This window comes from Pinus tabuliformis, chromosome 2_1, assembly GCF_031772625.1.
Source record: "Pinus tabuliformis cultivar Carrire ecotype Pingquan chromosome 2_1, CPIR1, whole genome shotgun sequence".
In the NCBI taxonomy this organism is placed as follows: Eukaryota; Viridiplantae; Streptophyta; class Pinopsida; order Pinales; family Pinaceae; genus Pinus; species Pinus tabuliformis.
This window is the reverse complement of record NC_142299.1, coordinates 139669666-139741754: the sequence shown is the minus strand read 5'-3', so window position 1 is coordinate 139741754 and position 72089 is coordinate 139669666. Positions and strand designations below refer to the sequence as shown.

The 72089-nt window shown below is 39.5% G+C and overlaps 1 pseudogene; it reads right to left on the bottom strand.

The window, feature by feature from the left end:
* Positions 1–35431: 35431 nt before the first annotated feature.
* Positions 35432–67287, bottom strand: LOC149199166 (sucrose synthase 1 pseudogene; annotated as a pseudogene).
* Positions 67288–72089: the final 4802 nt, after the last annotated feature.

Here is a 72089-nt window from a genome sequence, read left to right as displayed (position 1 = left end):
TACCATGCTGTGGCATCAAAGGCTTGGACATATTGGAGAGAAGGGCCTTCGAATACTTCATGGTAAAGGTATGGTAGAAGGTATGAGTAATAGCTCTCTGGATTTCTATTTTTGTGAAAATTGTGTATATGGGAAGCAGAATTGGGTGAGTTTCCCCTCTGGTGGTAAGAGGGTGAAATAGATATTAGAGCTTATGCATAGTGATGTGTTTGGACCTGTGAAGGTTCCATCACTGGGTAAGTATGTGTACTATGTATCATTTATAGATGACTTCTCAAGGAATACATGGATATATTCCTTAAGAAGAAATTGGAAGTCTTTGACAAGTTTAAAGAATTTAAGGCTCTGGTGGAAAACTAGATAGAGAAGAAGATAAAGTTGTTGAGGACAGATAATGGTGGAGAGTTTTGCAGTAAGGAATTTGAAGAAATCTGTAAGAAGTGTGGTATAGCACAGTAGAAGACTACTCCATATACACCTGAGCAAAATGGAGTTGCAAAAAGAATGAACAAGACGTTGATGGAAAGGGCAAGAAGCATGCTCAACGGTGCCGAGTTAGGATAGGAATTCTGGGCAAAGGTAGTGGAGACATCATGTTACCTGGTCAATAGATCACCTTCATCATCATTGGAGGATAAGACTCCACAAGAGGTATGGGCTGGTAAGAAACCCTCTCTTTCACATCTGAGGGTATTTGGATGTGATGCATATGTACATGTTCCAAGGGAGAAATGAACCAAGTTGGATAGTAAATCTAAAAAGTGCATCTTTATTAGGTATAAGGATGGTTTAAAGGGTTATAGGCTTTGGAACCCAGTAACAAGGAAGGTTGTGTACAGCCGAGATGTGGTGTTCAGAGAGGTGAAAGATGTTATTAAACATGAATTCCATCCAAAGGAACCTGAGAAGATAGAGTTTGAGCTAAAGGAGGAAGAATCAAACTCTACAACAGAGGAGGAATCAGAAGATGAAGAGCCACAAACTCGGGTGTGAGAAGATTAGTTCGAGAAAGAAGGCAACCAGAAAGGTATAGTCCATCTACTTTCTGTTCAAATTTTGCTTTATCTATTACTGATGATGATCCCAGAACTGTGAAGGAAGTAGTAGATTTAGAGGATGAAAAACTCTGGAAAGAGGCCATGGTTGATGAAATGGCATCATTGCACAAAAATGAGGCTTGGGATTTGGTTGAGTTGACGGCTGGAAGGAAACTCATTGGCATAAAATGGGTATTCAAGAAGAAGAAAAATGCAAAAGGAAAGGTGGAGAAATACAAAGCTCAGTTGGTAACAAAAGGTTATTCCCAGCTGCCGAGAATTGATTTTTGTGATATTTTTTCTCCTATTGCCAAGGTAACTTCTATTAGATTACTTTTATCTGTTACTACTGCTTTTGATTTTGAGGTAGAATAGATGGATGTGAAGACAACATTTCTTCATGGGGATCTGGAAGAGGAAATCTACATGAAGTAACCTGAAGGCTTTGAGGTGAAGGGTAAGAAAGAACTGGTATACAAGTTAAGGAAGTCTTTATATGGGTTAAAACAGTCACCAAGGATGTGGTATCAGAAATTTGATACATTTATACGAGGACTTGGCTTCACTAGAAGCAAAGCAGTTCACTGTGTGTATTTTAAATTAATTGGTGACCGTGTTATTTATTTGGTGTTGTATGTGGATGATATGTTGCTGGTTGGAAATGACAAAGAAATTATCCAAGATTTGAAGACCTAATTGTCCTCCAAATTTGACATGAAAGATCTTGGTGCTGCAAACTATAATTTGGGCATGAAAAGTAAAAGAGATCGGGCAAAGAGGAAGCTCTGGTTAAACCAGAGGAAGTATGTCGAGACAATATTGCAGAGATTTAATATGCAAGATAGTAAACCGATGAAGGTTCCTATTCCTGTAGGGTAAAATTATCTGCTAAACAGTGTCCCAAGACACAAGAAGAGGAAGAGGACATGCCTCGTGTTCCATATGCAAGTGTAGTTAGTAGCCTGATTTATGTGATGGTATGTACTAGACCAGACATTGCACATGCAGTGGGAGTATTGAGCAAGTTTATGTCAAAACCAGGGAAGGAGCACTGGACAACAGTGAAGCGGGTTTTCAAGTATTTGCATGGCACTAGTGATTATGGTTTGTGCTACCAAGGAAGACCAGGATTGGACAAAGTTTTGGATATTCGTGGCTTTGTTGATGTAGATTAGGCTGGAGATCTGGATCAGAGAAGATCTACAAGTGGGTATGTGTTTAACCTATTTGGAGGTGTAGTTGGTTGGATGAGTAAGAAACAATCTATAGTGGCACTATCAACTACAGACGCAGAATACATGGCAACCACTCATGCAAGCAAGGAAGCAATTTGGTTGCAGAGATTGTGTTCAAATATGGGGTTAGTACAGGGAGCTATAAGGATAAACTGTGATAGCCAAAGTGTATTTTTCTTGGCAAAGAACACTGCATATCATTCAAAGACAAATCACATTGATGTTCAGTATCACTTTGTGAGGGATATGATAGAAGCCAAAAAGGTGTTGCTGGTAAAGGTGGACACTTTAAAGAATACTGCAGATGCATTGAAAAAATCTGTGAGCTCTGAGAAGTTCTCTTGGTGTAGAGAAACAATGGGCCTTGTAGGGCTAGATAAATGACTAAGCTCTCTTGTGGCCTCCTGTGGAAAGAAAACAACAAGTGGGAGAATGTTGGGTTGTGTTATATTCTTTCCACGACTAGCCCATGTAGTTAACTGGGGGGTTAGAGCCCCCCCTTTGTTGCGTCGATTGCATAGCGGGCGGGTCACAGGGGGTTTGAGGGGTGAAGGTAACCCCACTCTATGGGGTCTGGGGCAGCGCCCCAAATTTTTTTTGTTTTGGAACCTATGTTAGGTTGGGCAGACCCACCTATGGTTTTGTGCATGATTTTCGCACATGTTTTTGGATGGGATGGTTTTCGGTCCATGGTTTTGGACGCGATGGTTTTTGGTCCATGGTATTAGATGCTTCGGCATTTATAAATATGTATTATAACATTGAAAGGAACATAATGAAAAATCAAGTTGGTAGTACCGGTTTTGGGATCCAGGGGAAAATATCTGTGTATATGTGTTTTATGTTTTGTGATCTCGCATTGTTTATTTTCTATGTTTTAGAATTCCTATGCATGTAATTTCTGTACGGGGTTAAAACTTACATCATGCACAACAAACATATAGACCACAAGCATAAGTAACAAATATGAAATTGACATGTACGCATGACAAGCACACACCACCCATCTAGTCCAAGTAGTGAACCATGCTCTGATACCACTATGTAACACCCTCCTCCCACATTTACCAAAGCTAACTGGTCCATTCAGGTAAACATGTGATGAGAGGCTACTATCATGTGATTCAACTACCCATGTATATTTAAGGGAGTGGAACCGACAAAACTAAACCAATTTGACCTTCCACACATGCTACAGAACCTTCAAGAGCTAACCCACCCTTCCATTTGACCAACCCTTGAGGCAACTTGACATTTTACTGATATGGACCCTCAACCACTCCGACGACAAGCCATGCATGCGGCTGAGTCCTTCCAGTCACTCCCAAAGCAAGACATTCCAACGACTGGGGACTTTTTCAGGCAACTCTAAGCTGACGACCCTAGATTCTATGCCACTTTTTCAAGGTCAAGACTTAGGAATTTGCCCAGAACTTCATGAAACCTTCAGAAATGATAAATAACCATGGAACAATGATAGTAATATAATCATTGGTACAAGTACTTGATTTGACCCATACTAGCCATGACATGGATTTTGTCAAACATGTCACAAACATGTAATCTAGAAGTCATAACAATAGATCTAAGCATAAGGGTCTCATATTTATCTTAGAGTTTTAAAGAAGCATTAATGCATTATCACAATAGCTACATTATCATATATTAAGTCATATATTCATTTTACATTAATTTGCAAATCAAAACATGATGAGAGACATACATAAAAATAGTCATAAAACATGTTCATAACTAACATATAACCAACATAAACAATAAGGATATAGCAACCATGAAAATCACACATGAACCAGTAATTTTACACATGAAATACCAAGGAGAAGGAGATCTTATTAATGAATGCATAAGCCAGCCAAGTCTAGGACTTCCATGAACCACCCAACCATATATTGTCTAAACCAAATCTTTCTTTCATCTAATCACCCCCATGTCATATTCCAAGTATGAATTTGGGACTCACAACAAAACAAATCCAAATTTTCTCGGGCTTTACCGCAACCCCCACTGGATCACTAGGCCCTAAGAAAACATGGATGCCTCTATATCTCTCCACCTACACCATGAGTAATTTGGATGTCTCCTAGTCTCTAGGATTTATTGTATATCTCGCCATTCAACTGTCAAGGATTCCTAGGCCTAATCAAGACTCCACCTTCCAGGCTTTACGGTGCATTCCACCATTCACTGGTCAAGGTTCCTAGGCATGATCGAGGGCACACACATCTAGCCTTTACTGTATATCGCACCATTCACCAGTTAAAGATTCTTAGGCCTACTAAGGTACAAAAAATATGGCTTTACCGCAATCCCACATTCTCCAGTCCAGGGATTCGTAGGCCTTGTTTGATTTATTTTAGAGACCACCTCACCTAGTTTCGAAACCATCTAGAAATCCAGCTTAACTGAGTAAAAGAGAACCCATCACACCATGGCTATCCGAAAATGGCAAGGAAAGTCTAAAAACACTGGCACACCTAGAAAAACCCATGCCAATGACAATAAGAGAACCGAGAACACATATCTATAACCATGCATGCCAAAACTAGCAAGGAAATCATACATGTAACTCGATACCTGCAAGTAGTTCCACTATAGCCACTTGATCTCTACTTCCCCTTGCCTTCTTTTCTTTCCTTGATCAAATGCAGAAGTGCTCCAATAAAACTTCAAGTGTCCAAGATTGTGTGTGAGAGAGAATAGAGAGTGAGCTCCAAAACTGAACTAAAAAAAGGTTGTGAATTGATGCTTAGATGCCTTTTTATTAATGAGGCCTCCATTTTCTTAAATTTCCATTATTTTCCATCATTTTCCTTGTCACATACAACCCGTGACCTTTCACCTTCCTTTTCTCTCAATTTCCTTTAGTTTCATAAACAAGTGCCAATTAATGCCTCATGCCTTTGCCAATGCCTTTGTCAATTTCCTTAGCCATAAGAAACCAAATGAACACCCACTAGGATGTTTTCCCCAACATTCAGCTTGGAATAAGTGTCCCATGACCTTGGCTATTATTTTCCCATTATTAACTTTATCTACATGGAATTTTGACTAGGGATGTTACATCATGTTCCTTATGGTTGTGTGTTTAGTTATTAGTTCCTGGAGCCTTGGTTGGACAAATGCTACAGAAGCCTTGGAACAACCTGGGCTAAGTTACTAGTCCTGGAAGCCTTGGTTGGATAAATGCTCTAGAGCCCTTGGTGGGTTGAGTTACTAATCCTGGAGCCTTGGTTGGAAAAATGCTTTGGAGCCCTGCGACAGTTGTGGGTTGAGTTACTAGTCCTGGAGCTAGGTTGGAACAAACGCTCTAGAGCCCTGGACAACTTGGGTAGAGACCGATCTAGTGATGGTTAGTGATGCCTGACCGTGAGGTGGGATCACTCGTTGAGGGATGAGGTGGTTTGGAATCTAGAAGCCTTGGTTTGGTTTTTCTTGTTTTATTACATGAAACCCCACATTCCTGCTTGGAATATGGCACAAGGGTGATTGGTTGAAAGAAAGATTTTGTTCAACCCAATCTATGGTTGGGTGGTACGTGGAAGTCCCTGACTTGGTTGGTATTTTCATATGATGATAAGAGGTATTTTCTATTTTGATCTATGAGCATATGTATTGATTATGGTGGTGATATTATGGATGAGTTTCCATGGTTTATATGTTGGTTATTTGTTGGTTTATATGATGGTTATTAGTTAGTTATATGATGCATATTGTTTGTCTCTTGACTTGTTTGATGAATATATGAATGGTTGATGAATGCATGGACTAGTAAATGTGATGGCAGTGATTATGAGAGGGAATTAGAACTTCTTAACAATTCTTAGATAATTATGAGACCCCTATGTTCATATATGTAATTATGACCTATAGATTACATGTTCATGATGTGTTTTACGAATTGGCTGTCATGTTTAGACTGATTTATGTCAATTCCTTTAATATTTTTATGTTAGAGGTTTTGTTAGTGTGTCATTGATTGATTTAGAAAGTTCCATTAAGTCCTGGGCAGAGGCCTGGATCCCATCCTTGAAAAAGTGGCTTAGACCTCATGGCCAGTGGCATAGAACTGAGTTAAAAAGACTGCAGTCATTGGGAAGCAGGCTTGTGGGAGTGACTAGAGGGTTTCAGTTTCATGGAGGCCTCTTCATTGGAGCGACTGGGGTTCTAGTTCACTGAAAAATAAAGTTAACTCAGGGGTTGGACACCTAGAGTGGTTGGCTAGCTCCTAGAGGCCCTATAACACCTGAGGGAAGGCAGTAAGGTTTTGGTTTGTCAATTCCACTTCCTTAATTGTACCTAGGAGGTTGATTCATGTCATAGTAGCTCTTCCTCTCATGTTTACCTTGGCTGGCTGGTGAAAGTGGGTAGCTATGGGAGGGGGTGGTTAAATTTTTGTGCTTTGAATGTTTCTCTAGCTATTAGAACCATATGTTGTAGGATTTACATAGTCTTCTCTTTTTCTTGTAGTGCACTGATATAATTGATCCACAAGGTTAGGTTCTTCTTTGTAGTCTGCAGGTTTTGTAAACCTCAAACCTTAATAAGGATCTAATGGTTGTATAATTCAAACTTCGTCTACTTCAAAAGTCGTTGTCTCTCACTTAAGATCAATAAAATGTAGTCTCAAATGCCCAATCTATTCCCAACAAAGCTGGATATGGGTCTTTATCCCCCATGATATCTATAACTTTGAAATCTGCATATGTTTTTACTCCTGCAATGTCAACTTCAACATCCTCGAGATGTCTGATTGGGAGAATACAATATTGATTGGCCATACACAATTGAATCAATGAAAATACTAACATAGGTTTTCGCAATGCCTCCCAAGTCTTCTTGGGTAAAATATTAACATCAAATCCCAAATCTAACATGGAGTCTTTAATCTAAAATCTTGCCATTTGAGCATCAACACATAATTCTCTCTTTGTTCTTATCTTATTCCAGTGGACACGTCTGTAGTGTCGTTCAGGCATGTTTGTAGAAATTAGTTTGTTTGAAAATTCCTCATCCTTAACAATTGTTTTGAGCTTTTTGCGCAGCTGGCCAGATATTTTCTCATCATTAATAATTTGCAAAAATAATTTAAACCTATCCATAATAGGATGAGATGTTTCTTGAGAAGACTCGGAGATCCTCATTCATACTTGTTCATATTGTTCCTCATGAGGACTATAAGATGAAGTGAACTACTTAAAAATTTCAGCTGCATCCCTACAATATTCTTTATGTTGATTAGAATCATAAGACCTCTTAGGCAATGTAGGTTTTATTTTTCTTTTTTGCTCATAAGTCTCCTTATCCACTCCAATCCTTTTTCCTCCTCTACTAATTATATTAATATTAGGAATTGGAGTTGGTTTAGGCCCCCTAGGTTCTACATTGATTATGTTTTCTCCTCTTTTTCAATTATCATTCTTCCCACCAAGTGATTAGTTAAGGACAATCTTATGTTGATGTGTATTAACTCTACACTAGGAACACCAAGGCCTTCTAGGTAACGGACAATCATGGGAGACATGTCCTTCTTGATTAACCAAACCTCTTCCTATAGTTCATCCTCTTAAATTTCTTCCTCCTCATCCTCAAGTAGTTTCATTAACTCTAAATGTAGTACAATGAAGGCGATTGACTAGAGCATCCAAAGTAGTGCACTTATTTGTGGGACCCACAAAATGAATAAAAGGTTTTGTTTGCGAAATTTGAGTATTTTTGTAAAATAAGACAAAGAAGAGGCGAATGACCAAAAGTACGACAAATTTCACAAATAGTCATTTGTAGATATACATTGTTGGTTGGGGAATGTATGAAATTGAGTATGTCTTTGATATAGAGCATTTGTGCCAACTTGCACAACTCCAATAGTAGGAAAAGGCGAAGTCGGTCTCATAGGCATAGTGAATGAATCTTGGACATTATGTAGCATGATTCCCCTCAATATGACAATTAGTGCACCATACCTAAGGACATAAAGGTTGCGCTGCATGTATATCCTTCAATCTTTTAGTCAAATCAATAATTTTTTGTTTTAATATGTATTATATTTATAATATTTTTATATTCAAAGATGTAACTTGATCCGAATTTAAATAGGATCACAGCAAATTACATATATAACCATAAATACAGAGATGTAGCAGAAATAACACTTCCTTTCATTAATATCAAATAATGAAGTATGCTTACAAATAGAATGGAAATGAGACTAGCTTAGGCGATGGTAGCTTCTCTTTGAGAAGAGATGTGGCAGATACATGTCTCTGAACTGAGTTACAATGAGGCTCAAGTGGCTTTTTATTATTGAACAATCAGAGAAAACCCTAAAAAACAAAAACCCTAACTCGGGGAGATGTAACACCGAGAGTTTATGGGCTTCGTTGGGGTTAGTTGGGTATCCAACTTCCGAGGGTCGTAACTTGGTCATATTATCTCCGTTTGACGCAAATGATACCTCATTGGAAAGATATCTTTGAGGACTACAACTAAAAACATGATTTCAATGAAATCGCCTAGAATATTTCCAAAAAAGTGTCATTTAGGGCCTCAAAACGGCTCTGGAAGTTCACGACCTGAAAAACTGCCAAAAATAGTAAACTATGATACAATTAAGGAAAGTGAAAAAAAAAACTGTCAAAACAATGGTGAGGGTCCAAGTGGAATAGGCGGCTGGCCAGCAATATCCACCTGAATCATAACTACATTTAATTAAATATATTATATATAAAAAGTGATATTGAGGTATCATAATAATATATAAAGAAGTGTGGAGAAATGTCGTGCTATGAGTATGTATGAGTATGAATGGAATAAAGGTGTTATGAGAAAAAAGATGGGTTGAGATGTTGTGGGATTCAATGAAATATATATTATTCAAAGATGTAATCACATGTAATTAAAGAAAACTCAATTTATATAAAAAGTGCTATTTAATTATCAAAATAATGATATAAAAAGAAATTCATGGATGTGGGGTATGAATGGAATAAAGAAGTTTGAAAAAAATGTGCTTAAAAGTTGGGGTATGAATGGAATAAAGAAGTTTGCAAAAAAATGTGCTAAAAAGTTATGCGGCGGGGACGAAATTTGATGAGTAAGTTGCTTGTTACATGTTGATTTGCCCGTCAAAATATAACCAACATTTTTCTATGCTCTTCAACATTCTATGTTAAAATAATCAAAATTAGAAGTTACAAAACATGTCAAATTTGAAAGGTGATTCAAATTTGAAATTCTATTATAGATTTTGCAAATCATCACAATGAACCTTCTTAAATGGACCCTTCTCACATCTAGTTAGACATGTGGGCTTGCTCAATCATCCTCTGCCTCATATACTTATGATTATTAATGTGCACAAATCTTATGATCGTTGATGTGGAGAAATATTAAGCATAATACACTAAATATCACTTGATTAGTTAGACAAAATGTAAAGATACGATTAAATCATTAGCTTAAACATCATTTGGATAATAACTCATTAAGTTAATATGCATTGTATTGTATATTAGTGGGCATTACTTCAACTTGAGACCTTGACATTACAGACTTCCACTTATCATTAGGGTGAATATCGATGACTTGGGATGGAATTTGATGGGGTAATTTACCCACCAATTTTTTTTGAAACCATAAAGACGGATAAGGAGGTATGAAAATTATCAAATTTAATATGTAATGACCAGCGAAGAAGTATGAAAACTATCAAATTTAATATGTGATTATGTTTTGAAATTCTAACCCCATAGATAAGTGTTTCTAGTGTGTACATGATAGGGAAGGTAGACTTAGTGTGTACGTGACAAGCAAGACAGACTTTTCATATTGCTCGAGTTGGAAATTGGAATAGATAGTGTGAACGTAAAAATTTAATACTTGATTTTTTAATACTCGACTTTTTGTACGTGTGGGGAGGTAACGTAAGAAACCAATACTTGATTTTTCAACATGTGGGGACGTAAGAATTCAATACTGATTTTTCAACGTTGATTGTGGTATGGTCCGTGCATTAGGGAGAGAGAATACCTAGATTTTGCCCCCTTGAAAATTGATTGATTATATTGCTAGACACTAGTGGTAACTCAGAGAATCCTATTTCCACCTCTATTGCAAAGTTAATGCACCCTGACATGCGGGGGCAATAGCCAGATATAACGCACGCTGTGATGACTAAAGAAAAAAAAAATGGTGCGCGTTATATCTGACTATCGCCCCTGCATGTCAGGGTGCATTAACTTTGCAATAGAGGTGGGAATAGGATTCTCCGTGGTAACTCGGCGTCACTTTACACGGAGAATAATATATATGTGAAGTGATTGGTCTACCAGAGTATTTATAACTTTACCTCAGCTGCACGTGGAGAGTGGCACTAAGTTGCCATTATGATATATATTTATTGAGAAGAGTCGTTAGATTTTTATATTGTCATTGGAGTTTGAGGATTGATTATTTTAACATGTACTTTTTTATTTAATACAATCTGTAATTAGATTCTTTATCTCAGTTGTACGTGGAAAGTGGCACTATTTTTTATAGGCTATCGATTATTTATTGAGAAGAGTCGTGGATTTTTATATTGTCATTGGAGTTTGAAGATTGATTATTTTAATATGTACTTTTTTATTTTAATACAATCTGTAAGTTGGCATTAAGTTGCCATTATATAGAGAGAAATTAGGAAATATGGGGTATGAATCGAATAAAGCGAGATCCGGAAAAAGATGTGCTGATTATTGGTCGTCCACAAGAAAGTGGGTATGACGTGTACAGCGATTCCCCTCGGGAGTAGTTTAACTAGGGGAGGAATTGCGCGGAACCTCCGCCGGTCAGACAATTTTCTGACTTCGGCCGCCGACATTTTTTTCTCTTGAATCTCGATGTCTGACAATTCGATGGGTGTCAAATGTGATTGTCTAGAATTGACATTACATTTTTGTAGATGGTAATACATACATATAGCATGTATGAAGGATGGTCAGGTTCTTTGCCAAACTTTTCGATGATCGTCAAAACAAGCCCGGATACCGTCCACGTCGCCATCTGCGGTCACCCAACCATCTATGCAATTAAAGCATGGATCGATTGCCATTCGAAATTTAAATTTTGAATTTTCAAAATTCCGTGGATAGCTACATGAATTTTGAATTTTCAAAATGCCGCGCATAGCTGTTGAAATGTTACTTTCAACTGCAGCATCAAAACCGCCAAAGTTTCCTGGCACCGCTCTTCACGAAATGGTGGTATTTCTCCGGAGGCAGCGAGAACATTCATCAGCTAACACGTGCCCTGAGTGGTTTGCCAAAACAACCTTTCCCCGGCGCGTAAAGTTCAGTAAGAAAGGGCCGTGCAATTTACCGTCAACCGTTCGATTGGATTGGCAGGTTTTCAATGGATGCACTGATCTCCATGCTTGGAATGGAAGGGAGGAAACAAGTTACTCCTGAAGAATTCGTACAGAGTCCCATCCATTCGTACAGACCTCAGTTGACTAGACTGTACAATCTTGATGCACGGAAGATATTGGTGGCAGACGTAGGACCAATTGGATCAGTGAAGTAATTAATGAAAATTTACTGCGGTTGGTAAATGTAGGTGAAAAATTTATTTTTATTATTTATGGGAGTCGTTTTTTTTCTTATGATACAAGTAAAATGTAATGTCATTTTTTTTTATATATATGTAATGTAATATGCAGCAGTGCGTATGTAAGAAGTGAAAAGAATTTTTTTTTTACACATAGCAGTGTCAATTTGCAAGCAGAGACAGAGTGAAATTTCTTTTGGAACTGCATCTGAAGCGTTCTTGTGTTAATCCCTCTGTTAGAGGAAGACCTTTTTTTTGTAACAGTCAGTATTGTTAATGAATACAAGTTTTCTTTGTGCATGTGTGAAACTCTGTCTTCAGAAAACAATTTTAGTTTTTTCTCTGTGTTAAGAAACAGAACATTACTCTTTGTTCATTGTTGTTCTGGAATCATCAGAAATTCCCAACATGGTATCAGAGCTTGTCCAGGCTCTTTGAAGGTGTCAAAGAAGCTGAAGGAAGGATTTCTTGTCGCAGTAGCTTCTCTAGCAGAGTGAAGACTCAGTCAAGAAAGAATCCAAGGTATTTTTCAAGTTAGTTTTTTGTGTTACTATTGAGGACAGTCAGTTATTTTAAATACACAGTCAAGTATTTTGAAACATAGTTAAGAGTGCAAGAATGGTTGGAGCCAGCACTAGCATGGGTATCTGTAATACTCAGCTCCCACAATTTAACGGGAAAAACTATAACTATTGGGCAATAACTATGAGAGCTTTGCTTGCTTCCCAAGACTTATGGGAATTTGTTGAGGATGGTTTTGAAGAACCAGCAGATGAAAATGAATTTAATAATTTAACTCAGGGAGAGAAAGATCTGTTGAAGAGTAATAAGAAGAAGGATTCTAAAGCCCTATACTTTTTGTATCAAGCAGTGCATGAGAGTTTGTTTCCAAGGATAGCAACAGCCAAGAGATCCAAAGAAGCATGGAAAACTCTCAAGATAGCCTATCAAGGCATGGAGAAAGTGAAGACAGCAAAACTACAGTTGCTGAGGAGAGATTTTGAGAATCTCTGCATGAAGGAGTCAGATAATATTGACTCATTCTTCACACATGTGATTGGTCTGATCACACAGATAAGGTCTCATGGAGAGATTCTTGAAGAAAGGAGGATTTTGAAGAAACTATTGAGGATCCTACCCTCAAGGTTCGATGTGATTGTCACCACCATAGAAGAGACAAAGGATCTCACAAACTTCTCAATTAATGAACTACATGCATCACTGATAACACATGAGCAGAGATTGAGTGGAAATGAAAACTCATCTCTAGAGCATGCCTTTAAGAACCAGATGTTCTTTGGAAGAGGAAGAGGTCAAGGCAGAGGAAACAAGAGAGGAAGAGGCAGAAGCCAAAACAGAGATGGAAGAAATAGTCAGGCAAATGCTCGAGGAAGAGGCAGCAATCCAAATCAGAACCAAGGCCAAGGTAGCAGCCAACAAAGTGGACAACATCATGCTCAAGGACAAAGGTATGATAAATCCAATGTCCAATGTCACTATTGTAAAAAATATGGGCATTATGCAAATGAATGTAGGAAGAAGCAGCATGATATGAGTAATAGAGCTAGTGCAAATTTCACTAGAGAAAATATCAGCTAAGATAATTTTTTTTTAGCCTATAATATGACTAAAGCAAAGAGTGAAGATGTATGGTTCCTAGACTCCGGTTGCAGTAACCATATGACAGGAAACATAGCCCTGTTTTATATGTTAAATCAAAGTGTGAAGTCACAAATCACACTAGGGACTGATAATAAAGTTTCTATTATGGGAAAAGGAGAAGTAAATGTCTTAACAAAGAAAGGTGAAAAGAAAACCATATCAAATGTTTATTATGTTTCTGGAATGAAATGTAACCTTATAAGTATTGGACAACTTATTCAAAAGGGGTACAATGTTTTCTTTGTGGATGATGTATGCACCATCTTGGATAAAACACCCAGCAAACAATGTATTGTTGAAGTGAAGATGACAAGGAACAGGATGTTCCCTCTCAGAATGAAAGAAGATTTAAAAAATGGAAAAGAAATAGCAACAGCGACACAAGAGGCTTTCCAAAGCGAACCAAAAGATGAAAATTGGTTTTGGCACTTGAGATTTGGACATCTCAACTTTGGAGGTCTTAACTTGTTGAATAGAAAAGGAATGGTAAGAGGATTACCATTGATAGAGAAACCAGACAACCTTTGTGAAGGTTGTATCTTGGGGAAACAACACTGAGAAAGTTTTTCATCTGGGAAAAGCATAAGGGAAAAAGAACCCTTAGAGATTGTCCACTCAGATTTATGTGGACCGATGCAAACTCCATCACTTGCAAGCAGCCACTATATGCTAACATTTATTGACGATTTTACTAGAAAAACTTGGGTTTATTTCCTAAAGAACAAAAGTGAAGTGTTTGAAAGATTTTGCAATTTCAAAGAACTTGTAGAAAACCAAAGTGGGCTGCATATCAAAGTTCTAAGAATTGATAGAGGAGGTGAGTATATCTCCAAATAATTTCTATGTTTTTGTAGAGAAAATGGAATTCATAAGCAGTTTACCACTACGTACACTCCGCAGAAAAATGGAGTTGTTGAAAGGAAGAATAGGACAATCATGGATATGGCAAGGAGTATGTTAAAGGCAAAGCATTTACCAAATGATTATTGGACTGAAGTTGTACACTGTGCAGTGTACATTTTGAATAGATGCCCTACAAAAGCAGTGATGAACAGAGTGCCGGAAGAAGTATGGAGTGGGACAAAGCAAGGAGTCACCACATGAAAGTTTTTGGATGCGTGGCTTATGCACACATTCCAGATCAACTAAGGAAGAAGTTGGACATCAAAAGGGAGAAATGTATTTTCATTGGATACAGTGAGGAATCCAAAGCTTATAGGTTGTATAACCCATCCACCAAGAAGCTTATTGTGAGTAGAGATGTTGAGTTCATTGAGGAGGAAGCTTGGGATGGAAGCATAGAGAAAACAGTGAATGTTAAAAACTCTTTGTCTCATGATGAAGATGATGAGGAGATGGCTGAAATACATCCCCAAACAGCAGCACCAACACAAGTGCAGCAAGAGACACCCTTAAGGAGAAATGAAAGTGCTTCTCCAAGCACGCCACAAGGAGGAAATTCAAGTGCTTCTTCAAGCACTTGTACACCAAATGAAAGAGGTAAGAAGTTCAGAAATTTAAATGACATTTATGAACAAGAGGCAACAAATGAAGGTATGAACTCTTTGTTTGCTTTATATTGTCATGTTGATGACCCTGTTCATTTCGAAGAAGCAATTAAGGATAGGAAATGGATATAAGCTATGGATGAGGAGATCAATGCCATAGAAAGAAACAAGACATGTGATTTAGTTGAACTACCAAAAGGAAAGGAAGTCATTGGTGTTAAATGGATCTACAAGACCAAGAGTAATGCTGAAGGAAAAATAGAAAGACACAAGGCAAGACTTGTTGTCAAAGGATATAAGCAGTAGCATGGGAGAGACTATGAGGAAACTTTCGCACTGGTTTCTAGAATGGAAACCATGGGAGCAGTGTTGTCCATAGCAGCACAAAACAAGTGGAAAGTTTACCAAATGGACGTGAAGTCATCATTCCTAAATGGAGTATTAATGGAAGAGGTTTACATTGAACAACCTCTAGGCTATGAAAAGAAAGGCCAAGAGCACAAAGTGTGCAGATTGAAGAAAGCTCTTTATGGGCTGAGCAAGCACCAAGAGCGTGGTACAGTAGGATAGATTCCTATCTACTGGAAAATGGATTTGACGTGAGGGAGAACCCACCCTCTACATCAAAGAAAAGGATGGTAAAATACTAATTGTTGTGTTATATGTTGATGATGTTATTTTCACAAGTAATGATGATTACCTTATTGAAAACTTCAAAACAGTCATGAAAGAAGAATTTGAAATGACTGACATGGGTTTGCTGAGATACTTGTTAGGAATAGAAGTAGAACAAAATGGAAATGGGATTTTTATCTCACAAGCGAAATATGTTAATGAAGTGTTGGAAAGATTTAATATGCAGAGAGCAAAGCAGCAATTACTCCCACAGTGATGGGATTAAAACTCAGCAAAGAGGACAACATCAAGGATTTTGATCCTAGTTTGTACAAGAGCATAGTTGGCAGCCTCATGTATTTGACTGCAACTAGGCCGGATATAATGCATGCTGTTAGTTTGATTTCCAGATTCATGGAGAGGCCAAAAGAAGCACATTGGCAGGCAGCAAAAAGGATTCTGAGGTATGTTAAAGGTACTAAAAGGTTTGTCATTTTATATATTGTTTCAAAATGTTCAGATCTAATTGGATACACTGATAGTGATTGGGCTGGAAGTGTAGATGATCGGAAAAGCACATCCGGTTATGTTTTTCACATGGGTTTAGGAGCCATTTCATGGGCTTCTAAAAAACAGCCTATTGTAGCATTGTCTACAGCAGAAGCAGAATATGTGGTAGCTACAGCAGCAGTGTGTCAAGCAATTTGGATGAGAAGGATGTTAAGGAGTTTATGCCAAGAGCAAGCAAAAGGAACTGTGATTTTCTGTGACAATAGCTCAGCTATCGCATTATCCAAGAATGTTGTGTTTCATAAGAGAACGAAACACATTGACACAAAGTTTCATTATATCAGGGAATTGGTAAACAATGGGGAAATTGTTTTAGAACACTGCAGAACTCAGGAGCAGGTTGCAGATATTTTGACAAAACCATTGGGGCAGAAAAGTTTTGAGTTTTTGAGGAAATGTCTAGGTATGACTGATAACCCAACAGTTGAAATTAAAGGGGAGTGTTGAAATGTTACTTTCAACTGCAGCGTCAAAACCGCCAAAGTTTCTCGGCACCGCTCTTCACGAAATGGTGGTATTTCTCCGGAGGCAGCGAGCACATTCATCAGCTAATACGTGCCCTGAGTGGTTTGCCAAAACAACCTTTCCCCGGTGCGTAAAGTTCAGTAAGAAAGCGTCGTGCGATTTGCCATCAACCGTCCGATTGGATTGGCAGTTTTTCAATGGATGCACTAATCTCCATGCTTGGAACGAAAGGGAGGAAACAAGTTACTCTTGAAGAATTCGTACAGAGTCCCATCCATTCGTACAGACCTTAGTTGAATAGAATGTACAATCTTGATGCACGAAAGATATTGGTGGCAGACGTAGGACCAATTGGATCAGTGAAGTAATTAATGAAAATTTACTGCGATTGGTAAATGTAGGTGAAAATTTTATTTTTATTATTTAAGGGAGTCGTTTTTTTTCTTATGATACAAGTAAAATGTAATGTCATTTTTTTATATATATATGTAATGTAATACGCAGCAGCGCGTATGTAAGAAGTGAAAAGATTTTTTTTTTTACACATAGCAGTGTCAATTTGCAAGCAGAGACAGAGTGAAATTTCTTTTGGAACTGCATCTGAAGCGTTCTTGTGTTAATCCCTCTGTTAGAGGAAGACCTTTTCTTGTAACAGTCAGTATTGTTAATGAATACAATTTTTCTTTGTGCTTGTGTGAAACTCTGTCTTCAGAAAACAATTTTAGTTTTTTCTTTGTGTTAATAAACAGAGCATTACTCTCTGTTCATTGTTGTTCTGGAATTATTAGAAATTCCCAAAAATAGCTACATGAACATGGGAGAGGCAGGATTTTTATGGCCCGGATTTTTTCAAACATAACGGCCATGTTTCAATGGCTCAGCTGTCTCAATATCCATAAGCTTGCCTTCCCTCTCCGATACCGATGGAGAGCCTAATTTTTAAAAGTGGCCAGGAGTAGGTTGATAACACTGGCAGGGTGAATCTCAAGTATGTTTATTTTCCTTTTTCAAATTTAATTCCATTTTGTGCATGAAAATAATCATTTATGTCTTTTTCATGGTTGAAATGCAAACATTGCAGGTTTCTCTTAAGTTCATAAAGCTAACACTCTGGGCTTAATCCTTTTCAAAGTTTCCCAAATCCGCAAAGTCGATGAAGCACCTTGAAAAGATTGCCATATAATCATGAATGGTAGGAAGAATTTTGTCATCTTAGCTATTTGAAACACTGAAATGAGATAACTATCAAAATCCTTTGGAATACTCACAAACCTCCACCACAGCAATTATTACTATGTTGTAATGGTTGTCAAATAACCATATTTATCCTCTCTATGCACCTCGATCCCACAGAGTTGCGGTCAAGTGAGGGATGTTATAATTGAGAAGAATCAGCCCATATGACCGTGGCCTTTCACTGCTATCGGACGTTGAGAGAAGGAAGTCAGCATTGTTGTTCTCCATAACTTTCATGGTTTTTCTGCTTCAACGGTCAACACGAATTTTCTCCTTCAACAATCGCAGAAAGAGAGGTTCCACATCATTCCATAGCAGGATTTTCCAAAGTTATAAGTCGGCTCCTAATTTTAGTATGACTCACTCCAAGTCTACCTCGGTGATTATGATTTCTCATAATGAACTTTTGTTCGCTGATAGTTCGCTATAGATTTATATTTTAAGCTATAGAATAATGTTGTGAGAGTCTCGATCACAATTTACTTAAAAATTTACTACTTCAAAGTCACAGTCGTTGGCAGATAGTTTGTTGTAGATTTATATTTTAAAATATATATATATATATATATATATATATATATATATATATATATATATATTTTAAAATATAAATATCGACAAATAAGTGAATTCAAAATGTTATTAAATATTTATTAATTAAATAAATTTGTGTTTTTAATTTTTTCTAGAAATTATTTTTTGATGATTAAAATGTTTTAAACAAACTATTTTTAACATTGAAAAATTTAATAATTTAAGTTATTAACATTAATATTTTTAAACATAATTTTGAAGTTTTTTCAAAATAAGAAAGGTAAAAATATCTTATTCTATTTGTATTGTGAGTATATAAATCTTAAATGGATATTACATTTTGCTTAATGTTTATTAATTACACTTTGTGATAGAATAGGATCGTAAGTTATGTAAGTTATTGGCAGATATATTACTTTACATATTTATTTTATATTTAAATGTTACCAACAAAACAACTTTATTATCCCAACTAATTATGCATTTGAATGTTATGAATTGAGTGTAAAGAGCATACTCAAGATCTTGTAACTGCTCAATTGTTCAATTAAATTTTCTCCCCTCAACTTCATCAAAAGTGAAAAAGTAGCAAACATTCAAATTTAAAGACAATCCAATTAATTTAAAAACATGTAATTGTGAAAATAAGTTTCCAAGTTTTGAAAAGATATGCATAAGAACTAAAGTCTAGCTTTAATGCTAAATGCTACTATTGAAGAAAAGCTATTTAACATAGCTAGTTGTTTATTACTCCAACAATAAGATATAAGATATTATCACTCCCATTTAGCCTACTAGTGATGACTAGTGATGATATTATTGTGGTGTAAACTTAGAAAATATTTTACTATAAGATATACCTTAAAACAAACTGTTCCAAGAAATACAATGCTATGATGTGGAGAAGTGAAAGGAATTGAATGAAAAATATATATCCCATGTATTGGCCATGTGACTTCCCCTCAATGATCGAAACATCTTTATACCACATGGCACCTTGATAGATGTTGGAACAATGTGTCTTAATTGCACATCTCCATCTACAATCTTCAACCTTATCTTTTTGTTACTTTTATGAGATTTTTGGGTTGTTTTTTTGTCATTCTAACTTGCTACCTTATTGCATGATTACATGATTATTATGATTATCATGTTGTTGAAAATCATAATATCGCTCTGATATGTAAAGATTGTTAAATGATGTAAGCATGAGAGTATGTTGGAATGCTTTCAATATTTAATGTTGCTTGCTTTATGATAAGTCTTGATCCTTAAGCTTTCATTTAGTGTTAAATTCCTTTATAAAGAATGTTGCTTGAGAAGCTCTTATAAATATTGTAAACTAAAAAATTTCTCTTTTATGTTCTCTCAAAATAATGTGAAGAGATATTAGTTATTGCAAAATGAAATCCAACATTAATCATTTTAAATTGATAGAATTAAATATATCAAAAATTAACATGGTATAGGGAAATCCACTTCTATATTAAAAATAATTTTTTATTAAATTTGAAGTTATAATTTTGATATAAATAATATGACCAATTTTTTTTTTTCTCGTTAAAACTATTCTATTATTTACAGGAACAAGAAAAATAGTTACATTCATAGAGTCATTTTACCAGAGGCCAACTGTGGCACTTTGGAATGGGATTAATAAAAAAGAGCAGCCCTCGCAGGGGCACCACGTCTAAGCAAAACAGCCCACGCAGGGGCCCTAAACCACAAAAGTGCAACCAGATCAAACTAGACATCCCGCGCAGGGGCTCTGGACCAAAAGTGTTCATCCCTCGCAGGGGCATCAAAATACCTTCAGCAATATCCCTTTCGGGCAGTACAGACATAGCAAGAACAGACGTTAAGCCAAAATGCCATAGACAGAAAACCAAAACAAGACCTGAGCAGTGCTGGAGGATGTGATGCTGAACAGATGGACGGCTAATCATCCGGCTCCTCCTCGACCACCCTGCACCAGCCATACTTCTCCCTTTCCTCTGCAGTAGGAAAGGAATCCATGTTGACATTGTCCCCCTTGGGTGTCGACACCTCCTGAGTCTGAGGAAGGTTAGAAACATGCTCTGGAGCATCCGCTGGCATCTCCTTGACGTCCTCTGAGCTCCCGCCCGGGTGCTTCCCCTTGCTGTGATGACCATCGCCATCATCCTGAGATTCCTCAAGGAAGAGAACCGAAACGTGGGCATTGATACGGGGTTTGTCCAGAGAGCTACTAAAGGTGAAAATGGCAGAACCGAAGGCAGGCATAGGTGCCGGATCAGAATCTGGGCTACTGGAGTCCATGAATTGGCTTGTTTGGAGGGGGTTGGCCTCAGCAATTCGATGGCAATGGCAACGACAACAGTGGGATTGGGACTCTTCGACTGGAGGACGTGAAGACCCTCCCCGGGCAGAACCTCGACGGCTGAGCAAGCGCTGTCGAGGCCTAACCATCTTTGCAAGAGCACCGGGGTATGGAGCAATGCGTAGTAGGCAGACTTGAGACGGCACCCAACAGACTTGAGACGACACCCAACCAGCCTTTCAGACTTGAGACGACACCCAACAGACAGGGGGATGGCTTTGACAGCAAGAGCTATTGCCCAGAGAACCATAGACCAGGCAAGAGCCTGAACTCCGAAAACCAAATACTGAGCGTGAACCAGCGCATGGCGAGCCAACCCACCACCTTTTTTAACCTCTTCATCACTTCCTCGAGTCCTGTTCGCCATAACTGTTCACTGCAGTCGCACCAGTAACCCAGACAGAGCATTGAATTGCTTCTGTTGTTCACCCATACTTTTATTCCTTGGCGGCGATCCTCGTATTAATTGCCTGCCTTAAGCTTGAGGCAGCACATGGCTAGCATGTGGCTCCTCATTACCACATGTCGTGTCACCCGCATCCGGGGATAATATGACCAAATTAAAATGATGACAAAATTACAAAAATTTAAATTTATAAAATATTTAACTTTATTTATTACCTAATTAAATTAAATTTATAATCAAAATATGATAATTTTTTTTAATAATAATTGAGTTACTATATATTATAACTCCACTATTGAATTCATATAATTTAAGAACATTTAGAATGCATATTGAAAAATGAGAACTAGTTATTATTAGAAAGTTATCATAGTGAGGTTCATGTTGAATAAGTTGAAAAAACATAAAATTATAAAATATAAAATTTTAAGATGTTAGCTAATTGATTATTATTAATATTGTTGGATATTTTATTATTTTTATATTAATGTGTATTCCATTGGGATCTTTTTGAATTAAATATATAGATTTATTTAATATTGTAATAAATTTATTTTTGTTAAGATTAAATGAAACTCTAAAATATTATTTCATGGTATATAAATATTTTACATAATGATAATTTTTTTTATTTAAAAATTATTATATATTTATCAAATTTATTGTTAAAAAAATTATTTACTATAATGTTCATTTATTCCTTAAATACACTAATTTAAATTGACAAATTTATTGTTAAAAAAATTATTTACTATAATGTTCACTTATTCCTTAAATACATGAATTTATATTTACAAATTTATTAAGACTACCACAAACAAATATGAGAAGGAAAATTTTTAAGAAATTTTTGATTTTTATAATTATTTTTTTAGGCAAATCAAATTTTTGTATATTATTAGAAATGTACATAAAATACAAACTTGAAGAAATTGAAATGTCTGTGTTATGGATAAAATTTTGGACATCAAAACCATGTGGAAACTCCCTTCCCATGAAAGGGAAACCAAATGGTCTCTCATGTTATTTTTTTGTGAGTCTTACCTACTAACAATTATCTTTGATGTTTATAATTTTTTCACATTCTTATACATTAATTCCATCATTCAATAATTACACAGAAGAAAGCAAGCATATAGCAAGCAAAATCTTAAAGAGACAATTAAACAAAGAACACAAAGTTTTACCCTGGGAAGACCCACACAACCTTTTCCTTAGAGAATTAATGTAACAAGAGATATGTTAAAGTCAACTAAACTCCAAAAACTAAGTCAACCCTCCACTATTATGTCGAAAGAAGCTCTTCCACGAGGTCAAGAAAACATTCTCCAAGTCTTCTTTAGAACTCACATTCTGTCTCAAAGATCAACCTCAAAATGTGTACGATATCTCAAAGATATATTACATAAATAAGGTCTGAAAGAGGTCCTGTAACTTTGCCTCAGAATCTGCACTCAAATAGAGATATTCCACAGATATGAGACATCCAAATGGGGCTTAAACAATACCTTTATATCTGCCTCTAAGTTCGGATGATGCCACAAAGAGTGTGTCACATATCAGCACCATTCCACAAAGGTTTATGTGCCTCAGACATGCATTGTTACAGACATACATTTGCCTCAGACTTGCGCTCTATCACAAGCTCATACTTGCAATCTATCATAGCCTTAGAACTCGTATTCTTACAACTTCAAAACTCAAACTGTTACAACCTCAGACCTCGCATTCCACAAAAACAATTCATGCCTCAGAACTCACATTCCACAAAGAGATATATCTTCCCCAAATTCTTCGTATTAACCTCAGATCTTCGCATAAGCCTCAAAGATATATGTGATCTGAAGTTGTTTATTTTGGAGAGAAAATAGGTTCTATTTATAGTTGTTCATCCATGCAAAGGGCATGACCTTTGGGCAAACCAACTTGATCCTTAGAGGGCTGACTTGGTATTTGTAGATGCAAAAATACAAATACAAATTTTCATTTACGTTCTCTTAAAGAGCATCCAAATAAATCATTTCTTTTTTCTTGTAAACATGAAGAACATGCTTTATAATTTTTTTCTTTTGCAAATACAATTCATATTTGAATATAATAAGGACAATAGAGTATTATGAAGGCTGACCATAGCTACAAAATTCAACATCCCCTAGAGTTTTGAGCCTTAGTGTGAACAATAGCACAAAAAAATAGAGGAATTTTAAGGAGAGAGCCACATTCCCATGACAAGGAAACCAAATGATCTCACAGTGAGTTCATGTACAGGACATTGGCCATATGACATCAAAACCAAAAAGAACATGGTGGAAAGTAGAGAGTTAAGAGGAGAAAAATCACATGTGAATGAAAGCCTCTAAGATTAAAAGGCCATGGAAGTTCATCATGCCCGACATGGAGGAAGATTGAGAAAGGAGATGAAGATCTAGATAGAGATAAAGTATGGAAGAAGAGAGATAGAGTCATAGAAAGTGATAGGGGGAAGAGAGAGAGAGAGAGGTAGAGAAAAAAGATAGAGGGATGGAGATAGAGAAAAAGATGGAGATGAGAGAGAGAGAAGGAAGGAGGAACAATGGGAGAGAAGGGAGAAAACTAATGCCACGAAAGCACACATGTTCTATTATGTGTGCACGGTCATGCAAAGAACAACAAATCATGAAAAGTTGAGAGGAAGGTATATAGGGAATTTAATGTTTTGGATGTTAGAACCAAGGAGGTATGCATAGTATTGAAAACATGTGCATATTATCTAGAATGCATGTTCATTCCTAAGAAAGGATATATGCTTATTTTGCTAGTGTTTCTCCCCATGTGTTTGATACTCACATGACTTCAAAACAAAAATTAGTGAAAAAGCGTAGAAGAGGAGAGACTATGTTAAAAAATTGTATGATTTTTTTGTGTAATTGGAAAGAATATTTCTATTCACTTTTGTTATTAGTAATCATTTTTTCATCTTATTGTGTAACTAGAAGACAAATCTGATGTAATTATAAGGAAATTTGAGTAATTTGAAGACAAATATTGTCTTGTTGAGGAATGAAAAATGAATTTTTGTCTTTTGGCATAACAGGAAGGAAAATTTTATCTTGTTAAGTTGGTAAATATTTTTTGTCCTTTTTCCTAAGATTGGAAGACAATACATCTTCTTGTGTAATTGTAGGATAATTTTTGTAACTAGAAGATAATGTATATCTTTATTTGTGATTGGAATAAATTTGTTGTGTTATTGCCATTACAATCCATTCAAACATGGGGAACCGTTATTATTAGAAAATAAATTCATCAAGGAAAAAATAACCCATAGAAAATATCATTGAACCAAGAGGAAATTCCACAGTAGGTATAACTATTGAGAAATGGCAACAAGAAATTCTGGTTCAATTTGTCCTTGAATTAAACCCAGAATTAAAATTGAATTCTATTATCATAACAACTTGTAAATAGTTAATTAAATTTAATTAACCTAATCAACTTAGGAATTTCGAGTTGGAAGTCTTTCTGTAGTCATGTATATGTTCTCCCTAAGTTTTAGGGATCCAATATGAGTTTAAATTGAGTTGGAAATTAGATCACTCAGTTTACTGAGTTAGGCCCAATTAAGTTGGTTCCAAACTATTTGAGGAACTAATACATAGTTAATGGTTAGTTGGTGCACTAGTGCATCCACAAGTGTCACTTTGATTAACTAAAGATTCCCTCATTAGAAACTCATGCATGTCAATTCTGAAAAAGACCCATTTGAGACCAGAGTGCAGGGACAATGTATTATCAATTGTATTATTTACTGGAGTGTAAATATTGGGCATGCATTAAAAAATTGATCCTATGTTTGGATTGTGTAGTTTTGGGAGCATGAATTCCCTTTAAATACGGGTTATTCATCCTAGGAATTAAGCAAGAGATTAGGGACATGGAGAGTTGCAAAATTGGCTAAGCATTGGCCAAGAGCTTGCTTGTGAGTTGAGAGAGTTGAGCATACTTGTGCGTAATTGTTCTAGTAAGAAAAAACTTTGTATCTTCACTCATATTTATGATACATGCAATACAGAGAGTGGGGTTTTGTAATATTCATAATTGGAATTTAACAGCTAATACTAAGCAATAGATTAAGAACAATAAATAAACTTGAACTCATACACAATAATTAAAACACCAAAATGTCCAACAACACAATCTAAGCCATTTTATTAATTTTATGATAAAAGAGTACATAAAATGAGCTGAAGTTTTGGAAACTGGGCTTGCTATGCAAGTTATGCAAACCCCATATAGTACAACTTTGATATGGAGGAAATATTGGCCCAAACTGGTACTGTGCACTACCCAAAAAATTGTTGCTACTACTGTTGGAATGGAATTGAATATTCTACCATAAAGAATGTGCGGATCACCTTGAAACTACAGCCATGGACTCCTCTCCAAAACCTCAGAAATACCCAAAAATGGTTTAACAGAACTCCAAGCCAAAATTGAGCCCACCAAGTGATGTAGATTCCCCAGCTAACTACCAATTCACCCTGCTATAAGAATGATTATTTCAGGCCTGAATATTGCCTAAAAATTTCTATAAAATTAGTTGGAGACTCCTCTCAATAAACACACAAAAACCCAGAAAGGGTTTGGACTAAACCTGATGTGCCTCGATGACCCCAATAAATGTGTATGGCTCTAACTAGCTAGAAAAACTCCCTGTAGAAATAATTCTGTTGTAGAAGGCCAGTCAATTACTGGAAAAATCTCCTTCAACCCCAACAAATCACTCCTCCAAGCCTCCTTATTTATCCTTAGCCTGAACTCTCCAAATCTCCTTGTCAAAATGTCTATGCAGTAGCTATCCAGAAACCCCTGAAATGATAAATTTGGCCCTCCAAAATGCAACACTCTTAGACCTCCAAATCATAAAGGAAAAACTTTCCCTCCTTATGGATAAATCTCTGCAAAATCTCCAGCCAAAACTCCACTATTTGCCACCTTCTCTCAGCCTCTTCGAATTTCCTTCTACGTCGTAAGAGAAGCATGCTCCATCTGAAATTGGTCTAAAATGTAGCTCCTAGAGAAGATCTAACATGGACTCCTTACTACCCTAAGGTGACACTCGAAGTTCACCGAAGGTAGAGGTGGAATTTCCGTTCAGAAATCCCTTGTTCTAAACAACATAGTTTTCTTCACTAAGTAGCTCAAGAGAACTAATGTTGAAATTGTAAATTTACCAAAGATAATCCACAAAATGAGTCCATCCTCCTTTTATAATTTCTCCTCATGCCTCTAGACTCCTTTTTTGATATTATTTTATTGGTGGGGGTCATTTTCCACTAAGTCACTTTTTCCGCCCTTTAATAAAATAATAATTTGTCGCTATTCTCTGATAAAATGATAATAGCCACCTTTCTGCAATAATATTTGCCCCCTTTTAATTAATATTACTAAAATTGAGCAAAATTCCTTTGTGACTCCCATGCTCAAAAAATTGGGGATATTATAGTACTCCTTGCCAAAAATTTCTTGTCCCCAAGCAATGCTCGAACAAGCTCTCTCTCTGCTGAGCACACTGTCACTACAAATAATACCAGGGTCCATCACTCTATGAGGGAATGGATTAAGATGTGAACTGCTCCTCCTACACCATGATGCAACCCTGCACACCACTATACACCACTATACACCATTGCACACCTTCGTTCTCCTTCACATATTGTTGTGCACCGCTGCATACCCATATACACCCCTGGATATCAAGGTCTAATACTGAGTCCATAAGCATCATCCTGCATCCTGTTAGGGTCACTATCTCTACTACCACTCTGCTGGTAAGACTTCCATGATGTGAGTTGTATCTCCTCATCATCCCAGATAGACCTAAGTGGCCTAACTCCTCACACGCTAACATGAAAAACACTATTGATCCTATCCTTAGTGGCTCATGTGTCCAATATACTAGTGATAGAGAACCGTCTCCATGCAATACCCTGTCTAGTGGCCTACTGATGCCACCTCCTCCTACCAACTCCTGCCAGAGTAGGCTAATCATCCTACAAAAGCATGTACGCCCAACATGCCATGACAACTCATGAAATATACCTAGCCCCCTGTCAATTCATGTTGTCATTAGTGTTTTCAATAACTCTGTAGGGGATATGATATGATGTCTGCGCTCAACCACTGAGTTCATCATGCAACTACGACCATCACTCACTCACTCCACAATGTGATGGATAATCCCACCTGGATCCCAAAAACAGTCTGGTCCTCTAGCTGCTCTGGTATTCCATAGCCTCTACTGAATTGTGGCCATGGATGCATCTAACCTTCTAACTAGCTCCACTGGATACCAAATCAATATCTCTTACCATCCAACCTCGAGAGAGGGATCGAATGCACAAACATCCATACAAGAAATGAGTCGTCCATCTTGCGAATGTTGCTCCATGTGTAGCTCATGTTGCCTCATCACACTGACCTGGTCAATACATAAAATCTGTCTGGGTAATTTTGCACCTCCCTCTCTGTTGTGCAGAGGTATCCTAGAAATTTTGCAAGTCCCATCTATATAAGCCCGAAGAGAGCTATTGTATGGAGGTATTGTGGCTCTAGTGATGTCTTTTACATATGTATGCTCTAAATCGGTGGTTGGCCCAAAATATGACTACTCATCCTCCTCCACCATGGGCTCTATATGGGTCACAAATCTCCCCTCCATTACTAGCTCACGTCCCTCTATGTGTTCTCCATGATGTTGTAGGTGGCCATGATCAGGGAAATCAGTCATAGTTCTAGGTACCTCTATGTCTTCTACCACCTCAACTAGGGATGAAACCTCATCAACATATGGCTCTAAGGGTGTAGGCTCTACTCTCTCCACCAAGGTGTCAACCGGTGCTATCAAAGAGGTCTCCAATAATGGTGACTCCTCTACCACACTGGGTATATCGATGTGCTCCTCACCATCCTGCACACCCTCACACTCAACCTCCTCTTCAGGCTCATGACATCTAAAGCCCGGTCTCCATAAAAACTCCCCCTGGTCTTACCCTCTAGCTGCACTCCTCTACATGATGATCCCATCCTTGACCTATGGTTCTCCATCTCTGGTTCATCCAGAAAATGAGGCATGGTAGGAAATCCAAACTAGCCATACCTATGGGTGTTGTACTGTTGGGTTGTGCTTGCAAATGCTTGGCTTCTTTGCTGGTTTTGTATCCTCTCTAGGACTTGTTGGTTTTGCCTCCTCAACAATTGGTTCTCCCTCATAAGCTCCTCTATGATCCCTTATGTACTTTTCCCTTTCGGTGTCATCAAAGTGACCATAAATTCACCAGTCATTATGAATGCATGGCCAAATCATCCATGAACTTGCCGGATCCTCCACTATTAGCCAAGATCATGCTCTGATACCACTGTAATATTATTAATTGGAATTTAACAGCTAATACCAAGTAATGGACTAAGAAAAATAAAAAACCTGGAACTCATACACAATAATTAAAACACCAAAATGTCCAGCAACACAATCTGAGCCATTTTATTAATTTTACGACTAAAGAGTACATAAAATGAGCTAAAGTTTTGGAACTTGGGCTTGCTATGCAAGTTATGCAAACCCCATGTAGTACAACTATGATCTGGAGGAAATACTGGCCCAAACTGGTATTGTGTACTACCCAGAAAATTATTGCTATTTCTGTTGGAATGGAATTGAAGATTCTGCCCTGAAGAAGGCACTGATCACATTGAAATTGTAGCCATGGACTCCCCTCCAAAACCCCAGAAATGGTTTGGCCCGAATCCAAGCCAAAACTGAGCCCACCAAGTGAAGCAGATTCCCCAGCTAACTACCAATTTTCCCTGCTATAAGAACGAGGATTTCATGCTCGAATATTGTCCAAAAATTTCTATAAAATTAGTTGGAGACTCCTCTCAATAAACACACAAAAACCAAGAAGGGGTTTGGGCTAAATCCAATGTGCCCCGGTGAATCTAATAAATGTGTATGGTTCTAACTAGCTGGAAAAATGCATTGTAGAAAGAATAATGTTGTAGAAGGCCAATCAATTACTAGAAAAATCTCCTCCAACCCCTGCAAATCACTCCTCCAAGCCTCTTTATTTATCCTTAGCCCGAACTCTCCAAATCTCCCTGTCAAATTATCTACGCAGTAGTTGTTCATAAATCCCTGAAATGATAAATTCGGCCCTCCAAAATGCAGCACTCTTAGCCTTGCAAACCACCAAGGAAAAAATCACCCTCCCTTTGAATAAATCTCTGCAACTTCTCTGGCCAAAAATCCATTGTTTTCCACCTTCTCTTAGCCTCTTCGAATTTCCTTCTACGCCCTAAGAAAAGCATGCTCTAGATGGAAATGGTCTGCAATGTAGCTCCTAGAGAAGCCCTAAGATGGACTCCTTACTCCCCTAGGGTGAAACTCGAAGTTCACGGAAGGTAGAGGTGGATTTTCCACTCGGAAATCCCTTGCGTTGAACAACACGGCTGTCTTCGGTAAGAAGCTCAAGAGAACTAATGTTGAAATTGTAAAATGACCAAACATAATCTACAAAATGGGTCCATCCTCCTTTTATAATTTATCCTCATGTCTCTAAACTCCTTTTTTAATATTATTTTATTGGTGGGGGCTATTTTCCACTAATTCACTTTTGTCGTCATTTAATAAAATAATAATTTGCCACTATTCTCTGATAAAATGATACTAGCCACCTTTCTCCAATAATATTTGCCACCTTTTAATTAGTATTATTAAAATTGGGCGAAATTCCTTTGTGACTCCCCTACTCACAAAATTGGGCATATTACAGGTTTTGAGCAGTGGTTTTACCCATATACATCTTTTGTTATGTGCCATTAATTTATCTTCTTCTTGTTCATATTGTTTTCATCGATCTATTATCTTCCACTGGTTAAAAGTAAAAGTATATTCTTGTCTAGTGCTTTAGTACATTGCATGAGCTTGTGAATCTACAAGATTTTCTACAATAGTAATATGAAAACTTTTAGGAAAGGAGAATCCAACTTATAACACAATAGATGAACCTTTAATGAATATTTCATTAGAATGATTTTTTTAGGATTATCAAATGATGATGAAATTGACTGGAGTTGATTATTGTGTAGATGAAATTAGAAAGATGATTGGTGAACAACTTCTTGATGAAGACGTTCTTGTGGTTCAACCTCTTGTTAAACAATGTGACAATTTAGAAGCTACTCCTGAGCATGTTGACACCCATTTAAAGAATGCAAATACATAATAGAGAGATCAAGAGTTCTAGAATAAATGTCCATCACCCCTACCTAGATTGGACATTGTGCGATGAAGAACTCTGAAATGCCTTCATGTTGATGAAATTGGTTTATAGTTACTTGAACAAGATACCTGAATGAAATATTTGTTACAATCCTATAAAATTATCAAATAATACTTTGAATGTGTGACATCCCTTGGAAAATTCCCATGTTGTAAATAATGTATCTATTTTTGTTAAATTCAAATTGGCTGAGATATTGGGACACAAATTCCAAAACTTGAGGGGGAGGATTTCCTTGGAAGTTGGAGGAAGTTGGTTATTAATTCCAATCATGGGAAGTTGACAAAAGTTTGGAAAAATGTGCAAAAGAAAGATGACAAAAGTTAAAGTATGGTGGACTACATTCGCAAGGTAGTTGTACTATTCAGGTGCACATCCACACAACTAGTATATGGTTGCAACTGCAATAGTGGGAGATTGGAAAGAAAAAATTATAAATAAAGTGGGGAATCCATTCCTTCATGGAATCATTCCTTCAAAGGGAAGATCTTGATTCATGCATTCATCAATTTTCATGGAGGGAAATTCAATTTTCACGAAGGACGAATTATTTATATTTGCACCTCTTCTTCTCTCATCTTACTCCAACACCTCACAAAAAGTTTCATACTTACTTTCCTATTATTAAAGTCATTTTTAAAGTTACCATTATTTTTTATTATGCGTTCTCTTCTTGAGTCCAAAGTAATCATTTATACATAGGTTTCTTTCATAAACTAAGCATTACACCTTTTAGTTTAATAAGTTATGTCTCTAATGTTGTATGTATTTTAATAGTTTTAATTTCTTTATCTTTGCTATCCAAATAATGATAATATATGTTTAAAGACAACTTTATTGAGAAACTTAAAAAATGGTTCCCTCTATTTATAAATAAGATTAAAATAAAATAAAAAAGTAAACAAATACAACTTATCCAAAAAAATTAAATCAAACTATCACAAACATAAAACTTATAACCATATGTTTCCGGGAAAACTAGTGTCTTTTCAATCTGCTAGTCCCACTAAGATTGACAGCTATCTTAGAAACAAAGAATCAAAGCACTTTATGATTTCCTTTATGTATGATAGATAAGAGAGAAGCAAGGGGACCAACCTAGATCTTCTGCTTGACTCCTTGCTTGATTTTTCTCTCCCTTGATAGAGCTTGTAACCCCTCTCCTACTTGTCCCGCTTAGAGAATACCTGCATAAACAAAGTAACAAAACACCATCAAAGAATCTCGATCTATAATATCATAAACAATGTAGAATCAGAAATACATTGAACATACAATTTCATTCACAAATAACAAGATTCACAAATACACGATTGTATGGAGGAAAACTCAAAGAACTTTATTAAAATAGAAGGGAGAATTACAACCCAACAGTCTGATCCAGCATCACCCTACCAACATCAAAGCCCTCTTCACCTCATGAAAAGCAAGATCACCCAACAATACAATGTCTCTTCTCAAAGATAAACCAACAGTAATCCTTACAAATTACAAGATTCTAGCCTTCAGATCTCTCATATGAGGGATCCATTTATAGATGTCTTGCAAGGGTGTGAGTCAGCTCTGGGTTTTTGATTAGTGTCATTCGACTCATAGTTCTTAGTTCCACTTGGAGATTTCATTGATCTCTTAATCATCCCTGGGCAACTTCAGAGAGGCAAGTGTCATAGGAGAAGTTTCTAGAAGATTCACCTACAAAACCACAAGGACTAATGCAAATTAGTTTGTTGGGAAGATGTTCGACTTCAGAGCATCTTTTCATCACTCCGATTAAGATGCTTTGCTACTTATGATCAGCATCTCATTGTTGAAGCCTCCTTCCTTTACATTGTTCAGCCTCCATTGATTAGGATTAGTAAATGTTTTTATGTATTTGTCCATCATTTATGATCCTTCGTAAAAAAGTAGCTTAAATCGAACTGTCATTTTGACGCAAAAAGTGTCGTAATTGTCATTTTGAGTCAGAAGGAAGAGTGTCATAAAGTCTTCCTCCTCTAGACACTAGTGGTGGGCTCCAGTATTGCAGCAATAATGCTGCAACTCCTGGAACTCCCTTCTTTAATTTTATCAACCCGGTAGTTCGTAACAAACTTGGAAGCGACAGTGCTGTATGCACAAGTATAAGCTCTTGCCGCAGCTGTCACTTGGTCAGCTGGCACAAGTCCGCTAGGAGGTTAAGCCAACTTCTATGAGCTCTTAGAAGAATCTTTTTAATTGATGGATGAAAGATAACTAGAAGGAAGCTAATCTATTAGCGAAAAGAGATTGAAAAACTGAAGGAAAACACAAACCCTAGCAAACCCTAATTCTACCAGCTAGTCCTATTGATGCAAAGGAGAGAATGAAAACTACTGAAAGAGATGCCATTACTTCTATGAAGGTAAAATACATGTGTCTAGACTACCTCTATCTGAAGAAAACATCTGTTTGTATTTTTTTATTAAGTCATCAGTTTCATCATGCATATGCTTTCACTGTTCTTTGACTGTGCAGGGGTGGATCAAGGAGGAGAAATGCTTGGAAGAGGTCGGGAAGGTTCAGAGAGGGTATAAGGAGTCCCTAACACCCTTCCAGAGAGTTTCACAAAGTTTGGCTATCAAGAAACCTCATTTGTAAGCTTCTATAGGAAGTCTGCAGGGGTTCTATAGGATGTTTAGGAATTTCTACAGGATGTTCAGAAATTTCTACAGGATGTTTAAAAATTGGATTTTGGAGGATGGGTGAGTGAGGGAAGATGCATGAATGGATATGGAGGTAGGATAGGGGTCTGAAGTGGCCTAGGGATTGGTGGATGGAGTGGTGAGAAGGTGTAGATGGCTAAATTGGCTCAAAGAAGGCTGAAACAATGATTGCACAAAAAGGTAGGGTTACGTGGGCAAGAGGACAGATGTGAGACAAGGAACCTAGCTAGGAGATGGAACAGCTGGCTCTGATGAAGCTTAGGTGGATGAGAGAGTGGTAGAGATGCCCTACACGGTGTACATTTAACTGAATCAACAAAGTCTTGCAAATAATCAAAGTCCTAGCTAATCTAATCTAACTGTCAATAAAACGAATGAACAACAGCTTTATTTGGAAAGACAACCATGTACATCAATCATGCAATGAACCATTTCAGAGATCTGAACACATAACCAACTTCTACAAATGAAAACAATACACTAAGGATTGCATGGTAAAGAAAACTAGTGTTTTTGTTTGGGACAACACGGTTACTTCAATTCCAGCCCCTGATCCAATAAGGAAGAGGTGAAACCAAAAGTGTTTGTTGACCCTTTTTTGGAGCCTTTTTCTTGATATTATCCTACCAACTAAATCTGAACATGAAAAGCTACTTTAACCATCAAAAGCAATCTAAATAACAAAGCAAGATTTAAATCTAAATAGCAGATTTTATTCTAAGAATGCAGCAAAGACACAAGAAAGTAAACAAAGGAGGTACTAAGCACTTGAGATGGGCCCAACCCCAAGAGCTACAGCCTCCTAAGAGAGATTTAGAGCTGGTGTAAAGCTGGATTCATCTTTATTGAGCAAGAAAAGAAGAGTTACATCAAAACTATCCATAAGGGAAAGCTTGAAAATGTGTTGAAATGCAAAGCTAATCTACTGATTAAAATCGAACTACAAACTAGCTAACTTCTGCCTACAAAGTGACTAACTACTGGCTACAAAATGATTATAAAGTGACTAACTGAAATGAGGCCCTAAGCCCTCTTATTTATACAAATTGAGGACCCCAACAGTCCTCCTAAACTTTAGGGACTCGGCTGCCCAAAACTTGCAGTTAACAGCAGTCTTACTTGACTTGCTTGGATGCCCTTGTGATAATTGATTTGGTGGCCCTTGAACTCCGAGCTGATGGTGGAGAATTCAAGGTAAGGGCCCATAAATGAAGGGAACACCTTCCTAAAAATCCTCTCCACGAATTTGGCTGCCAAGTGCTCATTTAAACCTTTGATTTTGTCTCCAAATTGACCAAAAAGGCTACACAAAGCACACATTAGACTTGTTGGCATAATGACTAACCCAATTCACTCTATTAGCATAAATATAATCAAAAACATGCAATATACTAATGAGAATGGTGGATTAAGTCAAATTAGGAGGTTGAATGAGCCCATATAATTATCCATTTGTGGGGCTCATCATCACCCCCTACTGAAAGTGTTGCTCATCCTCTGAGCAACCAATCTATCTCCTCATCTTTGATGGCCTTGGTGGCCTCCCTGTCATGCCAAGCTTCTGAAGTGATTTTCGCTTCTCGGTCATGAAACCATGCTTTTCTCTCTGCTTCTTCCCACTGCCTGCTCCTTTTCCTAGAGAATTCTCAGCTTTGGTATGATTGTGCAAGTATATTCAATCAGATGGTGGCAATGGTGGTGAAAGGAGATGAAACTAGTGGAGGATGGAAGAAAAGAGTGGTTGCATGCCTCCTCAACAGACTTCAAGCTTCAAATCCCTCTCCATAATCGATTCTGGCCTACCTAAAGGCTCTACAGGATGTTTCTGGTAGAAATACAGAACTTCCTGTAGAAGGTTGAACCATGACTAGATTGTGTCCGAACCCTGAAAAAATGAGTGTTCATGGAGGGGATGGATGTGAGGATGCCTGGGAACTTGGTAGGGACCCTTCTGCTTGTGTTGGGAGGCCCCCTTTCCGCATTGTGTTCCTGCAACCTGCAACAATTTCCAGGGATTAAACTTATTTTTTTCTCTCTGTTTCTTCCTTCTTTTTCCTTCTTGCTTTTCCTCTTGCTTTTCCTGTGGCTTTTCCTATGATGGTTTGCCCTAGGTTTTCTTTCCCTTAGTTTCCTTACCCTTAGTTTTCTTCTCTGCCTCAATATCTTGCTTCCTCACGCTCTGTTTTGGCTTGTGCACTGATCAGAATGGGAATTCTGTATATGGTTTCCTCCCCAGAACGTGGAGGATAGTGTCCGTCAAGTGTTTATTCTTTGCAAACCATTCAACCAGTCCTGTCATGTTTTTCACTCTATCGAGTCTTGCCATAGACAAGATAATGGACTGTTTACGGTCATTGAAAATACACATGTGTTCAGCTGTCTGTTCAGGATTGAACAAGAGTTCCTCAATTGAACCATGTAAAGCAGTAAGACGATGCTGCTTCTCTGCATAAGGGAAATAAATCTGCATGTCTGCTCCAGGAGAAACAATGTTTAATTTGGGATCAAAAACATCAATTCCATGAACCCCACGATAAAGACCAGGAAGGTTGAGAGCAGTGTGGCTCTCATACTGTCCAACAGTATCCTTGCTTCCAGCAATCTCTTGATATGTGCTGGTGATAATAAAATCTGCATGATTCATTGCAATTAGATCTGCAGTAAACTGGCAAGAGAAATGAGATGGCCGTGTTGGGCGAGGAAAAGATTCATTGAAGGGCTCAAGGTCTAGCTCCAATGCATATTTATCCTTGACACTTTCATCCACAAGGTGCTCCTTGGATTCCAAATATTCAGCCATAGAAAGTTGTTCAACAGCAAGTTCATCAACATTGACACGGACATAATCCCACACACCAGGCCTTGGCCGTACTGCAAGAACAATCCATGGTGGAAGAATGATGGCCTCCTGTGTGGACCTTAACACATCTCCAAATAGCCCATCTTTGAGCGTTTGAAGTTCATCATTATCTCCCAGTACCTCTGTTAGTCCATATAATAAATGATGAGGCTGCAAAATCTTCTTCCCTTGTGCTACATATCTCTCTTCAGGCTCCAAATTTGATGAAGAAAAACTCGTGCTTTTCTGCTCTGGACAACGTTGCTATACTTTCCTGTAGGACGTCTTCCTGTAGAATTCCCCTGCACCTCTAAGTGAGCCCAATACCCTGGAGAATTATGAACCAGGCCACAAAGCTCAATGGAGGACGATGGATTAATCATTTTGTGGAAGCGGAGGATGCATATTTCAGTTGAAAATGTTGCAAGTGCAAGTTAACAGTAGTCTGTGAGTTTCAGCTGAGTGTTCGTTAATTGCTGCGTGATTTGTAGTGAGGTGGCAAAAACATGCACTGGCCATGCAGACGGAAGTGCTACCACAAATCATCATATTTCCTACCTGTGATCACTCCATCAATCACGTTGAAGGTCAAACAGTCACCATTACTTGTTTCCCAATTTCCTCCTGAGATGGCTGAGCACACGTGTCTTATTCACCCACCGAGCATTGTTGAACTGGATGAGGGTGGCCAGTTAGCTGGCCATCGATTTTTGTAATCCCAACCATCTCATTGCTCATGCTGTTTCCAAATTATATTCATGCAATCAGAGGAATGAGTTTTAGTCATGTACCTGAAGTCAAATGGTTGTTGTGAGGTGCTTTTTGCTGCTGCATGCATTTGTTTCGGTGGTTGCATGATGGCTCCTTTGTGCTATAAGCTCTTTGCTGTCTGATGTGTGGTTATTTTGCTTGTGCAGGTATCCTCTAGCCAGATCTAAGCTGTAGGAGTTCATTTCCACGTTCAGATCTGCACCCTCAAGTTGCTGCTGCTGAATTTTCACAGGACAAAAACTTGTTTTTGCCATTGCTCACGAACGATAGATCAGATCGATCTGAAACTTTCTGAGCATGTTCCTATCATCATTATGCACCTCCCATAGCAAAATTGCGATCAATGGATGCACAGATTTCGAGAAAAACAGAAAATGGCTGAATATTTCAGAGATCAATTTCTCAGAAACCACGCATCAGAATCGGCTGAAACTTCTTGGGTAGGCTACTATCACCCATGCGCATCTCCCCATGAAACAGGTTTTGAAACGGATGTAGGGATATGGAGAAAATGAAAAAATGGCTGAAGGTGATGGAGGCTGATTTCTTGGAAACCGTGCATCGGAATGGGCTGAAGCTTCTTGGGCATGTTGCCATCATCCCTATACAATTCCCTGTAAAACGGTTTTCAAATGGATGCATGGTTTTCAAGTTAGGGCAAAAACAAATTCTGTTCTATGTATTTTTTCTTCAAAGCATTCTGCAAGTTTTTTCATGGAAAGAAAAGCTGAGCTTGGGCTGTGATGCAGGCATGGAGATGATGGAGGAGGAGTTTTAAGATTGCAGGAGTACTTCTGAACCCTTGCGGAAGCTTTCATGTTCGCCAAACCACCTTTTTGCAATCCATTTTTAGCTTCTTGTAATTTCTACAGGAACTTCCTGTAGAAAACACAGTTTTCATAAAAGAAGCACAATGAGGTGGAAAAAATGATGGAAAAGGGTGAGGAATGGAAACATGGATGCTTGTAGGCATAACCAATAGATTCCAAGCTTTAGATTCCCTTCCAAAATCGAATCTGGCTCGCCTGAAGGTTCTACAGGATGTTTCCTGTAGAAATACAGAACTTCCTGTAGAAGGCACAAAAACTCCTTTGTCTTTGTTTTGAGTGATCCTCCTGACCTGCAATGTCCTTCTTGCAACCTGCAATTATCCAATGGAAATTAGGTTTATTTTTATTTCTCTTTTTTCTCTTTTTTTTTTGAAAAACAACTAGGGCGCCTCATGGAGGTTTTCACCCTAATTGCCTGCCCTGGGCGCCTCCAAGGGAGGTTTTCACCCAGAGATCTTATTCTCTTTTTTCCCAACCCATTGACCGCCTCATGGAGGTTTTCAATCAATGAGCCAATCTAAGGCGCCTTCGAGGAGGTTTTCACCTTAGATTTTTATTTTCTTCTTATTTTCATTTTTTCTCTTTTTCTCTTTTTTCTCTACCCTACCCTACTTGAAAAACAAAATCATTTTCAGGTGTAAGAATACTTCCAATGGAGCCGTGTGCACATCGAGATTAGTGACAAAATGATGTGAAGGCTTGAAATGCTTGCTTTGACAGCTATCCAGATTTCAGAGACAAAATGTTCTGACTTTGAAGGGATCAAACATACCTGAGGAAGAGAGTACCGCTGCAACTTAGTGACGATCTGAAACCATATCTCAATATAGCTCTGATATCCTTGTTCCTTTTGCTGATCTGGATCATGTTTCATGTCACCTTTTATCATGACTTTCTCATCTCCCTCTATTTGATGATCTTTCTCTTGAATACATGGAAGATTTGATGGTAACCATGAGGGAGCTTTCTTGATCTCTGCTTCTAATGTCTTCTCTTCATCAAGTGCAGCCCAGGGTTCTTTGATCTCTTCTTTTGACCTTCTTTTGTCTTTGGTCCTTCAATGTTGTCAACATAATCTCTACTTTGCAACACTCTTCCTGAGCTATGGTGAAGATCATTGAGCTCAAGATGAGTCATTTGGACATGTTGTGTCTCAGCATTGCAATTTTGTTGAGCTACTCTAATGGACATGTTTGGAAATGGTGGTATGGGTAGCTGAGTGGGGGCGTAAATTTGAGATGGATGTGGATGGGGTTGTGGTTGGGCAGGAGGTGGAGGCAAAGGAGCAGGAGGAGAGTTGCAATGGGGCCTCCACCCCTAATGAGATGCATTGCACTGAGGCTGTGGCTGAGCATAAGAGTGAAATGAGTGAGCAGTTGGTTGCGCATAATATTGAGGAGGATATGACCAAGGAGGAGGTGTAGACCAGGAAGGATGAGCAGGGGGACCCCAAGAAGGCATGGAAGTGGCTTGATAGGGGTTATAATAGGTCTGGGATGTCCTCTGCATTCCCTGTTGGTAAGGTATGGGTCCATGTGGCCTCCTTTGGTTCATATAATAGAGTGATTCAGTGGCTCCTTTGGCTCTCTGGTATGCAGCTTTAAGTCCAGGCAAGGAAGGGCACTGATTCGTAGGATGGTATTCTTCACAGACAAAACACACTTCTAGGGAGTGCATTGGACATTCGCTCCTAGGATGCTTTCTAGTGCACCTGGGACAAAAGATGGCCAAAGCCCTCTTGGCTTCCTCTTGCTTCCTTTGGATCCACAGGGTATCCAATTGCATGGCAAGAAACTGCCTCATATCACTCTTGAAATCTTCAATCTGATTTTCAAATTCATTTTTGGACAAGGTACTACTCCCAACATTTCTGCTTGTAGCCATTTGCTCCAGCGGAATGGTTTCTTCTTCTTCTTCCCTTAAGGTTCTTCAGATATGTCTTGCTGTCCACCTAAGGGTTCTTTAATCACAGCCATCGAAGAAGAGAGAAGGTTGGCTGTGTGAAGCAGTGGGGGTGTTGTGCAATCATTCTTCTGAATTATCTCTACTCCTAAAAGGCATGAAAGGAAATATTTTTGGTTGATTTTTCTTTTTTCTACGTGTACCTACAAAACTAAAATAGATTGAACTGCAAATAACTATCTTGCTGAAATGAGAATGCGGAATTGAAATGAAAGCAGGAAAGGACTAATCTATTTTGCTCAAATGAAATTGCAGGAATGAAATGCTAGGCTACGCTTGCATAATTGAAATGCTAATCTACGCTTGCAGAAATGAAGTTGCGGAATTGAAATGTTAATCTATGAACGCGGGAAATGCTAATCTATTTTTGCATTAACGAAATTGCATAATGGAAATGAAATAAACTACTTAGCAGAAGGTTGTAGTGGAAAATAGAAGAAAGGCAGCAATCACCAATACTCTGACGCTTCCCCGGCAACGGCACCAAAAAGATGGTGGGCTCCAGTATGAAGCAATAATGTTGCAACTCCTGGAACTCCCTTCTTTAATTTTATCAACCCGGTAGTTCGTAACAAACTTGGAAGCGATGGTGCTGTATGCACAAGTATAAGCTCTTGCCGCAGCTGTCACTTGGTCAGCTGGCACAAGTCTGCTAGGAGCTTAAGCCAACTTCTATGAGCTCTTAGAAGAAGATTTTTAATTGATGGATGAAAGCTAACTCAAAGGAAGCTAATCTATTTGCGAAAAGAGATTGAAAAACTGAAGGAAAACACAAACCCTAGCAAACCCTAATTCTACCAGCTAGTCCTACTGATGCAAAGGAGAGAATGCAAACTACTGAAAGAGATGCCATTACTTCTATGAAGGTAAAATACATGTGTCTAGACTACCTCTATCTGAAGAAAACATCTTTTTGTATTTTTTTATTAAGTCATCAGTTTCATCATGCATATGCTTTCACTATTCTTTGACTGTGCAGGGGTGGATCAAGGAGGAGAAATGCTTGGAAGAGGTCGGGAAGGTTCAGAGAGGATATAAGGAGTCCCTAACACCCTTCTAGAGAGTTTCACAAAGTTTGGCTATCAATAAACCTCATTTGTGAGCTTCTACAGGAAGTCTGCAAGGGTTCTACACGATGTTCAGGAATTTCTACAGGATGTCCAGAAATTTCTACAGGATGTTTAAAAATTGGATTTTGGAGGATGGGTGAGTGAGGGAAGATGCATGAATGGATATGGAGGTAGGATAGGGGTCTGAAGTGGCCCAGGGACTGGTGGATGGAGTGGTGAGAAGGTGTAGATGGCTAAATTGGCTCAAAGAAGGCTGAAACAATGATTGCACAAAAAGGTAGGGTTACGTGGGCAAGAGGACAGATGTGAGACGAGGAACCTAGCTAGGAGATGGAACAAATGGCTCTGATGAAGCTTAGGTGGATGAGAGAGTGGTAGAGATGCCCTGCACGGTGTACATTTAACCGAATCAACAAAGTCTTGCAAATAATCAAAGTCCTAGCTAATCTAATCTAACTGTCAATAAAACGAATGAACAACAGCTTTATTTGGAAAGAAAACCATGTACATCAATCATGCAATGAACCATTTCAGAGATCTGAACACATAACCAACTTCTACAAATGAAAACAGTACACTAAGGATTGCATGGTAAAGCAAACTAGTGTTTTTGTTTGGGACAACACGGTTACTTCAATTCCAGCGCCTGATCCAATAAGGAAGAGGTGAAACCAAAAGTGTTTGTTGACCCTTTTTTGGAGCCTTTTTCCTGTTATTATCCTACCAACTAAATCTGAACATGAAAAGCTACTTTAACCATCAAAAGCAATCTAAATAACAAAGCAAGATTTAAATCTAAATAGCAGATTTTATTCTAAGAATGCAGCAAAGACACAAGAAAGTATACAAAGGAGGTACTGAGCACTTGAGATGGGCCCAACCCCGAGAGCTACAGCCTCCTAAGAGAGATTTAGAGCTGGTGCAAATCTGGTTTCATATTTATTGAGCAAGAAAAGAAGAGTTACATCAAAACTGTCCATAAGGGAAAGCTTGAAAATGTGCTGAAATGCAAAGCTAATCTACTGATTAAAATCGAACTACAAACTAGCTAATTTCTGTCTACAAAGTGACTAACCAATGGCTACAAAATGACTATAAAGTGACTAATTGAAATGAGGCACTAAGCCCTCTTATTTATACAAATTGAGGACCCCAACAGTCCTCCTAAACTTTAGGGACTCGGCTGCCCAAAACTTGCAGTTAACAGCAGTCCTACTTGACTTGCTTGGCTGCCCTTGTGATAATTGATTTGGTGGCCCTTGAACTCCGAGCTGATGGTGGAGAATTCAAGGTAAGGGCCAATAAATGAAGGGAACACCTTCCTAAAAATCCTCTCCACGAATTTGGCTACCAAGTGCTCATTTAAACCTTTGATTTTGTCTCCAAATTGACCAAAAAGGCTACACAAAGCACACATTAGACTTGTTGGCATAATGACTAACCCAATTCACTCTATTAGCATAAATATAATCAAAAACATGTAATAAACTAATGAGAATGGTGGATTAAGTCAAATTAGGAGGTTGAATGAGCCCATATAATTATCCACTTGTGGGGCTCATCAACTAGCACCGTCGCCATTTTGTTTCCTGGAAAACTAGTGTCTTTTTGATTTGCTAGTCCCACTAAGATTGGCAGCTATCTGAGAAAAAAAATCAAAGCACTTTGCAATTTCCTTTATGTATGATAGATAAGAGAGAAGCAAAGGGACCAACCTAGATCTTTCGCTTGACTCCTTGCTTGATTTTTCTCTCCCTTGATAGAGCTTGCAACTCCTCTCCTACTTGTCTTGCTTCGAGAATACCTGTAGAAACAAAGTAACAAAACACCATCAAAGCATCTCGATCTATAATATCATAAATAATGCAGATTCAGAAATACATTGAACATACAATTGCATTCACAAATAACAAGATTCACAAATACACGATTGTATGGAGGAAAACTCACAGAACTTTATTAAAATAGAAGGGAGAATTACAACCCAGCAATCTGATCCAACATCATCCTCCCAGCATCAAAGCCCTCTTCACCTCATGAAAAGCAAGATCACCCAACAATACAATGTATCTTCTCAAAGATAAACCAACAATACTTCCTTACAAATTACAAGATTCCAGCCTTTAGATCTCTCAGATGAGGGATCCATTTATAGATGTCTTGCAAGGGTGTGAGGGCTTGAGACTGTTATAGACATATTTGGGCACTGCAACCCCAATATTATATGTCGATAAACCAAGGGCTCTTTAACCCCTAAAAGTGTTGTTTCATACCCTAAAGGATCATGGTCAACTGATTACATCATTTCCCAGAAGTTCCACCTGAAAAACCACTCAAAACTGGCCAAAACTGGACCATATTGACTGCTCCACTGTCAAGGTGTGATGCATATTGGCTCCTACACTAGCCAGGTGTGATGCATACTGAAGAGGCCTTCTGAAGGGTACGATGAGTGAGAATGGAAAAATGGCTAAGATAGTTTGCTAGGTGGATGCTCATGGAATCTTCTAGAAACTTCTGTTATGACACTTAGCTCTCTAAATTCGCCCAGGGATGAGTAAGAGATCAATGAAATCTCCAAGTGGAACTAAGAACTATGAGTGGAATGACCCTAATCAAAAACCCAGAGCTGATTCACAGCCTTGCAAGACATCTATAAATGGATCCCTCATCTGAGAGATCTGGAGGCTGGAATTTTGTAATTTGTAAGGAAGTGTTGTTGGTTTATCTTTGAGAAGAGACATTGTATTGTTGGGTGACCTTACTTTTCATGAGGTGAAGAGGGCTTTGATGCTGGGAGGATGGTACTGGATTAGACTGATGGGTTGTAATTCTCCCTTCTATTTTAATGAAGTTCTTTGAGTTTTCCCCCATACAATCGTGTATTTGTGAATCTTGTTATTTGTGAATGGAAGGAACACAACCAAGGTTCAAAAGGCAGATAGAATGGCAATCACAAAGGTTATTTACCGAAGGTGGGTTCATTTTTTAATGAGCTTGAACTCTGGGGGAATATATGCTCAGTGGCGGGTTTATTTTTTAGCGAGCTTGAACCTTGCGAAAACATTGCTCGTACCAGTAGTCAAAGATGTCTCTCATTGGTAGGTTCATTTTTTAGTGAGCTTGAACTCTACAATAACATATGCTCATTGCTCTAAAAATAAGTTGAAACTAAAATGAAAGAAAGCTAAAAACGCTGAAAAGCTAAAAAATGAAATTGGTCATTTTTCGCTTGCATAGAAAGGTTTGCATGCCCCCAGGCATCAAGAAAAGGAAAGTCTCCAGGTAACCATATGGAAGTCACTACGGTTAAGCAAGATTGTTTTTGTTAGGAGCTAGACAAAAATATTTCCTTGGCTTTGTCCGCCAATTAGACAAAGGTGAGTGGTGTGTCAGACCAATCACTTAACTTATAGGGAAATTTATATGGTAGGATGCCTTTGTCCGCGGTTAGACAAAAAACTTCCTTGGCTTCATCCATAGAGTGGACAAAATTGAATGGTGTGGGTCGGAACTTCCAATCACATAACCTACAACGATACCTATTTTTTCAGCTGGGTTCGTTTGCCGAAGCAGACCAGTGTGCATCCCCCTAAGCTTCATTACATTCACTGGACTACTCGCCACAATCAGGTGGATGGAATGAAGGTTGAAGAGACATTCTTGATGCAAAGAGACCATTTAGGGATGATGTTTGACTTGGAGCTGTGTTTGAACCGGGAAATGAAAGCTGGTCGATAAGTTGGACAATTTTGCCTTCATGCAAGAAACACATCACTCGAAAGAGTGTGGAAACAATAGCTTCCATGCTATAAACATAGTCACGCCCAAGGAGTAGATTGTAATTTAACGGTCCTTGGACTACCATCATGTTCAAGTGAACGGTTTTCCTTTTCAAAGTTATCGGCAACTTCGGAAGGATCCCTAATGGTCGAATGGTTCCTTTGTTAAAGCCTAATAAATTTTGAGTAACAGGCATGAGCGATGGCAAACCAAGCGCTTTCCAAGTAGTTGCAGAAAGGATACTCACCGAAGCCCCTTCATCTATGATAGTGCCAGACATGATCATTTTGTAAACTTGTACTATGATCCGGAATGGTACATTATGAGGAAGGTGGGATCTTGCTAGTCGATTCCAATCGAAGGAAGTGACTAGACTGCTTGGAGGGGGGACCGAATAAATGGTTGAATGAACCCCTTGAGTAGCGGGAACTAGGGGATTCTCTTCGTGTTGAGAAGGAATGGGTGGATTTCACCCAAGTTCATCAGACTCTGAAGTGACAAAAAGAATTTGAACAGTATCGTTCTCACTCTCTTTGGGAATGGTATCATTTGAAGGTGGATCTTCTGAAGGTAAAACTGGGTCGACTGCCATCTCGACCTGTTGGCTTCGGTTCGGTATGGACCTAGATGATTCAATTTCAATGATAGGTGTTTCTAGAGACCTGTCTATCCAAACACTTGCTGAATGTTGATTTGGGTTCGCTGCCTAGGCCCAGACAAATGATTGCTACAAAGATTCTATAGGGCTTGGGGGCAACATCTGGCGATGATCCATACTATCAAAATGGTTAGAGTTCTTCTTAATCTTTGTAGAAGATATCATGTTACAGGTTTCCACTGTGGCCACTTCCGCCAGATTACTTGGAGGCGGGAGGGCAAAAGTACCCATTAAGGAAGGGTCTTTTAGGAGACCTACTCCGACATTTTGAAGCGATTGAGAGCTTCCATGGATCAAAGGAATGCTTCCAGTAGCTTGTGAACTATTGGGGAAAAAGGTTAGTTGGTCAACGATTGTAATTCTGCCTTGGAAGGGAAATGCAATCTTTCTAAAATATGTTGACACAACAGCAGCCATAGCATAAATCCAGGGCCTTCCCAATAAGATATTGTAGTCAAGGTTTCCATCGATGACCTTGACTTCAATTTCTACTGTCTTGCCCCCAGTTCAACTTGCAAGTTACTTAATATCCCATATGGCGTGTATGTTCTTCCATCGAATGCTTTTAATGTCGTTGATGATCATGACAAGGGTGGTGAGCCTAAAGTTTTCCAGCAACTCATTGACATAATACTAGATGCCCCATCATCAATGATTGTTTGATGAACAATTTTATTGAGGGTCTTTACCTGTATAAGGAAATCGAGTTGGGTCGGTAACTAAGGTTCGTATCCTTTATGGTTAAAGGCCACAAGATTTAAATCTGCTAGGTCAATCCCACCTATTGTTGATAACAAAGCCTACTTTTGGGATGGGCAATTCTGCAGTACTTCTAGTGTCGACATAGCGGATGGCGATTGAGCTAGATCCTCCACTATATTATAATTCTGTGCTGCTCAGGCACGAGGATTAAATGTCAATTTATGTACTACTCCCTTATGCGGCTTTATAGTTAATTCAAGAATGATGGGTGGAACAACTTTTGGCAAAGTTTTTGTCGAACTACTGGGTTGATTTGTAGCCTTGTTGTTCGATGACTATGGATTCCCATAATCTTTATTCCTTGTTGATAACAAAGCATCATTTTGATGTTTCGAGATGGATAGCATAAGCACTTGGGATGGGGAAGCATGATCGATGTCAGGCGGAAAGAGTCGATTGTGTGGACACAACCAACCTCCCTAGGAGTCTAAGACTCTCTAGTGACAAACAAGACAAACAAGAGCAATCCTTCTCTAAACATGCATTTAATATATAAGAAATCAAGTGTTTAGATCCTACCTGTAGTCCAACGCTATTGTAGCAGTCCAGCCTCGCTGATCCGGATGAGCTCCTCCTTCACTTTGAAACCTGCATCCAATAACAATCAAACGATTAAATAGCACTTGATAATCTCATAAAATAAAACATATTTAACACATAGACCAAGGAGTACATGAAACAACTCATAAATAACAAGTTATTGAGAAGAATGGACTCATTTGCATTAATAGGTAACAAAAGGAACAAATACAACCTGAGCCTTGGTGTTGTGCAAGTCCCTCCCAGGGTCCATCAAGAGTTCTCCTTTACTTTGACAAAGCTCACCCACTTCCAAATAGAATCAAGCAAAGATGGCAATCTCTCCTCACAAGCTTCTCAATGGGAGTCCTAATTCCTGCAGCATCTACCCTTAGAAATGTTTAGCTTCCAACCTCCCCTCCTTCTGGCCCAATGCCTATATTTATAGTGCTCAAGAGGAAGTTAATCAGGTCCACCATCAATGGGATAATCCCCTCTTTGGATGGGATAGCTCCCTTATTGATGGGATAAGTTCCTCTTTGGTAGGGGTACATGAACCATCTGGAGGCGCTCAATACACGTCGAACAACCTTCTAGAATGCTCTAGAAATGACCACAAGTAACTTTTTAAAGATGAAACTTGCGCATTTTGACCTTTACAGGGGGACGCACTTGCCCCTTTACATATAGAGCGTCCAAAGACGCAACTTTTGTGAACATTGAGTGCGTACCCACAGGTAAGGTTGAGAGAACATGCGTACCCAGAGATAAATACATTTATAAAGACTTTCTCTCTTTTTGGAGTTTGACATGGAGAGCAAAGGCATAAGACTTGCCTAAGAGGATAGCATGACTGTTGATAGAGCCATACTAACTGTAAATAGTCATGGTGACATTTTTTAGTGTAACAGATTGCCCCCTAAAGTGCGAAGCCTGTAATAGATTAGGGTTTTGTATTATCTAGGAAGGGTGAAGCGCTTTATCATTTCAAGGATTATCTCGTGGAGAGCCTGGTCAGAACCCGCAATTTTCAACACAAAATACATGTATAAGATTATATCATCACTGAGGTAGGCATTCCCATACTCAGATCAAAACTTTAACTAACAGACTAACTACTCTGATACAGGAATGATCTTGCAGTACATCATAATCATAGACTTTTGTAGACACAGTATGGGCGCAACCATCTGTTTATGATTAGTCTACTTAGATAATGAATACAAAACTCCTCGCAGCCTGGATGGTGGAAACTAGATCCAGGGTCTTCATTTCCGCTTCTCGAATTGGTACGATTCTAGCCATGCGAATAAATGAGTTGATGTCAAACATGGTAGAAACCACTCGATTACCAGTCGATGATGTAAACTGTTAACAAGTGTGAGAGAGACCACCAGTAATGTCAATGGTTCTCAAAGTACCCAGTACAATCCATGAGATGTGAATGAATGAGTTGATGTCGAACATTTCACGGAATCCTTCGATCGAAAGTCAATGATGCAAACTGATGTCAAAGGCGAGAAACCTGCCATTGATGCATGCAGACTTCAAGGTACTGACGATTTCTAAGTCATCTCTCTAGATAATGTGCTGATGTCGATAGAAAGCGACCCGTTGCAGGCAAGCCCACAACACGAAATCATTGTTCAAGTTGAAGAAATGTTGCTGTAAGGACTGACTCAGGGATGGTCAAATGGATGACAAGTATTTTGCAGATGAAAGTTTTGCTTGCAGACCTCTTGAACACATAACGACACGACAGATGGCTTGGTGATGAATAACTCAAAGTTAATCCCCGGAACCCGGCTGAAGACTTTCAAAGTGGTTTGATCAACTGTGAGGTAAAAGATTTCCCAACCCAGGTGAATGAAAAGTGTCGTGTTCAAGAGTGGTAATAAAGTTTCTTCTGAGACAAAAGATAACAAATAGGCTCATTCTTCTCTCTTTTCCCCCACCATTTCTGGCAAGTACCTCTTTATTTTTAACAAGCTTGAGGAGGATAACATATGCTTGATTATAAGCTCATCCTTCGGATGAGTCCAACCTAGTTTTGATTCGAACCCTAGGAAGGAGTGGTTCGTTCCTGTTTGTAATTGAACAGGTCCTTTACTGTGAAATATTTAACGAGTCCAGTATAGGAGAAACTCGGTGTTTTTCAATTTTAGAGAGTCTGAAAAACTTAAGAAGACTCCAAGTTGAACTTTTTCGTAGATTTGTGTCCCTCAATCTCGAAAAAGTATAAAATAATACCTGGGGGAACCGCTTGATCTTGCGACCAAGGAGTACTTTCATAATTAGTGCCACTGACCTGAAAAGTAAAAAGCGATCAAGGACACGTCGTTTTATTTCCAGTATCGAGTTTGAAACGACAAAAACCCGGCAATGTTTTCCTGTTTTTACGGTCAGAAAAGGGCTATAAGGGGACCGTCTTTTAATTCTGTTTTAACGAGTGTAAAAGAAACGCTCGGCAATCTTTTCATGTTTTAGGAGTCAGAAAAGGGCTTAAAAGATGACTCTGATATTTTGGTTCGTGAAAAATGACAATTTTCCCTCTAAATCCCTTTGTCCTGCACAAAAACGACACATTACTCATACCTGTTTAAGATAGGCAAAAAATACATTGAAAAATATCCTTCCATGGTGAAAAATAAACAAACCTAGCATTCATTCATCCAAAAAACCTATCAAAAGACTTTTTACCATGTCATTTTTACCATTTTACTGTTGAGGTTGAAAAAAGGGCTTTTGGCAAGAAACTTCCCGTGGTCGTTGCGGAGAATCCGACCGTCAGAATCGAACGCCGTCTCTTCCATGTATTTCACAACATCCTCCTCTTCAATTTCATCCGACTAAAAGTTTGTTTTAGGTTTTAGTTTTGATTTTTGGGGGGTTTTGGGTTTCAAAAATCACTCTGCGGGGTACGCAGGTGCCCTAAGGGTGACCTGCGTCCCCTGACTTTTTCCCACACAGGAAAAAGGTTGGGGGACGCAGCCCACCTTCAGGCCAGCTACGTCCCGACGCTCTGTGTCCTAAATGCGGGGTGCGTCCCCTGCGAAAGGCAGAATTTGAAACCCCAAACCCCAAAAAGAACCATCTGAATTTTCCCAAACTAATTCTAATCTTTGTTTCTTGGTGTGTAGGGCACTCACCATGTTGGATTGGAGAGAAAGAGAGCACGAGGACGTTGATTTAGCCATAATTAATCATCAACCTTCCATTGATGCCCTAAAAGCATGAGGACTATATAAATACTGGGCCATACCTGGCATGAGGGCTCAGGTGAGATTCTTGTAGTGGCTGGTTGAGAGATGGAACATTCATGAGCAATGCTTTTACATCGGAGGACACCAGCTCGAGATAGAGCCCTCTGACATATACTTTCTCACTGGCTTGCCGAATAGGGGCGAGCAACTCAATCTAGCCGGGACCAGGCCGGGTGGCCAATCCCTTGCTAGTCTCCGGGCAGATTGGTGCATACCCAATGCACACCATGCGAAAGGCGTAGAAATCAAACACATCTCTCTGCGTGAACTCAAGGTTATAGCTTTCACGGTTACCAGAATTTGCAGTGCAGCCGCTTTATATATTGCCACTGGGTCCCAAATGCGAATGGCGATTGACTGTTTCCAAGGCACCATTTTCAACTAGTGTGATGCTGTGTCGGCCAATATGAAGGGCCAACCGACTAGGGCAAAGAATGGACAACTGAAGACCTTTGGATATGGGCCTCTAGTTGTGAGCTTTGCCTTAGAGAGAGTTCCGATGCTGATCCCTCAGCAACTCACTGTTGATATCTTGGGTCCTCGGGAGCCAAAGCTGATACGATGGGTTACGGTGATGGCCCGGCATCCTGACGAGGGCGCGACGGTTGTTCGATTCCCTGATAGTTATTTTCACTGGTTAGAGGACCAGGTTTTTTCGATCCAGGACTTTCCGTATGCCGGAGTAGATTTTCGAGGTGATCCGGACATGGTTCTTCCACAGGGAGAACAATGGGACGATAGAGGTACTTTATTTTTCACAAGTTTTCAAATTATATATTTTTTTGTTTTTTATATATATCGTCTCAAAACTGACAGTAAAAATTTTCAAAATGCAGATGTTGGTCCACAGCGCCCAGCCAACCTCCGACCTTTTGAGAGGAGACATCCAGTTGCACCGGTACCGGCCCCACAAGACGCGGCTGCAGAGTCGCTAGCTGAGTTGGAGCAGGATCTAGAGCGTCTGACGGTGGATATACCTGAGACTACCATAGATGATATTCCTATCAGACTTCAGCGCTATGTAGTCGCAGTCCCTGGACCGTTTAGGAGGTTTTTGTGTAAGGTAGCCCGTGCAGTGGTGTCGTATAGAGAGCACCACTAGTGATTGGCTAGTCACTTTTGTAGACACATATGACATTTTTGGCTTTTTGTACTTATCATTTTTGCCGATCATAAGGTGTTTTTCAACCTATGATCGAAGACGATGTATATTTTTGACACACTCCTATCTATATATATATATATCATTATTACCGACTTATCTTGTTTAACATATGTGATGAAATGTTTTTAAATTTACTTGCATGATTATCGTAAATGTCTGTCCAACATTCGAGAAGCAATTGCATCTGCTAATGTATTTAAAGACCTTGGAATATGCTGATATTCAATGTAATCAAATTCACGTTCCAAGAGACGCACTCTCAAAAATAACCTTAATAACACAAGATTTCTAATGGCATATACTCTATTAAGCTGTAATACAACAAGTTCAGAATCTAACCTCACTATCAAACGTCGAATTCCAAATGAAATAGATTCGGATAATAATTCAACCACTGCACTGTATTCTGCAATGTTGTTCGTTGTTTGACCGAGGCTTACCCCATGCATATAAACTAACTCGTCAGAGGGCGAATAGATAACCCAAGCTGCGGAAGAGATATTCCATGTACTACGACAAGCACCATCAGCAAATCCAATGTACGTTTGGAGAGGCGTCGACATCTGCAATATCAAGAGTAAAACCAAGATAAGCCAGAATAACGACGAAAAAACACACTTTCTAAACTAAGCACACTATCTAAAGTAACAAACATACTAGCTAGAAAGAAAACCTAACCTAACTAAAATTCTCCATACCCATCATTTAAGCATAATACCTCTTAAGGTAAAGTCCATTTCTGGGTTTACCCAAAGAGTCCCCATCAAAATCTACCAGCTCATAAGCCCCTTTTGCTAGCTTTCGCTTTACAATGTAGGGTCCATGCCACATAGGAACGAATTTTCTAGCACCTAGCTTATCGTTAGCTTGATGATATAATAGCACTAGGTCTCCCTCCGAAAAACTTCGAGGGGTCACATTTCTATCATACTGAGCTTTCATTCGCTTCGCGTGAGTCTCGATTGCCAATGCAGCATCACGTCGAGTCTCATCTAATTTAGCTAAGTATAATAAACGTTTCTCCTCTTCGGAAGTAGCTGGAAGTAATTCGACAGCCATTTGAAGTGATGGGATTTCACATTCAATGGGTAACACAGCTTCCAAGCCATAAACTAGCTGGAAAGGAGTGAACCCTGTTGAAGTTTTCACTGAGGTTCGGTATGCCCATAGCGCTGAAAATAACATGTTGTGCTAATTCGACCGATGAATACCAATGGTTCGTCGGATCATGATAACCAGAACTTTGTTGATAGACTCAACCAAACCGTTGGCTTGCGGATAATAAGGAGTAGAGCTATCGTGGCGCAAACCAAGCTGGCTTGTAAGCTCAGTCATCATGATGTTTCGAAAATGGCTCCCATGGTCAGTAATGATTGCTTGTGGGACACCAAACCTAGTTATAATATGATTGAGTACGAAAACTGCAGCTGTTTTGCCGCTTGCGTCGAATGTAGGCATCGCCTCGGCCCATTTAGTAAAATAATCAACTGCGAGGATGATATACACATGCCCCCCGGCCGAGTGAGGGTTACAAGTAATAAATTCGATACCCCATTTGGCAAATGGACCAACGGCAATTATAGGGCGGAGAGGAGCAGGTGGTGCGCGCATCTTGCGATCAAACACTTGACAGTTGTGGCATTTCCGGACTGCAATGATACAATCTTTAAACATAGATGGCTAGAAATAGCCAGCGCGCAACACCTTCTGAGCTGTGGCATACCCAGACATATGACCGCCACATGCTCCAGAGTGACAATCATTCAAAACCCTCTCAGCCTCTTCATGAGTTAAACAACGTCGAAAAACTAAGTCTGCCCCCCGACGATAAAGTGTATCTCCAATAATTTTGTATTGCTGGGATTGAAACTGAATTTTTTGACGTTCCGACTTTGAAGCTTCAGGCCGAAAGGTTTGGGTCTGGAGATAGATGATTATATCCCTGTACCACAGATCTAAAGTACTGATAAGAAACAAAGATTCTTCCGCAATGGACTCCTCTGCCGTAGTTTCTGTGTCAGCATGCGGGAAATCACACATCAATTCCGCAAAAACTAAGGATTTCTTAGACTTGGACTTCTCGAACTCCAAGTCGAACTCTTGCAGGATAACGATCCATTTAGAGTACTTGCCCCCTAGTAGTTGTTTTGTCAAAATATAAATCATAGGGTTGCAATCCGAAATAACTGTAGTTTTACGGAGAAGAATGTAGTGACGAAAACGCTGGACAGCTTGAACGGCTGCCAGGGCCAATTTCTCCACATGCGAATATTTTAGCTCAGTGGGGTTTAATGTCCTACTAAGATAATATATCACATGTTCCGCTCCGACCTCATCTTCTTGAACTAACACCATTCCAATGGTGGAATGCGAAGCTGCGAGGTATAAAAAGTAGCCTTGGTTGTAGTTGGGAGGATGCAACAACGGTGCATGGGTCAACGCGTGTTTAAGTGCATCAAAAGATTGTTGGGCAATCTCGTCCCAAAAGAATTGAGCGTTCTGTTTCAACAACCGTGTAAAACCTTTAGTGACCTCGGCGTAGTTTGGAATGAATCGGCGTAAAAAGTTCGCTTTCCCTTGCAAACTTTGGAGTTGGCGCAAACTCGAAGGAGGAGGCAATTTGATGATAGCTTCAACCTTCGAGGGATCGACGCGAATGCTGGCTTTTGAAACAACAAATCCCAGCAATCGACCCGTTTCTATACAGAAAACACACTTGTGGGGATTCAACCGAATTCGATAATGCCTACACCTCATAAAGATTGCTCGTAAGTGGACAAGGTGATCAGCTCGATGTAAAGAATGAGCAGGCAAATCATCGAGGTACGGTTGCACAATGTGCTTGATGTCATGAAATGCATAAGACATCGCCCGTTGAAAAGTGGCCCCGGCATTCTTAAGCCCAAAAGGTAATTTGCAATAAGCAAATGTCCCCCATGGACAAATGAATGCCGTTTTTGGTTGGTCGGCAAGTAGAATATTGATTTGATTATAGCCCGAAAAACCATCCATAAAGGAAAACATTTCACTTCCGGCACAATCATCAATAATTTGATCGATATAAGGCGTAGGATAGTTGTCTTTTGGACAAGCTCGATTTATATCCCTATAGTCGATACAGATTCTTATTGTTCCTTGTTTCTTGTTGACCAGAACAATATTCGATACCCAATCCGTTAACGGGATTGGATAAATGAAACCTACTTTCAACAGCTTTTCGACTTCTGCTTTAATCGCAGCCGCTTTCCAAGGGTGAATCTGATGCAACCATTGTCGGACGGGTTTAGCATCCGGGTAGGTCTTTATTTCATGAACAACAATGGCAGGATCGATTCCCGGCATTTCCTCATAAGACCAGGCAAACACATCGCGGAATTCTTGGAATAGGGCCTTGTAAGTTCGGATTTCATCTTCTGTACATAAGGCACCTATATGAATGTTTTCCTCAATTCTGGGCTTCACTGAAATATCAATGGGAATAGTACGAGAAATATTCCCTAAATTCAACTCTGAATCAGAATGTTTCGTTGGATTCTGAGCGTCTTTGACATATTCAGCGGTAAAGATAGATGAAAAATCATTTTCAAAAGCATCATCCTTAGGTAAAAACGAAGATCTGTGATGGAGATCTTCCCATGGTAGATCATCTACACTTAGGATTTCGCGAAGTTGTTCGTCAGATGACACGACTTCGAGAAACGCTATCCATTCTAAGGTTGAGGTGAAAAGTGATTCTTCACTGACCACATTCATTTGGTCGATTTCGGTTGAACGCGAGTCAATAAAAGACATGACAGCTTCATAAGCAATTTCATATGGACCCAAAGGCATAGCATCACCGAATGAGTCTATCTCAGATTCAGATGGGACGATCCAAGGATCATCATAAATAATGTTTTCTGATGTAATCATATGAATTGATGCAAATGAAGGGTCTGCGTTGATTGGAGGGAAAGGAAAAGTTCCCAGTAAACCGGAAGCTTTGACTAAACCTACACCAATGTCCCTATAAGGGATTGTCGTCTTACCGACATGCTGGATACTCTCTGAAGAGGCTGGGTCGGATGAAAAGTATGTCAGCTGATCAATGGTTACGATCTTACCGTTATATGGAAACTTTATTACTCTGAAGACCGATGAAACGACCGCTGTCATAGCATATGACCAACTTCGACCCAAAAGAAGGTTGTAGTCCAGAGGGGCATCAACCACTTCCACATCTAGACTAACGGTTTTACCTTCTACCCCTATAGGCAATTCCTATAGAATACCAAATGGACGGAACCCACGGCCATCAAAGGCCTTAAGGATGGTCGGGGATTGGTTCAACGAAGGAGAACCAAGTGATCTCCAACATTGAATCGACATAATACACGTAGAAGCTCCCTCATCAAGCACAATCCGATGAATAGGCCTGTTTTTGACTATCACTGGAATTTGGAAAGCCATTTGATGGGGGAGACGCGGTGTACTATTTTCTAGATCGAAGATTATCAGGTTCGGGTCCTGAACATCAACAGCTCCGATAGCCGACAAAAGTAATTTTCGTTGTGCTGGGCACGATTGCAGCACTTCTAAAGCCGACATTGCTGAGGGTGAAACAGCTAAGTCCTCAACAATGTTGTAATTCTGGGCTACTCTCGCATGTGGATTGAAAGCAGACCTTCGAAGTACACCCTTGGTGGGCGGTTTGATTACTAAGTCTGGGTTAGGTTTTTCGATCTGTAGTGGATCGGAACCAGGAGCTGAGGTTGATGGGTTAGAGTGAGAAGATTCTGCTTCCTTACCATCAACAGGATTCTTACTACCATAATCTTGTGATCGAGTCGCAACCCTCACATGAGACATCATCAAAATGGGTTCTTCACTGGCAATCGAGGAAGAACCTATCATCTTACTCTCCTGCTTTGGAAATGGATCTTTTAACACAGCAGGAGTGGGAGAACCTTTGACTATTTTCACAACCTCGGCCCGATGAGGGCAATCTCTCGTAAAATGATCCTCTTCACAAATAAGACAAGGATATCGAGGTTTGCGCTTTTCGTCATTGGTTTCCGACTTTTCCGTTTTCTCCTTCGGAGCCTTGTCTGCTTTAGCCTTCTTCTTCCCTTTCTTCTTTCCACCGTTTTTTGATTTGGCCGTAGATGACTCTACAGCGTGAATATCGGTGGAAAGTTCAGGAGAAGACTCTCCTGTCGGGGAATCAGGCAAGGTGATTATAGGAGTAGTAGAACTCTTGGAAGACTTCTTCTTGCTCTTTGTGTTCACCGTACCAATCATACCATCAGCGGCATGAGATCCTGAAGGAGAAACAGCGATTTGATTCGATTTTGGAAGATCTGGAATCTTCTCGTGTAACGTACCCGACTGAGTATAAACTAAGTCAAGGTACTGCGCCTGAGCAATGACTTGCTCCTCAGTAACTACTTCGGCCTTAGCTACATCTTCAGTAATCTTCGGTAACAATGATTTAACAAACCATTCAGCTAAGATTTGGTCCGGAATAAAAACTTTCACTAACCTTCTTCGACGTCTCCACTCATGAATGTGATCAGAAATATACGTGGACGTCGATTGTTTTAGTGAAGTTAATAACTCCGTACCGTTATCATATCTGACCGGCAACTGAAAGTGAGTTAAGAACGAGGTAGCTAACTGGCTAAAATTGTAAAAAGAAGCCCGTGGCAACTCAATGTACCACTTGGCCGCGAGACCAATGAGTGTACGCTGGAAAAGACGTAAGCGGATCGAATCATCCGAGATAGAATTTGAAGCACACCAGAGGTGGTAAGTCATCACATGATTGGACGGATCCTCTCCAGACTTACCTTCGAACTTGGGTATATCACTGGGCAACTTATTTGGCATTGGCGGCCAGAACTGAAGATATTGAATTGGATCATTCGTTAGGCGCGTCAAGTCTGGTAAATCCAAAGTTGCGATAAACGGCAATTGCCAGTTCGGATCCCTAAAACTCTGAGTCATGACACCAGCCCCAGGAGGAGGATATCCAGGATAACTTGGAATAGGCGTTGCATTTGGGATATTGTATCCTCTTGGAAAACCAGGATTAACCGGACCGTACTGGGGTTGCTGAGGTTGTTGATAAGTGTACCCAGGATACGGTTGATACTGGTAAACCGGCTGTTGGATAGCTTGCCCATGTTGGTACTGTCCCTGGTACGGTTGTTGAACAAATTGAGGTTGAGTAGTGACAACCGTACTTATACCAGGTTGACCTGCAGGCATCTGAACCGTAGTTTGAATCGTAGATCCAGACAAGGGTACAGATGTCTGAGGAGTAGTTACAGGGATAGTAGAAACAGGAGCTGTCGATACTCCAGAAGTAAGTGTAGCAGATGTTGCGGTAGTTGCAGCAGCCGTTTGAGATGGAGTACTAGGTGCAATTGGCGGTTGAGTAACTACCGAAGCTACAAAAGTTTGAATATTTGACTGGACAGGTTGCGGTTGCTGGGGTGGACCAGAAACTACGGGTTGTCCAGCTTGAGGTACCAACTGTAAACTTGGCTGCAACACCTGTTGACTTTGTAATGGATCCCACACTAACATTCCGGGGTATTGACCCGTAACAGGTTGAGGATACTGAGATCCATAACCGGATTGAGGATAGGATTGATAATTGAAAGGTGGAGTTCCCATACCTGGAACATATGACTGACCTTGAGGTGGTTGATAACCTTGACTCGAGTATTGACCTTGAGGTTGATAACCTTGAGGTAAATACGGATACTGGGGTTGACCTCGACCTTGAGGTTGATACCCTTGAGGTTGATACCCTTGGGGTTGATACCCTTGAGGTTGCCATCCTTGAGGTTGCCATCCTTGAGGTTGATATTGATACTGAGGTTGACCCTGGGGTACATATTGAGGCTGGGGTTGACCTTGAGGCATGTATTGCACCATAGGTACATACTGACCTTGAGGTTGTCCCCCAGACACAATTTGTGTACCTTGAGGTTGCCCCCCAGGCGGTAATTGGCCACCTTGAGGTTGGGAAACGGGAACTGAACCTAACATCATGTAAATGTCTCCTACACCCAATGGTATATTACCATTGTTTCCAGCAAATAACCCATGATCAATGGGTTGAGGAGATGCCCCCGCAAAGGTACCAGAAAGTGATTGATACCCGGTGGGAACAGAAAGACCGCCGTGTAAGAAAGATTCAGGACTTTGAGTAAACACGGACGACTGACCAGACATATTTACAGGAGTATAAATACCTCCAGGTGGAAAAGGAGTACGAGGTGTAGAAAAACCTACCCCTGAGTTGTCTAAATAATTGGTTAACGAAAGGTACCAAGTAGTACTTCTAGGAGGACTGTAAAAGATAGATTCACGCTCCCTTAGATCAATAGTAAGTTGATCTTCAAGGTTAGAGACGCCTATTTCTTCCTCTGGAGCAAGTTCTTCAATAGCAATCAGACCAGTAGGAATATTTTTGGTGATAACTCGTTCTACTCTTGGTGAATCTGGAACACTAGAAGTCAGAGTAACAGGTTCAGATATTTCAGGTTCTTCGCCTGTATCACTAGTAGACGAAAAACTACCAACAAGTTCAGAAACTGTAGGAGCTTCGGGATTATAACCTGTCTCTAAACCTTGGTAATCTGAATGGACTACCAAGGAAGATTCTCCTTCTTCAGGCGAACCTACTCTACTGCCACTAGGAGGAGTTACAAGGACCTTTAAACCTTCTAAATTACTGGGGTCGTCTCGAGGAGGTTCACCCCGAAGTCTACGGGATCTTCTCAACAATTCGGCCACAGAAACAACTTCAGGAGACTGGCCCCGAAGTCTACGGGACTGTCTCGGTAATTCCGCCACAGCTAAAACTTTTAACTACTACACACGAAAACAAAATAAAATTTCAAATCAAACCACCTAAAGTCTCTAAAGAACCAAACAAATTTGAATCACACGCCTAAAGAATCTAGGGCATCAAACCAAGCACAAACAGTAGCCTTCCAGACCGAAAACGCTAGTTGGAGATGAAACCCAACATCGCCGGATTCAGTACAGAAGTGGCGGGTGGAACAGTTACCCCGGCAACCTGCTTAATGAATAGACCGGCACAAGTTCCTCCACTTTAACCGTCTCGAGTGAAGTGAACCCCCCGGAAAATCCAAGTGAGTCTAGCTGACGTCTGCTCCAGGTACAGTGGGATCTTCCCTCCACCGTCACCTCGGTAGAATCCTAAAGATAATGGTCACTAAGGTTACCAACCGCAACAAATGCACCTGGGGGAACAGTCTACACTCCGACAGCACGCAAGGGCAGAGTATCAAGCTCAATCCCCTCGCCGGTTCCTTGACAATAATCCAAGGTTTACCGACAAGTGAGCCCTGGCTCCTCGACAATGGTTAATCTGAGGTTTACCGTTTGTAATACGTGCGTGTCTGGCGTCGTTCCCAACGAGGGGGGATTGATCCCCTCACTGGTTCGGACATGAGCTCGTGCTTCTCCTTTAAGAGGAGCTTTCCCAGAGTACAAATGAGACAATTGGATTTATTCTATCACAAGATAAGCTACTTGTTTGGTTTTGCTGTCTTGGAGAGTTAATTACTCACCTACTCCAAGACACTAGCCTGATCTAAATTGGTGTTTCAGAGCCCTAGTAAATAAAAGTTACTACGTTGATTTTACTTTAAGCGTTAATTTTATGGTTTTTCTTAAAGACAAAAAGGTAGCGGAAGTGAAACCAATGGTGTGTAGACTCGACTCAAACCACTACAAAGATGCACCTAAGATGATTTACGCTACTTTCCTCTTTCAATGAAATTCCTAACTAAGAGAGTTGAGAGATGCAAATTTTATAGAAAACAACTTTCTTAGTAAAGACAATCAAAGAAACAATTCTCTTTATCTTTTCAAGCATACAAACATGACCACTCCTTACGTGCACGAAAAACTCTTTTTCTTTCAAAATGCCTCAAAGCTACTTGAAACAAAACTTTTCAAAGGAGATGTTTTTGTATTTTCTCTTATTTAATAAAGCATATAAATCTATTTTAACGAAAATCAATCTCAAAAGCTATAAAATCTATGAAAACTTGACTCACAAGCAAATCAAAAAGAAATTTACACTAAGTAAACCTAACGAGGCAAGAGCCTACAAAGATGATTCTAGGTTGTTTTACTTGACCACAATCAAGTCAAGGACCATCTAATGCAGAATCAAAAGACCAGTCAAAACAAAACTCAAATCTTTTTGTTCTTTTTGTAAAATGGAATTCAATACTCAATCAACAAGCACTTCGAAATTTGCCAAAGAGACAACTCAATGGTAGGTTGCTCTCACAGGTAGACTTTATGATAGGTCTAACTTCTAAGAATGCTGACAAAACTAGAGAGATCTAAGGCTTGACAACTTCTACCGTCAAAGTCACTACAAGACCTACTCAAAAATCAAACCCTAGGGCTTAAACTTCTATGAAATCCACTAAAACACTCAATGCTATCGAAACAAGTTCAGGTGAAGATCTTTGACAAGAGACTAATGGATCTGGGCAGTAAAAACTAAGAAAAAGCAAAATCTAAGAGAAAAAATGCAAAAAATGGAATTTTCTTAAATTTTAGCAGGGGACGCAGGCGACCCGTTAAGACAGGTGCGGGCCCGCTCTGTGCACACAGCGACAGTGCGTCCAGGGATGCACTGTGCAATACTCAGAGGGTGCGTCCTACTGGAAAATTCAAGAAAAACTAAATTGAATCTAACCCTAAGCTAACCCACCCAAAAACAAAGTCACAGAGCCAAAAACCAGAAAATAAATGACTTTTCTCAGAGCAAAGTTGCATACAAAGGAAAAGACTTTCACATCAATGGATTCCCAGTGGAGTCGCCAATTTGTCAGGCAGAAAGAGTCGATTGTGCAGACACAACCAACCTCCCTAGGAGCCTAAGACTCTCTAGTGACAAACAAGACAAACAAGAGCAATCCTTCTCTAAACATGCATTTACTATATAAGAAATCAAGTGTTTAGATCCTACCTGTAGTCCAACGCTGTTGTAGCTGTCCAGCCTCGCTGATCCGGATGAGCTCCTCCTTCACTTTGAAACCTGCATCCACTAACAATCAAACGATTAAATAGCACTTGATAATCTCATAAAATAAAACATATTTAACACATAGACCAAGGAGTACATGAAACAACTCATAAATAACAAGTTATTGAGAAGAATGGACTCATTTGCATTAATAGGTAACAAAAGGAACAAATACAACCTGAGCCTTGGTGTTGTGCAAGTCCCTCCCAGGGTCCATCAAGAGTTCTCCTTTACTTTGACAAAGCTCACCCACTTCCAAATAGAATCAAGCAAAGATGGCAATCTCTCCTCACAAGCTTCTAAATGGGAGTCCTAATTCCTGCAGCATCTACCCTTAGAAATGTTTAGCTTCCAACCTCCCCTCCTTCTGGCCCAATGCCTGTATTTATAGTGCTCAAGAGGAAGTTAATCAGGTCCACCATCAATGGGATAATCCCCTCTTTGGATGGGATAGCTCCCTTATTGATGGGATAAGTTCCTCTTTGGTAGGGGTACATGAACCATCTGGAGGTGCTCAATACACGTCGAACAACCTTCTAGAATGCTCTAGAAATGACCACAAGTAACTTTTTAAAGATGAAACTTGCGCATTTTGACCTTTACAGGGGGACGCACCTGCCCCTTTACATACAGAGCATCCAAAGACGCAGCTTTTGTGAACATTGAGTGCGTACCCGCAGGTAAGGTTGAGAGAACCTGCGTACCCAGAGATAAATACATTTATAAAGACTTTCTCTCTTTTTGGAGTTTGACATGGAGAGCAGAGGCATAAGACTTGCATAAGAGGATAGCATGATTGTTGATAGAGCCATACTAACTGTAAATAGTCATGGTGACATTTTTTAGTGTAACAATCGATAACAACTAGATTAGTTTTTGGGTTTGGAAACGGATCAGTCAATACCATTGAGGTACTTGAAGTCTTTAAAAACTTTGCAATCTCAGCTCGGTGTGGACAATTTCTCATATAATGCTCCTCCGTACATAAAAAACATGGAAAATGAGGAGGAGGTTTCTTTTGCCTAGCAGGGTTTCCAGAAGATTTCTCAAGAGTCGAATCTTCCTGTTTCTTCTTTTTGTCTTTCCCCTTCTTCTTGCCCCCTAGTTGTTTTGGTTCTTTGCCCTTGTCAGATGACATGAAATTAACCTCTGAGGCAAGAAGTTTGTCATTTGCTTTTTGACTAGAAACTGCAAGGGCTTTACCAGATGGAGCCTTTGTCGGTTTGCGTACTTGAGGTACCGATCACGCCATCACCAGCATGAGAGTCCCTATTTGATTTAGGAGGGGGAGGAACAGAAAATTCTAGTCTAGGAGTGTCAGGAATTTTGTCGTAGAGCGTGCCAGACTGAGTATAGATCAAGTCTAAATATTGTGCACGAGCAATGACTTGCTCTTCAGTGACAACTCCTCCCTTCGCCACATCTTCAGTAATAGAAGGTAATAATGACTTAATAAACCACTTAGCTAGAAGTTGATAAGGAACATACGTCTTTACCATTCGATGACGACGCTGCCACTCATGAATATGATCAGATATGTGAGTGGTTGTTGTCTGTTCAAAGTTGGTAAGGAGTTCTATCCTCGTTTCATACCTTATGGGTAGTTGAAATTGGGTTAGAAAAGTAGTGGCAAGGGTGCTGAAGTTATCAAACGAAGCTCTAGGCAATTCAATATACCATTTCGCTGCCAGACCATTGAGCGTCATTGACCATGATCCTTTAGGGTATGAAATAACACTTTTAGGGGTTAAAGATCCCTTGGTTTATTGACATATAAGATTGGGGTTGCAATCCCCAAGTATGTCTATAACTGATTGGAAGTTGCCCCCCAAACCATGAGGTTGTAAATCTTTTGATGTTGGGTGAAATGCTTTATCATGAGGATCCGAGGTATTCGAACTGGAAGGTGACCTGTATAAGATACAATACAACACATCATCGTCATATTATTTTCATGAGCTAGCTGAGGTGGGCATTCCCATGCTCAGCTTTATAAATTCATTTTTATGTACATAAGACAGATAATCATCTGCAGTTGCAGACAGGTGATTCTTTATATGTAGAGTCATCATCCCTTAGCTTGGATGATCATCTGTGTAGCTTCTGTGTACATTTTATGTCTTTATATTCTTGAATATATCACAGCCCGGATGGATGAAACTAGATCCGGGGTCTTCAAACTCGTTCAATCTTTGTTTGATGTACAAGTCGATCCATGTGAAAAGATGTTCTGAAGTCGAACATGGAAAGACATTGTTTGATTACCAGCCAATGATGTAAGCTATTAACAGGTGCGAGAGGAATCACCAATAATGATAATGACCCTCAAGGTACTACAGTACAATTCACGTGGTGTGAATATATGAGCCGATTTCGAACACCATGTAAAATATTTTGGTCGAAGGCCACTGATGTAAACCTGTCGCCGGAAGTGAGAAACTTACCATTGAGGCATGCAAGCTTCAAAGTACTGAAAGGGTTGTTTCTAAGTCAACTTCTTGGATAATGAGCTAATGTCGACAAGAAGTGACTCGTCATAAGAGGGCCTTGATGTATCCCACATCTACAACACGAAACGAAGCAAATGATTTTCTGGAGGTGAAAACGATCTGATGATACAAGGTTCAGGAATGGCGGTCATGAAAAATGGAGGGTGAAGGTATTGCAGTGGATGAGGCATTAACTGGATGGCGAATTCTCTGAATGACTTCTATTGAACATATCAGTGACACTCAAATGGATTGGTAGCATTAACCCCAAAAGAGGGATGGTATGGTGGACCAATGGTGATATGGCTGGTGAGCAAAATAACCCAACCCGACTTAATCATTGTGATGGAGTGAAAGTGTCATGTTCAAGAGCGACCTGCTACCAATAAAATTCTTCAAGTTTTCTTCACTTTTTTCCCAGTCATTGCTAACCAGTACCTCTTTATTTTTGTCAAGCTTGAGGAGGATAACATATTCGTGTTCTATAATTTTCCCTTTGGGCAAACCTGTCGCTATGTTTTAGCGAGCCTAGCGACAGTGAAACTTGTTCTTGTCTAGATGGACAAGTTTGTCGCTATTGTTTTAACGAGTTTAACGACAAGGATAACTCGGTCCTTTTCATGTTTAGAGAGTTTGAAAAGGGACGGAAAGGAAACTCCAACAGTTCTTTTTTGTATCATAATCCCTTGAGTCCGAAAAAGATTAAAATAATACAAAAGGGATGACTTCTCCGATCACTTTAGCGAGCCAAAAAAGACAAGCTCTTGATATTTTTGTGGGATAATCCCTCAGGTCCAAAAAGATTAAAATATAGGAGGGATGGCTCTTCCAATCACTTTAGCGAGCTAGAGAGGCCAATTGCTCGATGATCTTTTCATATTTAATGAGTCTGAAAAGAGTTTAAAGTTGACTTGTTTTTTGAGGAACGAGTGGCGTCTAGGGTAGCAACTGGTTCCCTGTAATCTTGGAACTGGTTCCAGGTAATCTTGGAACTTCTCAAAACATGGTGGTGTGAAGAGGTTGGCTAATAGGACCACTCATTGTAGCTGTTCCTCAAAATGGTAAACAATCAAGCAGAAGTGTATGATCAGCCAAACGGATGGAGGTGATGGAAGGAACACAACCAAGGTTCGAAAGGCAGATAGAATGGCAATCACAAAGGTTATTTACTGAAGGTGGGTTCATTTTTTAACAAGCTTGAACTCTGGGGAACATATGCTCAGTGGTGGGTTTAATTTTTAACGAGCTTGAACCTTGCGGAAACATTGCTCATTGCAGTCAAAGATGTCCCTCATTGGTAGGTTCATTTTTTAGTGAGCTTGAACTCTACGATAACATTTTTATGTAGGCTAGAAATGACCAAACTACAAAGCTAAAATACTAACAGCTAAGGAACTACTGAGGTTAGGTAGGATGGTTTTATCTTCCCTCTAGACAAAACCTTTCCTTCGGTCCGTCTGCAGTGGAGACATTGCCGGACCAATCATCTAACCTAAGAAGTTGGAACTACAAAGCTAAAAAGCTAAAAAAATGAAATTGGTATTTTTTTGCTTGCATAAAAAGGTCTGCATGCCCCCAGGCATCGAGAAAAAGAAAGTCTCCAGGTAACCATATGGAAGTCACTGCGGTTAGGCAGGATTGTTTCTGTCAGTGGTTAGACCAAAACACTTCCTTGGCTTTGTCCCCGGAATGGGTGGAAAAAATTGAATGGTGTGAGATTACACTTCCAATCACATAACCTATAGGGAAACCTATCTTTTCACCTGGGTTCGTCTAGATGGACAAGGGTGAACACCCCCTAAACTTCATTACATTCACCGGACTACTCACCGCAATCAGGTGGATGGAATGAAGGTTGAAGAGACACTCTTAATTGAAAGAGACCATTTAGGGATGATGTTTGAATTGAAGCTGTGTTTGAATTGGGAAATGAAAGCTGGTCGATAAGTTGTACCATTTTCTCTTCATGCAGGAAACACATCGCTCGAAAGAGTGTGGAAACAATAGCTTCCATGCTATATATATAGTCACGTCCAAGAAGTAGATTGAAATCTAAAGGTCCTTGGACTACCATCACGTTCAAGTGAACGGTTTTCCTCTTCAAAGTTATTGGAAACTTCAGAAGGATCCCTAATAGTTGACTGGTTCCTGTGGGCGGATATTGATTTGGTTGTATCCAGAAAATCCATCCATGAATGAAAAGATTTCGCATCCGGCACATTCATCAATTATTTGGTCGATGAAGGGTGTAGGGTAGTTGTCCTTTGGACAAGCTTGATTTACATCCCTATAATTGATGCACACTCTAATCGTTCCTTGCTTTTTCATCACAGGAACAATATTCGATACCCAATCAGTGAGAGGAACAGGGTAAATGAAACCAACATGTAAAAGTTTTTCAACTTTTGCCTTAATGGCCACGACTTTCTTTGGGTGAACCCGTCGAAGCTGTTGTCGTACTAGTTTGACATTTGGATACATGTTAATCTCATGTTCAATGATGCTCAAGTCAATGCCTGGAATTTCTTCATATGACCATGCAAAGACATCTCTGAATTTGTGAAATAGAGTGCAATATATTTCCAGTTCTGAAGGAGAACAAGATTTTCCAACATGAATATTCTCTACAACATTAGGTTTGGTCGAGATATTAATGGTGATAGTTTCCTCAATATTGGACAGATTTCGCTCGGAATCCACTATATTTACAGTCTTTGATAGAAAATCAAAAACTCAAGGATGATTAAGGTCACTAGAATAATCTTTGTTGTTATCTTGAAGGTGGGAACAATGGTGGTAATATTCCCATGGTGCCTCTCCTATCATCATCGACTGAATGATTCCTTTGTCTGTAGAATGTGTATGAGACCAAGGATCGGAAGAGGTGCCATATTCTAGAGACCTATCTATCCAAACACTTGCTGAGTGTTGATTTGGGTTCACCACCTAGGCCCAGAAAATTGATTGCTACAAAGTTTCTATGGGGCTTGGGGGCAACACCTCGCGATGATCCACACTATCAAAATGGTCAGAGTTCTTCTTAATCTTTGATGATGTAGAAGATATCATGTGACGAGTTTCCACTGTGGCCACTTCTGTCAGATTACTCGGAGGTGGGAGGGAAAAAGTACCCATCAAGGAATGGTCTTTTGGGAGACCTACTCCGACATTTTAAAGCGATTGAGAACTTCCATGGATCAATGGAATGCTTCTAGTAGCATGTGAACTGTTGGGGAAAGAGGTTAGTTGGTCAACGATTGTAATTCCGTCTTGGAAGGGAAATGCAATCTTTCTAAAATATATTGACACAACAGCAGCCATAGCATAAATCCAGGGCCTTCCCAGTAAGATATTGTAGTCAAGGTTTCCATCAATGACCTCAACTTCAATTTCTACTGTTTTGCCACTCAGTTCAACTTGCAAGTTACTTAATATCCCATATCACGTGTATGTTCTTCCATCGAATGCCTTTAATGTCATTATGTCACAGGCATAAGCGATAGTGAACCAAGCGCTTTCCAAGCAGTTGAGGAAAGGATACTCACTGAAGCTCCTTCATCTATGATAGTGCCAAACACGATCATTTTGTAAACTTGTACTTTGATCCGGAATGGTACATTAGATGGAAGGCGCGGTCTTGCTAGTTGATTCCAATCAAAGGAAATGACTAGACTGCTTAGAGGGGGTACCGGATAAACAGTTGAATGAACCCCTTGAACTGGGGAATTTTCCTCGTAAAAGAACGAGCGGATTGTCCCTGAGTTCATCAGACTCTAAATTAACAAAAAGAATTTGAACGGTATTGTTCTCTTTCTCTTTGGAAATTGTGTCATCTAAAGGTGGGCCTTCTGAAGGCAAGACTGGGTCGACTGCCATTTTGACCTGCTGGATTTGGAACGATATGGACTCAGAAGGTTCACTCTCAACGATAGGTGTTTAGATCGATGATTGAGTTACGTCAGTTGGATTTTCAACTAGCGAAGGATTTGGTGAGAGTTTCTTTTATCCAAGTGGAAGTCGTTGTGATGAAGCAGGACGGTTACACAAGACTCTTTTGGCCTCCTTGGCTTAGCAATTTGGGATTTCCTTTATGTATGATAGATAAGAGAGAAGCAAAGGGGTGTTATAGACATTTTTGGGCACTACAACCCCAATCAATAAATGTCAATAAACCAAGGGCTCTTAAGTCCCTAAAAGTGTTGTTCTAACCCCTAAAGGAACAACGTCAACTGATTACACCTTCTCCCAGAAGTTCTCCATGAAAAACTACTCAGAACTGGTCAAAACTGGACCATTTCACCTGCTCCATAGGCAAAGTGCATTGCATCCCACCTAAATACACACAGTAGGTGTGATGCATTTCAAAAATCCCTTCTATGGGGTGCGATGGGCGAGAAGGGACAAATGGCAGGGTCAATCCGCAAGGTGGAGGAGCATGGAATCTTCCAGAAACTTCTCCTGTGACACTTGCCTCTCTGAATTCGACCAGGGATGAGTAAGAGATCATCAATATCCAAGTGGAATCAAGAACTATCAGAGAGAAGACACTAATCAACTCTCAAAAGCTGACTCATCTCCCTTGCAGATATCTATATATGGATCCCTCATCCCAGAGATCCAGAGGCTGGAATTTTGTATCTTGTGAGGAAGTGCTGCTAGTTTATTGGTGCAATATCATAGTGTTGGGTGATCTAAGCTTGTCATGAGGTGAAGAAGGGCTTCTTCTTACTGAGAGGATGATGCTGGGTCAGAACATTTGGTTGTAAATCTCTTGGCTCTTTCTTGATTATCAATAAAGCTATTCAAGTTTTCCTCCATACTCTTGTGTGATTTATGTTTTATGCATTTGTATGGTCAATTTACATCTGATCCTAGATTGTTTATGATAATAGATCCATGTTCTCGTATAGTATTGTGCTGCTTTGATTCTACAGGTACTCTGTGAAGCTGGGTATACAAGGAAGCAAGTAGCAAAGGACTATCAGAAGAGAGCGGAATCAAGCAAGGAACCAAGCTGAAGACAAAGGTTGGTCTCCTTTATTCTTCACTCATCTATCTCTCATAAAGGAAAACAAAAGTAGTCTTTAATTTGTTTGTTTCTAAGGTAGCCACTAGCCTTAGTGGGATTAGAAGTTCTGCATAGACACTATTCTCGGTAACAAAATGGCGACTCCATTGGGGAGCGACTAGGTTGTTTTTCTATCTACATTTGTTTACTTTATAAACTTACAGACGGAGCCTGAAGTTGAGCCAGGTAACCTTCGAACTGCATTTTCTATGCAAATGCAAAGTAGATAAATGCCGCTTCAGTCAATCTCTGGGTTTTTTTATGAATTAAACAATTGAATTACAAACTCTCTAATTGCCCTTGTGGTGGCTCTAGTAACCTCCTTAGATCTACCCCTGTGATTGATTTACTGATTACCACTTGCTCAGCCAAAATCCCTAAACTGAACTGCAAACTGTGACCCAGAACCCAATCAAAGTCTCGTCCCTGGTCCAATGCACTGTCTGTTCTGTGAACTTCAAATGCATCACACTTACCGAGTGTAGAAGGTGCACTGCATTTCAGTTTCACTGTGTTACAGGTGCGCTGATCAGACAAGGCCTTGTTCTTAAATTTTTGGTTTCTGTGCTCATTCTTTTCAGATCTATTCAGGAGTTTTGCTGCCTATAGTCAGTACACCTCTGTTTAAACCCCCTTTCCTTGCTGATATTCCGCCTCCATTGTGCAAAGAACTGTAAATGTTTTTATGTATTTTTTGAGTCATTTTCAGTTCTCCTTTACAAAGAAGTAACATAATTGTACTATCGTTTCTTGATTTGAAAGTGTCGCAAGTGTCGTTTTCAGTCATAGAAGAGAATCTGATTGTTCTTGATAGTCAATTATCTTGTTACTATTGTATTTGGTCTAAATTAGTAGTTTTTCTAAGTGTCGAAAGCAAGTTTTCAATTCCAAATCGCAAAGTGTTGTCATTGTCCTCATTTTGTTTTGAAAAGAAACTTGTTAGTAATTGTCACTTTGAAAATAATTCAGATTTGCGCATTAGCTTTCTTTTTATCATTCACATATTAAGAAGGCTGAAAACAAATACATGCATGTGCATTTGCATTTAGACTGTTTGTTGGTTTGATTTAGGACAGTGCATATAGTGTGTGCTCTTTGCTCTTTGCTGAAAGAACGCCATCTCTCTTTCCTTAGTAGCTAGGATTTTCATCTGCTAAAAAGAAGATTAAACGACTGTTTATCATCTTAGATTGCATTTTAGGAATTGTACATTTACATCACACGGTGAACCTGAAAGGAAAATTTCTTAAGCAAGATCAACTATAAAATAAATTTAATGAATCTAAAAACGCTTTGGAACCTAACGCACAACATCTAGAAGTCTAGGCTAGAGATGTATTCTGGCGTTGTAAAGCCTGGTAACTGTTGCTTTCACTGTTGGTTGGGTGATTCCTCCACTTTGAGACGATAAGTGCCAGTACGGACTTGTGCTCCCACGTACCGTCGAGTATATTTTGGGAGACCACAATAGGCTTGATCCTTTATCCATAGGAAGCCGTGTCTGCCGCCCTATCGATCGCAATGCACTGAACACAGCATTCGGGAAGATTGACTGCCGTACCGTAAAAAGTATTCTGCAGTTTTGCGATTGGTTTGGTAATCCCTCTGTCTAGATTTCCAGAGCAGTCCCTTTCGGTCCTTTTCAGACTCCTTAACGGAAAAGGTCCGTCTGAGCACTTGTCACTTTAGGCTCATTAAAAATCGAAGGCGACTAGAGTCATCTTTTGTTTTTTCTAGACTCTTAAAAATTGAAAAAACAAATTGTGTCAAAGAGTCTAAAATTCATCTAATTCAGAAACATACTTCCCCTTGATTTTTAGTTGATCAAGTAATCCGCAATCGTGGAAGAGAGTCAATTGAAACCCCGTCATTCGCGGAGGCTTACGATTCAACCGTCTTTGTCTTCGGAATCGAAACTATTACGGACAAAGCGAACTCGTTTAACCGATTCCAAATCCCCTGGTAAAGTTAGGACAAGTGTTCCAACACCATCAGGGAATCCGGTTACTCCAAACATTTCTGGTATCCCTGCCTTTACAGAAGAAGTTCAGCAGTTGCTAAAGGATAGTAGCATTGATCCTAGTGTGAGGGTAAACAATTGTGTTATTGAACCAGTTCCATCTACAACTGATTCGAGGGGTGTTCTTCCCCAGGCATCTGTCGCTGCAGATTCCGTACCTTCTTCGGCACCAGAAATATTTTACGGACCAGACAGTCTACCTCTTCCACCTGGTTTGATTGCCATAGAAGAGATTGTGGAGGATCCTCCATCTAGTACTCCATCGTAATTTGGAGTCGGGATCACTCTGTATCCTTCTTCATCAGAAATTAGTCTACCGCCATCGGAAGCTCCTGTAGAATTGCTAGGCAATCTTTTGGATAGACTAGAAATGTTTGAATAACCGTCGACATCCAGGACTATGTCGTCCGACACAGCGACGACAGAACTTCCTGCTGTCACTCCAATAATGTTCGCCGGTATACCATCTGTCCCGGCTAGCTCTCAATCACTAGAAGGGGCCCACTCAGGGGCTATTTCGATAGTGTGGTCCGTTCCTGTTTGTTCATCTGGAATAGTATCTGGAAACTCTTATGTTGAGTCTCGGCAAATTGATCCTTCAGGGTGTCAATTTGGGCAATCCGGTCTTCAAGGGCAAACAATACCTTTAAGTACCAGATTACCACCGTATGGGGGGCAATATACCCTTTCATTGTCTCCTCCAGGAGAACAACCATACAGGAGTTCACAACAAAATTCAGGTTATGCTGGAATTACATCTAGCGGTTGGGTGCCAATCCTACCTCAACAACCAAGAGTTGTATATTCAATGCAACAATGTTTGCCTATGTCAAATATACCAACTACGCCGGCTATTGTGACAGTGTCGCAAGTACAAGTGCTGCCTGTTGTATGCCAACCTCAGGTTTCTCAGGTTGTAATGCAATAGCCCCTTGACCCTGCGACTCAACCACAATCGCCAACTAGTGGAATGACACAGGCCCAAATGGGTACAATTACCCCTCATCTTGGTCAAACAGTTAGTATCGGACAACAACACATGGCTTCGCAACCATGGCTGGTGCAATACCAGCAACCGCAATTCCAACAAGTATACCAAGGATCTAAGCAACAAATCTTTGCAAATAGTGGGCAACCGTATATTCAAAATGGTCAAAATCAACCATTCTACAATGGTTATGCCCATCAACCTTACCAAAGTTACCAACATCAAATGCATTATGCTGGTATGTAGAGGCCAATTGCTCAGGCGATTCCATCTTATCCTGGATATGATTCACCTAACCTTAATCAACAGCGACCCTTTGTGGCGACTTTAGAGTTATCGAATCTAAATCAGTTGACAAACGATCCAATCGCTTACGCCCCTTGGTGGCCAGTGATTCCGCATAAATTTCCGTCAGATATTCCTAAATTTAATGGAAATCCGGGTGAAGATCCATCGAATCATGTGATGACCTTTCATCTGTGGTGTTCATCAAACACCCTGAATGATGATTCGATTAGGCTTCGCCTTTTTCAGAGGATGTTAACTGGTCTGGTAGCAAAATGGTATATCGAATTGCCTAGAGCTTCATTTGACAACTTCAG